A 72,089-nucleotide genomic window follows, 5' to 3' on the forward strand; every position below is an offset into this window, starting at 1 on the left:
CATCCTAGAATGAACATTGAATTGTTCATATGAGCAATCTAATTAGTGTGACCTGTTGCCTTCTAACTAGAAGGATTTTGCCTTTTCTCTTAGACCGAGAAGTGGGCAACTACACCTTTGAGTATGAAGGATTTATGCAACTAAATGATAATACAATTAATCTGGATGGGAGGTGCAATTAATCTAATAATAGGTAAAGAAAATTAAACTATATGATTGCATTTTAATCTATATGATATTTAATACTAAGCAATGATAGCTATGAGAATATTAAATAGAATGAGTATGCAATTTGATAGTAATTTGATGAAATTCAAATTCCAACCTTGTAATGAGGAATTAGAAGCCTCTTAAATAGAATTCTTTAAATCAATCAACGGTTGAGATCAACCCTAATCAATGGCTAGGATTGAAGATGAGATCTAGTTGAAATGGAACTTTCCTTGTGCAGATGAAGTTAACTATTTCAAATCTAAATGTGATGAAGAGTTAATTGAGTTTCACATGAGTGTGAGAATGAGTTGAAAAAGTTAATTCCAATTTGAGAGATAGTACACTTAGAGTTTCCATCTTAGAACTGAGAAAAAGATTTGAAGAGATTATTTAATTTAATAAAGTGAGATATGACCTCATAAATGCATATTTTAATTAATTGAGTAATTAAACCCAACAATTAAGATAAGGACATAATTAAATTAAATAAATTTAATTCCTTATTATATTAGCTTTAGGAGATGGTTTAATTTAACCAAAGTATAAACATTTTAAATTAAATTAAATCTAATCAATAGGTTTAATGTAGCTAATTCGAGTTGATACTTAGGAATTAAATAGATAGTGTGATTAATGCAGATTAGGGTTTTCCTACATGTAACAATTAAGTCAAGTAGCAAGAATCAGAATGAGAATTTCCTAGTGAAATAGGACTTTAGGGTTGATCAAAATATACTAGAATTGGTTAACATGGAAATGTGCCAATTTTGGGGTATTATATTTTCCCCTCTTTAAATGAATGTGCTAGCAGGATGTTTAATTCAAAAAAAATCAAAAAGCATGATACATATATCAAGAAATGAGTTTGGTTTTAGAATTGATGACATAGAGACCAATTGATAAGCTTTCAAAGATTATCTCTGTAATGAAGATTAACTTAGGGGATCTAGATAGAACACCTAGATACCAAAGTTGATAAGCTTTTAAATATTATCTCTAGAATGGAGCTTAACCTTAAAGGATCTAGATAGAACACCTAGATACCAAAGGTTGATAAGATATTAAAGATGATCTCTAGAATGGAGCTTAATCTTAAGGGATCCAGATAGAACACCTAGATACCTAGATTGATAAGCTTTTTAAAGATCGTCTCCAGAATGGAGCTTAATCTTAAGGAATCTAGAAAGAACACCTAGATACCTAGATTGATAAGCTTTCAAATATTATCTCCATAATAGAGCTTAACCTTAAGGGATCCAAATAGAACACCTAGATACCTAGCCATAAAAGATAGCAAGATCCCATCATGAGTCATAGAATCATCCCCAGAATAAGGCTTGACCCTTAGGAATTGGGGTTTAGACCATCCTGATACCTATCCATCAAACTCGGATAAAGGTTCCTATAAGATGTGATCAGTTGATCAAAAGATGAGATAGATGGTGTAGATGTTAAATAGGAAGGGGATAACATGCCCCAAGTGATGAGATGCCTGAAATGATGAGGACATAAGATTCAGATTGAGTTGAGGTTCAAATTCAATGATGTAATCATCCTGCTCCCTTGGGAGCAAAATCAAAAGATGACACACCAAAAATATGATATAGAGCAGTATAAAGAGAAATACAGAGGAAATCAAAGATTGAAAAGAATATAGAAGAGATCAGAATGATTAGGAGAAAACTTAAGGGCAATCCAAAGTCATTTCAAGGTCTAGAAGACCATGTTTGACCAAAGGTTGACTAGAGTTGACCATAGTTGACTTTATCCGAAATTTTTAGAAAATTGGAAGAAATTATGATTTGAAAAGATTCCAAGATTTAAAAAGTATCAAAAAAATTGGACTGCACAAGCATTTAATCGTGTTAGTCCCAAAATTTTAAAATGTGATTTTGAGTTGTTTAAGTGTGTCATATTTCAAATTCGATCCCAAAAATGGATTCAAAATGGTCAAATTAGCCAATAGGTGATTTTCATGCCAATTAGAGCACTTTGAAAAATTAAGTCAAAACCTATATAAGGGCTTACAAGGTCATTTTCAAATCATTTTCCCTTTCTTCTTTAGTGAAGAAGAGAGCTCTGAGGTGAAGATGGTGATCCCATTGTCTACACATCGATTCGAGCACTCCCGATGACACAATTGGCCAACAGACTATGGGCATTTGGTAAGTGGTTGATAACCTTGTCCCACATTAAGTTTTTCATGCTTTACGAGACATTTTAGCACCTTTTTAAGAGTTATAAAAATTGTCATGTTGGTTCTCGTGCCAGGATGTCTCTTCTTGTACAAAGAAGTACCAAGCTTGTACTTCTTTGCCCAATTTTATGAGTTTTCTCGCATGGGAGATGACCACGTGTCATGTGAGGAACCCTAGATATTGGGTGTTCTTCACTAAATTCTTGATTGCTTTTTGTGTGGAGAGTTGTGTCCTTGCACAAGATGTGAAATCTCATATGAGGACCTAAGATTTTGCATGAAATCTTGGTGTTCTTTGCAAGTTTTAAAGTTGAAATTATTATTTTTTGTTGTAATTTTTACACTTATTTTCATCATGTTCATTTTTTGAGTGGAGACTAATCATTTTCATGTTGTATTTGTTCATGTGTGTGGGTTACCTTTGATGATATCAGATTTTGATCCTATTACTTGCCATACAGAGCTTTGTTGAGGCAACTTAATGATGCAGTTACGGTGCATATGGACAGATTGGGTTTATCATATCTATGCTGAATTTCACTAGTGTTGGTAAATCATAGCCTACTAACTACATTGGTGGAGCATTTGCATTCAGAGATGAACACCTTTCATCTTCCATAGGGGGAGATGACTATCACACAAGAGGATATCTACCAAATACTGAGGATCCCTTTCCACAGGCCGAGAGTGGTCTATGACATAGTTCCCTAGGTAGGTACAAAGGCACTATAGGCCATCTTTTTGTAGGACTTGATTATAGGAAAAGCGATGACATGGGATGAGTTGGTGCATACCTATGGTCCCACTCATAGATTAGCATCAATTTTGGGGATTTTCATTAGTTGTTTCTCGATGCCTAACAGAGGCCAGCACAAATTAGAGTACAGGTGGGGAAAGATGTTCTAGATAATATTAGAGACCGCAGAGAGATATGGGTGAGGACAGTGTATGCTTGTGCATATGTATCATGAGATACACAAGATAGTGTATCATGTGAGGAAGATCATGGTCGTTGGGGTCTATGTTCTCCAGATCAGGACATGGGAGAATTTGCCAATCATGAGGCCCATTTTTGAGGATGAGAGGCAGCCTAGGGAGCCCTATATTTGTAGATACAAAGGCCAGCTTACCAAGACAACTCTAGGGAAGATTGAGTAGTAAAGGGCCCATCTCGATGACTTTGTGTTCATAGTATGGCAGCCCTAGAGAGAGACTAATGATTGGGATGATGCACCCCAGAAACTAAGTTATATGTTCACATCATGACCACTAATAGGTCAGTCTATGCAAAAAGTGGAGATATTTACACTTACTCATGTGTGGCAGTAGTATGGGAGGCCACAAGATATTTTACAAGAGTACTACTCCTATGCACGTGTAGCTAGATATTTGGAGGGTAGATGGTCTCAGAGATTAGATCTTGGTAGGTCTATGATAGACATGCCAAACTTAGTTGTGACATAGTGTGACTACTTACTAATGGTAGTGGATAGAGGGATGATACCAGCTTACCAAGAATATTTTGTGAGTCATCCCTTCCCATGCTTTATAGATCTAGTGGGGATGGCAGCTCCTAGATAGCTAGTGCAGGCTCCCTAAGCACCACCACAGTAGCTAGAGTAGCCACTGTAGGTGAAACATTAGACTAGACAGGTTTAGATTCTATCAAGATGGATGGGATTAGACCTAGATGTTGGTGGGAATGGTACTTCTGAGAGGTGATGAAAGAAACCTCATATCAAAGAGCAGTAGCCAACTAAGTAGGGTGATGAGGAGATGCAGGATCAACCTACTAGACCACAGGGTAGAAATATCTTGGCACAAACTTAGGAGGCCCTAAGGAGATCGAGAGAGAGAATATGGGTCGCATAATGAAAACTTGGAGAGATATAGATCTAGGTAGTTGTTAGAGACTCCCAGATCGTGGATTAGAAGCATGAGATCTGACATCTATGAGAGCAGCTAGAGCAAGCAACACAAAGATTAGAGTAGTAGCAGGATGAGATCTAGCTGAGACTAGCTCGAACAACCTACTATTTTCTAGCTTATTCAATCATTGTATTAGACAAGGTAGAGTAGGTACCTAGGTTTTCATGATATGCTCAAGAGTCTGGAGGTGCATGCCTTGTAGCAAGACCTGATATGCCTCTATCGTCTCCTCCTCCTCCTCCTTTACCAACAAGAGATGAAGAGGAAGGAGAGAGTTAGATTCTTTTTTACTCTAATTTTTATTTAGCTTTGTATCCATTGGTGTGCTAGCACCATTTTACACCATTTTTTACCAGCAGTGCTCAAGTAGCACCCAATTTTGTGCTAAGGTACTCTTTTATATATATATATATACAAGATTTTGAGCCAAGTACTATTTGCATGTGTCACTTTCTGTCATTTAGTTTGATGTACATGAGATGTTTTATGTTATGATTATGAGATGTAAATATGATGTGATGTATGAATGCAAATTTGATTTGATGTATGAATGTAGTGTAGATGAGACGGATTATGAAATTATGTATGAAATGAAAAATGTGAATGTACTAACATCTCATGTAGTGTTCTATGTTTTTGTTGATAGTGATAGGTAGCTGTTAAAGAGAAAGAGGACATACTAAAGAACCAAATGCTTGTGTAGTTGTGAAGAAACATGATACTTTGAAGAAGCCAACAAATCCTCATCATAAAGGATTTAAGTAAATTGATCATCAAACCATGTACTTATGTAATGGAAGCTGATAAAATGCAATTCCTAGGCTAGATGCTACCCTAGGTCTAGTTACCAAGCTTCGACAATTATCATCACTAAAAATTTTGATAAATTCCATGGGTTATACAATTCTCACTGACATTGTAATCATTGAAATATGAATATGACACATGTTTTAGTTTTTTTGGGATTAAATGTGAGGATTCAAGGCACAAGAAGCCAAAATGATCAAAACATGTGTCCCTTTTAATGTAGAAAGTTAACAAAAGCATCAAAGCATAAATGCTATGAGAGATCCTTTTTAGGCTAAGTAGTCAGTAATTTTTCTATCTACAATGACCCTTACATTCATATCTTGAGACAAAAGTGTGCTATGTATACTCGCAGTGACCCATATGTTCACTTAGCAGGATGAGTATCAATATTTACTATAACATAGAGAATTTACTCCAACAAGCAAGGAAAATAACCAACCTCAAAGAAGAGTCCATAGAGAAGGAGTCGAGGTACACACGGTCATCCAATATGAGATGGAGGCTCTTATAGTGGATACCCCTCTTATATGGATGCTCTAGATCATTAGAACTAAACCAAAAAAAAGAAAACATTGAAAATAGCATGCCCCTATTCCTTGCTTCTCTAGTCAAAATAGACATCATTGAGTCGCTCAAAGAGACATGATAAAGAGAAAGAGAAACAAACAAAGAAAATCTTAGCATATCCCAAGAAAATTTATCATTTTCAATTCATTTTATGTGTTATAGGATTGATGTCAAGTGTCAATGTTTAGAACATGGATGAAAGAAATCTCTTCAGTAGGGTGACGACAGTAGATAGACACAGTTAGAAAACTAGTGACTGAAGTAAAAGAGGAACCTTTAGTAAGAAGAACCTTAGTAGAAAACTGAGTGACAATAGACAAACATAGTTAGGACAATTAGTGCCTAATGCGAGAGAGATCTTCATGAGAGAAATCTCAAAAAGTGATATTGGCGACAGTAGACAGACACAAATAGAAAATTGGTGACTATTGCATAAGAGATTGTCCATGAGAGGAATCTCAAAAAGTGACACTAGCAATAGTAGGAAAACATAATTAGAACAAGTGGTGATTATTGTGAAAGAGATCTTCTGTGAGAAAAATTTCAAAAACTAGCACTAGCAATAGTAGGTAGACATAGTTAGAACAAATAGTGACTATCGCGAAAGAGACTCCTATGACATCTATAGGGTGTTTCCCCCAAGTTATGACAAGATTCAATCCATGGATACATGAGTGAAACCAGTAAACTAAAGCAGGAAAGCAATTGTATAGGAGCCAAAAGATGCACTGTGAGATATAGCATTGGAAACAAGAGGCACCAGATTACTAGGTTTTCACCTTCTTGGTAGAGATTTTTTTTTTGCTACCATGATGCCTATTTGCCAAGTTTTCATCAATGGCACATTTTTCCTTTTTCAATTTTTTTTTTTTTTTTTTTTGCTTTTTGATTTTTTTTGTATTTTTGAGTTTTTCATGTTTTTTTTGTATTACCAAGGTGCCTATTGCTAGGTTTTCACAAAGATAATGATTTTTTCAAGACTTTTTGTAATTTTTAGATTTTTTAAAGATATTTAAGTATGTATAGATAGAGCTCTTAAAACTAGATCAGTTGTAGAACTGCTTCAGGTGGAGAGTGTTGATGGGCAGAAAGTTGGTAAGCACTAGATCTGAATAGTATAGTAATTATGTAGGGACCAAGCCAATTGGGTTCAAACTTCCCTTTTTGTACCTATTGTTGCTGATTCTTTTAATTTTCTCTTAGAATGAGATCACCTAGTTAGAAGTCACGTGGCTTAACTTTCTTATTATAACTTTTAGACATACATTGTTGATAAGCTTGAAGATGATCACATGCCACTTTTTGACATTCATCTAATAATACTAGCTCTTGAAGCTAAAATATTCTATAGTCATCATCAATAATGAGGCCCTTCATAAAGATTCTTAGAGTAGGGATCTCAACCTTAATTGGTAGCACAACATCTGCTCCATAGACCAAACCAAAGGGTGTTGTACCCATTGGAGTTTTGATGCTTGTTTTGTAAGCCCATAAAGCTGGATTAACCTAAAGGTGCATGTTGCTTCTAGATTTATTGACTATACAATGAAAGATCTTAAGGATCATCTTGTTGGAGGCCTCCACTTAACCATTACCTTAGGGGTAATAGATAGAAGACCAGTGTTGCATGATTCTGAACTTTTTGCATAACTCCTTAAGATCTTTTTTTTTAAATAGTCCTCCATTGTCAGTAATAATTGAAGAAGGTACACCATACCTACATATGATGTAATTCATGATAAACAAAGCTAAATTTTTGCCATTTTCTATAGAGAGAGAAACTATCTCCACCCACTTAGTGAAGTAGTATGTAGTTGTAATAAAGAACTTATGTCCATTTGAAGAACATGGGTGAATCTAACCCACAAGATTGAAGGCCCATTGTTGGAATGGCCACAATGTGATAAATGGAATTAGATCCCTAGTTGGAGCATGAATGATATTCCCATGGAGTTGGCATTGTTTGTAGGACTTGGCATATTTGATTGCATCATGCTCCAATTTTGGCCAATAGTAACCAGTTATATTTTGCACCTTTATGTAGAGTCTTGGTAAAAGGTTGTGACCTATCTGCTAGCTGTGAGATGCATCTATGAATGGATTGGAGTCTTCCTCATAAGCCCTTCATCTAACTGATATTATGGGGTGGAGGCATATCCATGATTGCTTGAACTTTCTCTGGATCAACCTTGATTCCTTTTGCAAACACAATGTAGCCCACTGATTTCCCTAATATTCCACAAAATGTGGATTTCTTGGGATTATGTCTCAAACTAAATTTATCCATGCAATCCAGGATAGGTCTTAAATCTTAAAGGTGAGTGTGGCATTTTATGCTCTTAACCAAGGTATCATCCACATTGTCCTCCATGGTCTTATGCATCATGTTGTGAAAAATTGCAGTGACTACCCACTAATATGTAGCACTAGCATTTTTTAGACCAAATGGTATCACATTCCAATAGAAAGTTCCCCATGCATATGTGAAAGTAGTCTTTTCCTGATCTTTTGGTGCAATTTTGATCTAATTATAACCATAAAAACTATCCATGAGTGAGTACATTTTATATCATGTTGTCATGTCCACTATCATATCAATATTAGGAAGTAGAAAATCATCGTTTAGACATGCTAAGTTCAGATTTTGAAAATTTATATAGACTTTTGATAGATTTTTCATGTTGGATACTGGAACTATGTTTGATATCCATTTAGCTTAATTAATAGTGTGGATGAAACTAGCTTTTAGAAGCTTTTCCAGTGTAGCTTTGATGAGCAATACAACATGAGGATGCATTTTCCTAAGTTTTTGATTGACTGGTTTAACTCTTGGTGCAATAGATAGGTGATGCATAATGAGATCAGGATCTAATCCGTGCATGTCTGAGTATGTCCACATAAATTTTATCTTTTTCTCTTGGAAGAAAGCAATGAATTCCTCCTTTTCTTCTCGAGATAGTGACTGTGCAAGATGTATCATGTGAGGTTGTTCCTCTATTCCCAAGTTGATCGAATGTGTTAGTTCTATCAATACTGATGATCTTTCTTGAAAATGACTAGGAAGTGCATCAAATATCTCATTTTCATGCACCTTAGAGAGGTTTTTACCCTTTGATACGACTTTTATTTTTACCTTTTTAGGTTCTTACACTGCCATAATGTGGTTTTCACGATCAAACCTTTAATTTCTTTTCTTTTTGATTGTGTGACTGAGATATTTGATGTTATCGTATTCACTAGTGGAAGATGCTACTAGTTTGATAGAATTTAAGTAGCAGGCAAGAGCATAGTTATTCTAGAATGTGAGGACTTCACTAGATTCATTAGAACTCTAGTCTATGAGCTTGAGACAGGTGAGTGAAAGAGATGTGGTAGGTTCAAGTGCATTCATAGTATGATCATTAAATGCTTGGAAAATCAATTTGAGACCTAGAGTGGATTCAATATCCACAAGTGTTTTCAAATGCCTCTAAGCAATAACATCATCAATAGAAGACTTAAGGATGCCAGTTGGATAGGACTCATCAGACCAAACCCTAGAAAATTCACCTACTTCAAGGAGGTTATCATAGACATGAATTTGATTTATGTCTTTGTCTATAGTTACTTCTGAGAGAGAGTCAAATTTATACTCTTGAGAATTTGTACTGCATGGAGACAAACTGTAGAATTCCCCAACAGTGATAGTAACAAATTCTTCTTTATCATCTAGATTTTTACAAAGGTACTCAATATGTAAAGCATGACTAGACTCTCCTTGTTCTTGTTGGTTATGATGTGAACTAGTAGTATCCTCAAAAGAATAACTATCACCATCCATGGTGCTGAAATGTGGTACAAAGTCATCTAGTTCTACAAGGAATCTAGCTAGATCATCAAGAATTGGATAAGGATAAGGATCCTCATCATCAACACTGTCTTTATCTTCATCAGGGTCAAGTTGTGACTCATGTTCAAATGAACCTTAGATTCTGGTATGAATTTTTTACTTCCTAGATGGAAGGGAATCTTCTTGAAGCTTAGACCAGATGTGTCTAGATTCCTTCTAGCTATTGCTTTGACAGGATCAATCAAACCATTTTTGTTTCATCCAATAGGACTAGTTCCCTTGTAGCCAAAATGTTCCATGAGCATAAGTCCAAGACCATACCTCTTAGGAGTAATTTCATGAGACTATGTGGTGAGGTCAACTGGAGTTTCATCTTTGTAGATCCATGCAGCAATAGCTCTATTTTCAACTTCCTCCTCAACAGTTCATCAAGCGCAAATGCCAAACTATGAAGACGCTGATCTATGAACATGCTAATCTACGAAGATGACAGAGAAAGAGGCAGAGGTGACATATTAGCTTGGCAATGGCGGAGAGGATAGTTTAGGTTACGGAGATGGTATTTTGACTGCTGGCGGCAGCGGAGATGACAGTTTGACTGATGGCAGAAGTGGAGATGATAGAATAGCTGGTAGAGACACTGATCTGTGGAGATGATAGTTCAGGTTGGCGGCAACAGAGATGATAGTTCAGGTTGCAGAGACGACAGAGTAGCCGACGGAGGCACTAATCTACGGAGATGATAATTTGGTTGTAGAGACGACAAAGTAGCTGGCGAAGATGACAGTTTGCAGTCGTAGACACCAAACTGCGGAGATGACACTTTGCAAAAAAAACTTGAAAAATGCAAATTTTTTTCAAAATTTTTTTAATTTTTTTGGTTTTTTCAAATTTTTGAAAGTATTTCTTCTTCCTAAGTGTGTTCTTTAACCTGCAAAAACAAGCAAAACACCCTACAACACACTCAAACAACAACAAACATTAGATAGTTAGAAAAAATAACATATAGATAGAAATTGATGATTAAATGACCCATAGTGGGGTCCCACCGAGTGTGTCAAAATGTATATGAGCAATGTTAGTATGCTAATAGAAACCAAATTTAAATAAAGCTTCTACAAACTAAAAAAAATTCATAAACTTCAAGATAGACTAAGATGAGCTCTCAATTGAAAATATGAGCCATTAATGGGCCCTCTCAATAAGAAGCTCTCTTGTTGAGTGGCTTTGTCTAAATAGATAGGATGTATGCTCAAGCTTATGCTTCAAAAAGGGCTTCAAATGGAGTTGTAATTTGGGTGTGAGTGTATGGTTTTGATGTAAAATGGCTTCTTAAAATGGCATTATGACTTTACTTCATGGATTGTGTTGAAATGGCTTGGGAGGGGATTCAATTTATAGGCTAAGGGCTTGAGGGATGGAGGGCTAAGATGGAAGGAAAGATGAAAGCTTAAGGAGGGCTAGGATGCACTCAAAGGAGAGCACATGGATTGTGCTTGTTTAGCACCAATCAAGGAGTGACACATGTCACAAGGTGAGTGGATGGAGGAAAGGAGAAGGATGAGTCAACAAAGGAGGCTCAAAGGATAATATCTTCACAAAGACCCTTCATTATGGCTTGTAAGAGCTTGTAAGAGTCTTTATGGCTTTTGTAAGAGCATTCATTGCTAAGTGGTTGGGATATTTTGAGGGGAGTTGAGATTGTTGACTTTCCTTGGCTTAGGAAAGTCTTAAGCTTGCTTAGGGAATGTGACAACATTAGGGGGTGGATTAGGCTTGGGTTTAGGATTAGATTAGGGATGTTAGAGATTTGCAAGTGGATGGCATTCATGAGGGTGGGTGAGTTAGTGGCTAAGCTTGGTTAGTATGGGTGGATGGGGTGGATTAGGCTAAATGAAGGGTTTAGGAATAGGTTAGGGGTTATTAGATTTGAGGGTTTTATTTATCAAATAGATTTATTTGATAAATGGGGATTTTGGAATTAGATAAAAGAATATGATTAATTGATAAATAATAGGTTTTTTGATTTATCAATTAGGACTATAGATGATTAAATTAATCATCTAGGGGATGGCAAAGGATTAATTTAAATAAGAATTTAATTAATGATGCCTTTAGAGATAACTAAATAGGATTACCAAAGCGGTGTAATCAAATTTAGGTGTCTACATTTTGCCCCTCTTTGACATAGTGTTGAGACAACACTATTTCAAAGAAGTTCGAATGAAGATGACACGAGGAAGATGTTTTAGCAACAAGGTTGCCCCAGTCTCAGATAAGAAGAGGAGAGACTAGACTTAGATGATGCCCCCTCAAGAAGGTGGTGAAGAGAGAAATGAGGCTCAATGGCTTCTTGAATAATATAAGAATCTGAGGTCAGCAAGGAGACTTAGATTGGCTTAAGAGAAGAGGCTAAATTAGCTCAAACGCACACTACGGGAGAATGATAAAAGGACAATCAGAGGCACAAGAGGAAGCAAGCTTAAGACTTTCGGGATTGGGGGAGGATGAAGGAGCAAAGTGCTATAACAAGGAATCTAGGATAGGGAGATGGATGATGGGATTAAAAAGCTGATGCAACAGGATTTCAAAGAGTCAGATTGGTGGAAGATGGGTTTCAAAGATCCCTAGGACTAGGATTGTGGATCTCGAAAGATGAGGCTTGGTGGATTGACTGGATTGGTGGATCCCTAAGACTAGGATTGTGGATCCCTAAAGCTAAGAGTGATTATTGATTCAAAGAGATACAGTTGCACGAGCTAGGGTAGGAGAGATAGATGCTGGAGATGGATGGGGGATAACGGAGATGAAGGGATTCCATTGAAGCTTTTTGAGCGGGGGGTTACTTCAAAGAGAAGTACCACCATGTAGTTGAGCACTAGATTTGCTATAGGACTGTTGGTTAATTGCCAAGGTTACCAAGAACATCAAGGCCTTTTCACCAACCATCCAGAGGACTAACGGACTGACTCTAAACAAACACGCAAGGATTGCCCCAGCATCACACATGAATCTCGAAAGAATCAGAGTGAAACCGACACTGGGTAACCCACAAGCAAAAAAAGAAAACAAGCAAAAGACATGATCAAGACCTTATGCTATAATTGCCCCATTCGCAGCATACCATGATATGGAAGATCGTGGCAACCTTGAGGAGGGAAAAAGGAGATTGCTTGGAAAAGATATTTCAAGACCCAACAAGGAAGAGTCCAAATCAAAAGAAAGCAAAAATCCAAAAGAGAATAATTTGCCAATGAGATGGGTAGGACGAGGTACTAACGGACCAAGATCAGACGTGAGGAAAGCTATATCCTGCAAGGACCTATCAGAGAGCACCTAAGCTGGTCAATTTGGATGAGTGATGCATCTGGCAAGCTGAACTAAGAAGGATAACACTTTGGTGACAGGAAATCTAGCTAAAGGATGCATTGGAATAGCTAACCAAGATGTGTGATGTGTGCAAGATGTTGATCAAGGATGAACTAACACGAACGCTGGATAGATACAATGGTACTAAGCTAAAGAGGATGTACAAGCTGATGGACCAAGATATGTTACAAATGTACAAGGTTGTTCATGTTTTGGGTTTTGTGAGATGGAAATTTTCATGAAGGGTGGGATATCTATAATAGTTGATGGTGGATAGTTAGATGGTTTGCGAAAAGCTTAAGTGAAAATGGGGTTTTGTGTGTGCACGTGATAGTATACAAGCTAAGATTAAAATTTATTTACAAGTTGGAATATGGTACAAGCTTTGGACAAGATTTTAGATATACAAGCTATGATACAATATTTACAAGGTATAATAGAAGCTTTGGTACAAGATTTTACAAGCTGAGGTACAAGATTTACAAGCTATTCAGGAGGTATTTTACAAGCTTCATCAGATTTTGGATATTTGGTTGGAACACCAAGGGAACAAGCAGGTGTGTCTTATGGGATGGTGGATGAATGGATGAGGGATAGGATAGTGATAGATAATGGATTAGTCTTAGTACACAAGGCGCCTAAATTACCAAGTTTTCACCAAGGTACCTATCCAAGGCGCTTGAATTGCCAAGTTTTCACCATTGGATGCTTATTTCTCTTTACTATTTTATTTTTTTATTTTTTCAAAAGCTGGGTATACCAAGGATTTTCAAGCATAGAATTTCTTGAGATGAATGATGTTAGTAGGATCATTCAAGATTTCTCCTTCTATTGTAGATAACTGATAGGCTCCAGAGCCATAGGATGCAGTGACAACATAAGGACCAAGCCATGTAGGTTCAAACTTGCCTTTCTTTTCTCAATCTGCTTGGACTTTCATGTTTTCTTTGAGGACCATGTCACCTAGCTAAAAGTTTCATGGGAGCACCTTCTTGTTGAAATTTCATTTGAGATGATTTTGATAGACTATGATATGATCATAGGCTTGTTGTCACTTCTCGTCTAAGAGATCTAGCTGGGTGAGCCGAGCTACTCTATATTCTTTATATGATATTTGCCCTTGCAAAGATATGTGCAAGGAGGGAAGTTCAACCTCTATGGGTAGTACCACTTTGGCACCATAGACTAGGGAGTATGGATTTGTGCCTGTGGATGTACAGAAGGAAGTTTGATAGGCCCATAGGGCTAGATTTATTTGCAGATGCCAATCGTGACCGAAATCATTGACAACTTTCTTTAGGATTTTGAGAAGGGTTTTTTTAGTTGCCTCTGCCTGATCGTTACCTTGTGGGAAATATGGGCTAGAAAAGTGGTGATGGATGCAGAGGGAAGTGCATAATTCTTCCATGTTGAGATTTTCAAAGTTACCTCTGTGGTTGATGAAGATGGTGGATCGGATGCCGAAGTAGCAAACAATATGGTACAAGATGAACTTGGAGACCTGAACCCCTGTAGCTGAGACTAGGGGGACTACTTCTACCATTTAGTGAAATAGTCTATAGCTGTTATTATCCATTTATGTCCATTAGATGAGAGGGGTGTGATAGTTCCAACTAGATCAAGGCCCCAACAAGCGAAAGGCCAAGGTGGTGCAATAGGCAGTAAATCCTGTGCTGGAGTGTGCACAAGATTTGCATGTTTTTGACATGGGAGACACTTTCTAACAAAGTCACAGGAGTCTTCTTCAATGGTAGGCCAATAGTAGCCTGCTCTAAGGATTTGTCACGCTAGGACAATACCACTCGTGTGGGCATCGCAAAGTCCAGAGTGTACTTTTAACACCATCACGGCCTCATTTTGGTCTAAACATCAAGAGAGAGTATCGTGATAACCCCGACGATATAAGGTATTGGCTATGATAACATAGTGGGAGGATTTTCTGATGAGGTTCTGGAATTGGGTACGTGTGAGATGAGGGGATATGATACCATCGTTAAGGTAAGCATGAATCTCATGGTACCAAGGGGATTGGGGACCAACCAAAATACAAACATGGTTTGAGTCATCATTCACATAGACAGGTGTGAGGAGCTACTCAACTAAAAACTCATATTGTGTAGCTACTTAGGGAATTTCTAGGAGCAAGCCTATAGTAGCCATAGCATATGCTGCTTTGTTCTGTATTCGAGGCACTTGTGTAAACTGAAGTCTTGTAAAGTGCTGGGTTAGCTAATCAACTAGCTCTTTGTAGGGTAATAGCTTTTCATCTTTGGTTTGATATTCATTTAGGGCTTGCTTGATGATGAGCTGAGAATTGCCAAAGATTTGTAGCTCAACAATGTTCCATTCTGCAGCTATCTTTAATCCTGCTATGAGGGCCTCATATTCAGCTATATTGTTGGTGCTAGGGAATTGTAGCTTGAAGGATTTTGAAATGTAATCTCCTTGAGGTGTGACCAACAATATTCTTTCCCCTGAGCCATGAGATGTGTATGAGCCATCAAAATAAAGTTTCCATGGGGGTTGTTCTTCAATTAGATAGATATGCTCATTTGGAAATTCTGTGATCAACGGATAAGCATCTATTAGAGGTGCATCAGCTAGGTGATCTGCTATAGCTTTCCCTTTGATTGCCTTTCTATCCACATACTGGATGTCAAATTTGCTAAGGAGCATAACCCATTTGGCCAAACGTCCTGTAAGCGCTATTCTGGAGAGCATATACTTGAGAGGGTCAATCTTGGAGACTAGTTGGATGGTATGACTTAGCATGTAGTGGTGAAGCTTTTGAGTTGAGAAAAAAACTGCCAAACTACCTTTTTCCATAGGAGTATAATTGAGTTCATAACCAACTAGGGTTCTACTGATGTAGTAGATGGTTCTTTCTCTGCTGTAGTCATCGAGTTGTTCTAGAAGTGCCCCTAGAGCAGTAGGTGTTGTTGATATGTACAAAATCAGGGGATGACCAGGAACTGGTAGAACCAAGATAGGGGGATTGATGAGATAATACTTGAGATGGTCGAAGCTGTGCTGAAATAAAGGATCCCACTTGAAGTTCTCATCCTTCTTCAGTAAATGTGAAAATGGTGTACACTTATCTGCAAGCTGGGAGATGAAGCGCTGAACAGATTGAAGCTTTCCCAGAAGAGAACAAAGCTGTCACAGTGTCTGGGGAGGAGGCATTTCTAAGATAGCATTCACCTTCTTGGGGTCAATCTCTATACCTCATTTAGAAACTATAAATCCTAGAAGCTTGCCAGATGTGACCCCAAACACACATTTTTTGGGATTCAGCATGAGATTATATTTGGCTAACCTATCAAAGACTTTCTCCAAGTCAGAAAGATGATCCATGAAGGTATGAGACTTGACCAAGATATCATCCACATAATTCTCCAAAATGCTATGGATGAGATCATGAAAAATGGCTGTCATAGCTCTTTGATAGGTATCCTTAGCATTCTTTAGGCCAAAAGGCATCATGTTGTAGCAAAAGGTTCCCCAAGGAGTAGTGAATGTTGTCTTATTCTGATCCTGTTCTGCAATCTTGATTTGATTATACCCAAGAAATCCATCCATGAGGGACAAAATTTCATGTCCAACTGTAAGATCTACAATCATATCTATGTTGGGCAAGGGAAAATCATCTTTTGGACAAGCTTTGTTAAGATCTCTGAAATCAGTGTAGATTCTGATGTCACCGGAAGGTTTAGTTATGGGGACCATGTTAGAGATCCACTCTAAGTAGTCAATAGGTCAGATAACCTTAGCAGCTAACATTCTTTCTAACTCAGCTTTGACCAGTAATGCCACCTTGGGGTGCATTTTTCTAAGCTTTTGTCTGATGGGCTTAATCTGTGGATTGACTGCAAGATGATGAACTACAAGCTTTGGATCAAGCCCTGGCATGTCCTGATATGACCATGAAAATCAGCCAATGTTCTCTCTTAAGACCTCAAAGAGGAGATCAGCTTAGTCTTGTGATAGGGATGCAGCAATGTGAACAAGCCTAGGGATCTCTAAAGAACCGATGTTGACTTCCCTAGTATCCTCAATTAGAATAGAAGATATCTCTGGTCGATTATCTTGAGGAGGTAATGCTAAATCCTCATGTTCTGCGTGTGGCTCTAGATGTTCTTGCTGAGGGGTTCTCTTCGTTGGCTTAGCTAGTCTCAGATTCACCTTAGTTCTAGTTTTGGGTGTATCAGAACTAGGTTGGGGATTTTCTCCAAAATAACCCTTGGGATCTAGCTTGTAGATATAGGTAGAATCTGGCTTTGTTTTCTTGTGAGGTGTTTCAGATCCCATGAATCTCAAAAGCACTTCCTCTGATGTGAACTCATCAATGTGTAAGATGCTTGGTTGGTCCCAATCTATAAGTTGTGGATGAGTGAGTGGTAGGTCAATGAGATGGATGGATAATTCTCGGAGAATAGAGTCTCCTAGGAAGATTTGGTCTGGGATATCGTCGTAGGCTCTCTTTTCAACTTCCTCAGGAATGTCTTCATTTTCAACAAGGTTGTGGTGGATGTTCAAAAAAGCGTGACCGTTCTCGTTGGTGCCCCAAGTTGAGGGTATGCCAAATCCAAGACCTGACTTTGATTCCCACTTGTGTGTGTCGATGGGGCATTGCATGCCTCTTTCTTCTAGTCCTAGACCACCACCTTGATAGTTCCATTTGTCAGTGATAAGCTTATGTTCTTGGGGATACTTCTAGCTAAAGTGATCAAGGCGTGCCTAATTTCTTTGAGGTGCATCCTTATGTAACCAATTGTTGATATCCAAAGTGAGCTCCTCATGAAGAGGGATTTTTGAAGATACAAAGGTTGTTGGGCATAACTATTTGTATCGAGGAGGTGGAATCTCCTTAGCTTTGTTATATGTCAGTCATCCATGGGCATTTGGATCAAGTGGGAGTGCCCCGACAGCAAATGCCTCCGACAAACTATACTCTCCACAACCTTTGTTATTGATCTTCACGGTCGACAAGGTGGACGTGAGGATGGTTTTTGGGTCATTACAAGTGTGGGATGAGCTAGCGATGGATGTGCCAATATCAATTCTAGGGCAATGGTTTGTATTTGAAGCTTCAACCACATTTCAATAAACAAAGGGTTTTTGATCAACATGGATGGTTACCTCAGTGCCTTGATGTGGAAATTTGACACACTGATGGTAAGTGGATGGAACAACTTTCATGGCATGAATCCATGGGTGACCAAGGAGGATGTTGAATGGTAGGTTTAGATCAATAATATGGCAGAGTGTTTCTTGGATGACTAGCCCAACCTTGATTGGCAACAAAATAGTTCCTTCTATGGTTCTTTCCAAGTTGTCATAAGCTTTGATAGTGATAATCTCACTGATGATATCTGCCTCAGTATACCCAGCTTGTTTTATGAATTTTAGGGTGCAAATATTCAAGGCTGATCCATTATCTATCATTACTCTTTTCACGGAAAAATTAGATACCATGATGGCTATGCAAAGCGGAAGGGTGTGATCTGGCTCGACCACGGGTATGTCGGTGGGTTTGAAAGATAGGGCACATGAGGAGGATAGGTGTCCAACAAGATTACAAAAATTAGTAGCATTGATATCAAAAGGGACATGGTATTCTATGAGAGCACTGTCAAGGATGTTCTTATACACAGGACTAGTGCGAAGAAGGTCTAAAATGGAGATTTGGGATGGCATGTTCCCAAGGTGTTCCAAGATATTATACTGGCTTTTTGATTGAGCTGATGGTGTTGGTGGAATGGGTGGGCCTGCGATGTTAAATTGCACTCTTTGAGTGGTGACTGCACACTCATTGTTTGTTCCTTGGATATTGGTAACATTGACAGAAGGCTCTTTCTCGGATATACAACCTATAAGGCTACCATAGTCTATATAGGATGAAGTGTGGTCATTGTTCTTCCCATGCTGTTGGTTTAGCTGGCAGTTGTTGGTGTTGTTGTTGTTGGCTTGGATAGGTGCTTTTCCAAGATTTTGGTTGTTGTGAGGAGGAAAAGCATTTTGATAGATCTGTAAGCCTACATTGGGAGACGTTTGGGCACCAACAGTGATTTCCTTTCGATCAATGAGGTCCTACACATAGTCTTTCAGTTTCATGCATCTGAGGGTGGTGTGACCTTTTACCCTATGAAATTTGTAGTACTCATTGTCTTTGTACCATGTAGCTTTGGATTGGCTTGGGTCAATTTTCTGGGTAGGAGGAAATTTGATGAGGTTTTCCTTGACTAATTTCTAAAAAATGACATCCAAAGGTTCACCAAGGGGTGTATAATTTCTAGGTGCAGATCTGGACTTTTGTCCTGCAGCTACATTGATGGCATTAGCTTGATTGCTAGATCCTTGGAAGTTGGGTCTTGGATTGTGGTTTTGATAGCTTTGGTTATTTTGTTGTTGGTAGTTGATAGCTTGTTGATTGTTTGGTTGATATGGTGGGTTGGACTGGTTGTGAGAAGGACCAACAATATTCACATGTCTGGTGTCAGTGACGCCATCTGTTGCACCATGCTTCTTTTTGTTCAAATATCTAGCCTTGTCATTGGAATGTGATGGATTTTGGTTGGCCTATTTGTAAATCTTGACCACACCATCTTTAATGAGTCCTTGCTCAAGGATCATTCCTTTCTCTTTGATATCTTTGTAGGTCTGCAAAAAGTTCATGGTCATGTGGTGAGTAAAGCTAGGATGGGCATTATCAATAAACATTTTCACCAAATGGCACTCTGGCAAGGTGTAGGATATGCGGGTGGTAAGGGTTTTCCATCTTTGCAGGTATTCAGCAAGGCTTTCTCCACCTTTTTTCTTAGTGTGGACAAGGTCAACTATTGATAGCTCTATTTCAAAAAAATGGGCATATTGGGTTACAAATGCCTTAGATAATTCATCAAAGTTTTTAATTATGCCATAAGGGATTCTATAAAACCATTCAAGAGCTGGTCCAGCCAAGCTTTTGGGAAAAAGGCACAAGAGGAGGACATCATTGTATGCCATGTCTTGATAGTGCATGTAAAATTCTTTGATATGTGTGACAAGGTCTCCTTTTCCTCTGAATTTGTCAAATTTGGGTACCTCAAAGTGTTTGGGAAATGGTGTCATGGTAATGGCTCTGTCAAATGGGTAAGGACATACATTCTTAAACTTGAATGTCTTCGGATCATTCCCTTCTTGTATGGCTTTCAGAGTTGTCTTCATTTGCTCCCATTCTAAATTGATAGGTGATGGCTGGGGTGCCCCCAATGTAGGAGTGCCTTGAGGTAGGTATGCACTAGATGGGGCCACTGAATATGGATGGCTATGAGGGATTTTCTGATAGGGATTGTACATTGTTTGGGCATTGTGTTGCATGTGTTGCGAGGCTTGCTGTTGATATGGGTTTTGAGGTTGGGATTGAGAAATATAAGCTTGCTATGGGATAAATGAATTTCTTTGTGGAGGTAAGGTATAAGATGGTTGTGAAGCTTGGGGAAAGGATCGGGGGGCTTGTGGGGTTTGACCAAGGTATGTGGGTTGCGCCCCCATTTGGGATGGTACTTGCAAATAATTGGCGGTTGGATGGATTGGTGGGTTACCTCCTAGAATTGGCATTGAAAAGTAGTTGGTAATAAGAGGTAATGGATTAGTTGGTGGTGGAGGTGGTGGGAATTGAAAGCTAGGAAATGGAATTGATGGGGTTTGATAGCTTGGTGGCTAGATTTGGAAGCTTGGTAGAGTGGTGGCGGGAGCTGGGGTCACTTGAGAGCTTGGCAGAAAATTGGTAGTAGCTTGTGGGATTTGATAGTTTTGTTGAGTGAAGGTAGTAGCTTGTGGATTTGTGGTGGATGGTATTGAGCTCCCAAGACCTAATGGAAATGATGGGATTGTGCTTTGGGCTATGGTGAACAAGCTGGGGGTGATGAAAGGTTGATTTCTTGGCCCCATGGGTGGAATCCCTATTGTATATTGTTGAGGTTGGCCAAAGATGCTAGCACTAATTTGGGAGATGAGTGGATTTGGAAGGCTGGGTTGGGGAGTAGTAGTAGCAATAGTGAAGGGGGTGAACGGTGAGGTGTTTTGGGTAAAGGGGGTTTGGAGTGGAGAGGTATGAACCAAGGATGGAGTGTTGGTGTTTGGATTGGCTTGTGGAAGGGAGATTTCAACTTGAGTGGAGGCTGGTATGTTTGGGTCGGTTGGATCATATGGATTGGCTGGAGGCTCCTCTTTTGGCATATATTGAGGATAATTTGGATCATAAGAGCCTATGGGTGGTGGCAGCTCCCCAAAAAATGGGTGAGATGGATCTGATAATGGAGGGGGTCTTCCAAAGTCAAAGGTTCCTACATTGTCCCTTTGAAAATTAGCCATGATTGTCTCTTTGTTCTTTTCTATAATGGCATTTACCAATACTGCATTTCTTGGTTGGTTCAGGAAAGCTTCAATGTCAATAGATGATGGCATAGCTTTCTCTGGGCTGAAGGATGGCTAAGTGCTCAAGGGGGGTGAGGCTATTCGATCCAAATGATAGGGCTCCATTGTTTGTTTCTTCTTGGCTAAGCGAGTGACGGGTGGCATAAAAAATGCTCCTAGGGATGAGATGCAACAAATGCTGGTGGATGCAAAAGGGGGAAGGCTTTTCTATGCAAATGATTTCCTAGGTTGAGACAAAGCTATATGACAAAACCTAAGGAGGATTGGGTTGGGGATTCTAACTTCAAAGATATGCTGCCAAAGCATGAAAGGTCTGCTTTCCTATGTGTAAGCTTGGTGGTGATTGTGTCAACTTAAGGATAGACTGATGATCCTTTTGGAAGAACACGAGATTGACCACTTGTGGATCCCAACCTTTAGCTCAAGGTGATGAGGGATGACAAGTTACAAAGCTAGATTAGCCTAGACAAAGCGCTGTCAAAGGGATAACCTTGGTGAGATTGGTTGATTTGGAAGATTTTAGAAATGGCAAAATTTTGGCAAAGTAAAAACAATTTTGAAGGCTTGGATGTGAAGATTTTGATTGTTGGCTAGATGGTTTGATTCTAAATGAGATGAATGAGCTAAAATGCTTAACGGGATGACTAAGGATGGCTAGCTTTCCTACAAAGATGACTCTAATGCAAAAGTGAAGCTTATGCAAGAAGATGTGGAGAAACAAGGGGGTCTAATCATAGAAATCATGCCTAGTTGGTAAGGCATAAGCAGGATTAACTCCTAGATGTTGGCTAAATTTGATGGTGCGCTCTAACCAGGCCTCTTGAAGTGCTTCGTCGACAGCTTTGTCCTCTACTTTGTGGAGTTTGGCAATTCAAGGACTTGGTGTTAGTTCCTTTCTCTTGGCTGAAAGTTCTTGGTATGCCTGAGATGGTTTGAGTTTAACTTTGTGGAACTTCTGTTTGGGTTTGGGTTGCTCTGACATCAATTCTTGAATCTGCTTGGCGTTGAGAGACCTCAGTTATTTTGCTTTAACTTGTTCAACTTCTGGAATAGGCAATGACTATGCTAAGTGTACCCTGAGCTAGGATTGACCAAGTTTGGAAAACATTCATTCAACAAATAAAAAAGCAAGCAATAGATAGGAACAACCAGATAGAATTTTTTGATTCTCATAATGTTATACTTGCGCTGAGGAGTGTGTATATTTTACAAATGTTTCGATCAGTCACTTCAAACACATTAACATCCTAGATGGTTTTCTGCAAGGCTGAAGTTGGTTTAGCTAGGGAGTCCTCAATATACCCAAGGTACGTGAGGCCCAAATCCGTAGATGAAACCAAAAAGATGTCACACAGCCGAGAGGAGCAGTAACGCACTTCTCCTCTTTCACTTCTCAAGGGTATAAAGTTCCTTGAGGCTTAGCTTGAGTGACAAAATCTTGATTCCAAGAGAGGTGTCTTTTGATTCCCCTCCCGGTTCTTATACTCTGCCGGAACACTGGAGTTGAGGTCATCCAAGGGGTGATGAAATCCCCAAGCAGGCCTCCTAAAAAGAAACAAGGTTTTGGATCCTAATCTTATGCACCTGAGATGGCCTTGAAAGATGACAAGGGGAGAGAAGACTTGGATGACCTTGGGCTAAAAAACACGCTTGTTCTTTTACCGACTCTTATGTGTGCTAATCTAGAATTTGCAAGCACTCATGTTTAAGAGACAATGTTCAATTCCAACTTGGAAAGGTGCCAACAAAGAAAAATCGAGCGAAGAATGAATACAAGAAGAAGAGTTAGGGTCAACAAAAAAGTAAACCCATGCACCCGAAGGTCCTCCACGTCAAGTATCGATTAATTTCTTTTAAAGCATTCAAGAGTTGGTGTGATTTTGTTTTAAGCCCAAAACAAAGATGTGTGAGACTCGATTTCAAGTGCGTGCCCAGAGGCCCTCCACATCAATAGTTGTTCAATTTTAGTGCCCAAACTTGAAGTGTGATAGATTTAGTCTAGAGTTTTTGTCATTTAAGAATTTTGATAAAGTTAAGGCAAATGTTCAAAGACCAAGTGAGTGAGTTAGATTGTGGAACATTTAACACCTTTTTCAAGTAGACCCATCCCCATAAATGGCGCTGAGATTGCAACCAATGGTTGAATTGATGGGTGATTAGAAAAGAGGTGAGTCCAAGGAACTACTCAAATTGATTTTTGACAATTTGCATTTAACTTAACGAAGTTTCTTAAATTTCTAAAAGTCAAACTTTGCCTAAATTGCATGTGGAAAAGAGATTTGTTTTGTTCAATTTTAAAAACTCCAAATGAAGTGTTTGATATTGCAATGGTTAATTGATCCTTGCAATTCAAGATTGAGTTATTTGTTTTAAGCATGCATTCCAAGAAAAATGTGTTTAACCATTCAAGTTCATTCCATGAAAAACTTAAAAAACATGATTAAATCCCATTGCTCCAACCTGTAATAAGACAAAAAAAAAAAAAAAAAAATTGATTAGTCACCCAAAATCTTAAAAAATGAAAGCTTAACTATGGGAAAAAAAATTTAACTTTTTTTATTGTTTTTTCTATGCGTAAAAATGCATAAAAATGGTCTAAATCCTACGGAACCACTAAAACAAAAGTGCAGAAATAAAGATTTTAAAATAGAAGTGTAACATAGACAGGCGAAGACGACAGTTCATCAGGCACAGACGCCAAAGTTCAGAGATGTTGATCTGCAAAGATGCTAATCTATGGAGATGACAGAGAAAGAGGTAGAGACAACAGATTAGCTTGGCGACGAAGGAGATGACAATTTAGGTTGCAGAGACGGTAGTTAGACTGCTGGTGGCAGCGGAGATGATAGTTTGACTGATGTCGGCAGTGGAGACGACAGAGTAGCTGGCGGAGACGCTGAGCTGTGGAGACGATAGTTCAGGTTGGCGGCAAAAAAGATGATAGTTCAAGTTGCAAAGATGACAGAGTAGCCAATGGAGGTGCTGATCTGCGGAGACGACAGTGTAGCTGGCAGAGATGACAGTTTGCAGGCGCAAACGCCAAACTGCGAAGATGACACTACGTGAAAAAAAGCTGAAAAACGCAAAATTTTATTAGAATTTTTTAAATTTTTTTGGTTTTTTCAAATTTTTGAAGGTATTTTTTCTTCCTAAGTACGTTCTTTAACCTGCAAAAATAAGCAAAACACCCTACAACCCACTCAAACAACAACAAACATTAGATAGTTAGAAAAAATAACATATAGGTAGAATGGATGATTAAATGACCCATAGTGGGGTCCCACCGGGCATTCCAAAATGTATATGAGCAATGTTAGTATGCTAATAGAAACCAAATTTAAATAAAGCTTCTACAAACTAAACAAAATTCATAAACTTCAAGATAGACTAAGATGAGCTCTCAATTGAGAATATAAACCATTAATGGGCTCTCTCAATAAGAAGCTCTCTTGTTGAGTGGCTTTGTCTAAATAGATAAGATGTATGCTCAAGCTTATGCTTCAAAAAGGGCTTCAAATGGAGTTTTAATTTGGGTGTGAGTGTATGGTTTTGATGTAAAATGGCTTCTTAAAATGGCATTATGACTTTACTTCATGGATTGTGTTGAAATGGCTTGGGAGGGGATTCAATTTATAGGCTAAGGGCTTGAGGGATGGAGGGCTAAGATGGAAGGAAAGATGAAAGCTTAAGGAGGGCTAGGATGCACTCAAAGGGGAGCACATGGATTGTACTTGTTTAGCACCAATCAGGTAGTGACACATGTCATAAGGTGAGTGGATGGAGGAAAGGGGAAGGATGAGTCAACAAAGGAGGCTCAAAGGATAATATCTTCATAAAGACCCTTCATTATGGCTTGTAAGAGCTTGTAAGAGTCTTTATGGATTTTGTAAGAGCATTCATTGCTAAGTGGTTGGGATATTTTGAGGGGAGTTGATATTGTTGACTTTCCTTGGCTTAGGAAAGTCTTAAGCTTGCTTAGGGAATGTGACAACATTAGGGGGTGGATTAGGCTTGGGTTTAAGATTAGATTAGGGATGTTAGAGATTTGCAAGTGGATGGAATTCATGAGGGTGGGTGAATTAGTGGCTAAGCTTGGTTAGTATGGGTGGATGGGGTGGATTAGGCTAAATGAAGGGTTTAGGAATAGGTTAGGGGTTATTAGATTTTAGGGTTTTATTTATCAAATAGATTTATTTGATAAATGGGGATTTTGGAATTAGATAGAAGAATAGGATTAATTGATAAATAATAGGTTATTTGATTTATCAATTAGGACTATAGATGATTAAATTAATCAGCTAAGGGATGGCAAAGGATTAATTTAAATAAGAATTTAATTAATGATGCCTTTAGAGATAACTAAATAGGATTACCAAAGCGGTGTAATCAAATTTAGGTGTCTACAGCTAGTTTTGTGACCCTTTTTTTGGTGATATTTGAAAAATGTAGTTTCATTCCACCATGGTGGTTGCAATTGCGGATCATAAGGTCAACATTTATCCAATGGAGAAATCAACTTGTTTTGTAGTAAGGTCTTATAAACCACATCCAAAGTTTCACCAAGAGATGTATATTCTCATTTTTGGTTTTTTTCCAGATGTCTTATTGTCAAAAGTAGGTTTCTCAACATTCTTGGATGCTTTGAGATTGTCTTTATGATTAAAGGAGACCTTAGCAAGTTTAGGAGTGATGTTGTCAACAACCCCATCATGTAAAACCTATCAAAAAAATTTCATGTACTTGGGTTTGTCCTTGTTAGAGGTGGATCCTTGTTTTGTGTCCTTTCAGACGGTAAGTTCACCCTTTTTTACCATGAATTCTATACAAATAACTTGTGTGACCATTTCTTTGAAAGTGCGTGGACCTTGAAGTTGAACTCTATACCCAAAATTAGGTAGGAGATTATGAGTGAAGATGTCAAGATTTTCCATTTCAAGAGTCTTTCATGAATATTTGGTGTAATGTTGTTTCCATCTCTGAAGGAATATAAGGAAAGGTTCCCCAACTTTTTGTTTAACATTTCACAAGTCTCAAATGTTAAGTAGGTGTCATATGTTGTAAGAGTACTATTGGACAAATAGGTTAGTGATCTCATCAAATTTTTTGATACTAGGAGACAAGTGGGAAAACCACTCCATAACCTGACCATCTAAGCTTCTTGGGAATAGATGCATGACATATATCTAATTATGCATAAATTCCATAAACAATTTCCCAAATTCTTGCAAATGATCTTAGGGATTGGTAGTTCCAAAGTATTTGTCATATTTAGGTAACTCAACTCCTCTTGGAAAAGGAGGCATGTCTATACTCCTATTAAATGGGAATGAACAAAGAGCATCTAAGGTGTATGTTTTTTCAAGTTTTTCTTTATCACACATCATTTGGGCTAGTTGGTCTTGCATGATCTTCAACTATTTTTGCAATTTTGGAAGTTTTAGTTTCCTCTATAGGTGTAATGATAATTTTCATGTTATAGTGATGAGGTAGCTTAGCTCCCTCTTGGGTAAATTTGAGAAAGTATTTCTCTTTCTCTTTGTTTAGTAGAATTTCCATGACCTTTTGGAAGTTTTTTTCCTTATGACACTTTTCAAAGTGTTCAAGAGGCATTTCTACCTCTTCTTCATTCTCATCAATAAAGAGAGGTTCCTTATGTCATTCAGTTCTATTTTGGTCTTTTTTCACCATGTCCAAGTTCGTGATTAGCCATTATAGGAATGTGAATGGTTTCAATATGTTTTGATTGGAAATGTCCTCTGAGTAAGAATTCAGCCATGTTGTTTGGAGATGTAAGACCTTTGCTAGTTTTGGGACCCTCTTGATACAAGGGGTTTCTATTTTGTTGTAAGTTGGTAGAAAACCTTCTTTGAACATGAGGTGATTTGATAGGTGAAGGAGATCGTGAAGACTCCTCACTAGATGAACTAGACATAGATCGTGTATGAATGGGAAAGTGACCTTTGCCACAATTATCACCCCTAGCTCTACCTCATCTAAGTCTAAGGGGATAAAACATGTTTCTACTTATTATTTCCATAGTCATAGACAAGGACAAAAATAAAAACCTAGATAAGGACCACACTAGAATGTAGTCTCAAAAAGAAAGATAAGAGTGTTGTATACTAAGGTACTCATAGTTTGAGGAAGGGCTGGAACAACCAAAGATTATGACACAGAGTATAACAAGCACTAAAGGACAAGAACAAGATAATTTATAGATGAGACAAGTTTAAGTGTAGATCACAATTCATTAGCTAAGCAAGATGCCACTATTTGAGATTGTTTGCAAATAGAAAAGAGGTAACAAGTTGTAGGTACAGACTAGACTTAGGGCGTAGATACCTCTGATAGAAAAGGTTGACAATTTTAAGGCAAGATTCTATGTGAAGATCCTTATGGAGGCACACAAGAAAGTATAGAGAATAAGGTGAAGACTTAGAACAACAAATTTGGCTTATGCACGGACTTGCTTAAAGCCAATCAAACATGTGCTAAACTAATAAGAGAACAAGATTCTGACAAAAAGGGCAAGGTTGCAAGATCTCATGTGGAGATTTACATAGAACCACATGAAGATATGGATAGGGCTGCATAAATATGTGTTGAGCAAAAAGTTCTCACGCAAAATTTTGAAAAATTGGGTGCAAAAATAGGGAATAGACTGGCAACTGGGACTAAATTTTGAAGAGATTTTGAAGGTTTCAGACTATTCTAGATAGATTTTTTATTGTTTTGATAGATTTCTAATAGATAGAAAGGTTGGTTTCTAAGCTGTTAGACAACATTTGGTTTTGAAAAAAAAAGTTTGTTTTCAAAAAGAAATGGGAAGCAAGCAGTAGTTGCATACAATCCAACAAAGGACAAGGCAACTCAGAGGGATGGGGGAGTCTTAACTTTCAATTTGTTTTGATAGGTCTAGAAAATTTTAAGACTTAATAAAAAAAACACTTTATCCCTACAACTAAAAATGGTAAATGAAGCAAAACCTTTGTCCCACAACTTATGTGCATGCACTCACCTCATACAGCTGTGTCACCCCACTAGAGGGCACCCATGTTTTTAGTGTATTCCAAGGGCTCAATAACATATACATTGAATGAAATTCCTTGTGATAGGGGTCAAGCACATATATCATCTTCCAATGCCCAGGTACCTACTTATAGTGAGTTCTATAGGAGATATTCTTCCCCCTCCTTGCATAAAGATTATGCCTGCTTTCAGAGGTGAATTGGGTAGCAACTAACTTAGAAGTTTTTTACTTGGATTCCATTCATATTAATCCCTAGTAGCTCCACAAGTACCAGCATCTAAAAGTGCACACACTTGACTAGCAAGACTATGGTCGGCACTAGCTAGTGCAATAGTCAAAGCCTCCTATTGATATGAAATATTAGGAATGAAGAGGAATAAATTAATATGGATTTGGAGTCATTCTCTCTACAAAGCTTCTTTATTATAGTGATTTTGGATCTCTAGAGAAAGGAGTGTGCTCACTTGGGTCATTCTTAGAGGTCGGATCATTCCAATAGGCCCTCTAAGGGTTGACAGAAATTGGTGGTTCAAATCTAAGGGTCCAAGTTTCTAATTTCCCTCAAGGGGAAAGAGCATACTCCTCTACCTCATCACCTTGCCCAAACACACAAGACATGTTAATCACTGAGTTAGTTTCATCGTTCCAGACTTGTCTTTTCTCAAAATTTTGATTCTATAAAAAGGAAACCATCATCCCTTCATAGAAGAGGACTCGTACTAGAGAACCACTAACTTGCTTGCCTCCTTAGATGCCATCTTTCAAATGCTTCTAGGTTTTTGATTTACCCTTGGTCATGACCTCCAAGTGGTAAAGAACATACTCCCCTATTCCCCTATCTTGCACCCTATGAAGTTCACAAGCCCTAATTATACTATGTGTGGAAAGCAAGAAGAAGACATGAGATTTAATGTGGGTTTGAAATTGATCTTCAACATGTGTTTCTTTGGCAATCGTCCTGCAATCACACAATTAGCACATGTTTGAATTTTGGAAAAATTTGCATTTTGCATGTGTCGTTACCAAATTTTGCATGAAATCCTACATAGGCCCATGCGATAAAATGTTGTGCACCACATGAGAAACTGCACAATGATGCACTTTTTTGCATGAGGAAGTGCAAAGAAAGTTGCAAAATTTTCAAATCTTCGCATGAAAATAAGATTTCTCATGCAAAAATCTAGAAATCTATATGGACATGTGCGACAAAAACATTAAAATAATAGAAAAAAAAGTAGATGAGACTAGAAAAATTGATTTCTTGGCCCCACAGTGGATGTGAGAAATGTATGCATGAATAGTGGGGCTCAGATTCTCACATACACTTCAACATGGTCTTTACCTGAGAGATCATCCCAGAATGAGCATTGAATTATTCATCTAAGCAATCTAATTAGCACAAATTATTGCCTTCTAACTAGAAGGATTTTGCCTTTGCTCTTAGATCGAGAAGTGGGCAACTAGACATTTGAGTATGAAGGATTTATGCAGCTAAATGATAATATAATTTATCTAGATGAGAGATGCAATTAATCTAATAATAGGTAAAGCAAATTAAACTATATGATTGCATTTTAATCTATATAATATTTAATACTAAGCAATGAAAACTATGAGAATATTAATCAAAATGAGTATGCAATTTGAAAATAATTTGATACAATTCAAATTTGAACCTTGTAATGAGGAATTAGAAGCCTCTTAAATATAATTCTTGAAATCAATCAACGATTGAGATCAACCCAAATCAATGGCTAGGATTGAAGATGAGATCCAGTTGAAATGGGAATTTCCTTGTGTAGATGAAGTAAATTATTTCAGATCTGAATGTGATGAAGACTTAACTGAGTTTTACATGAGTGTGAGAATGAGTTAACTAAGTTAATTCCAATTCAAGAGATAATCCACTCAAAGTTTCCATTTTAGAGCTAAAAAGAAGATTTGAAGAGATTATTTAATTTAATAAAATGAGGTATGACCTCATAAATGTGTATTTTAATTAATTGAGTAATTAAACCCAAAAATTAAGATAAGGACATTAATAAATTAAATAAATTTAATTCCTTAGTATATTAGCTTTAAGAGATAAATTAATTTAACCAAAGTATAAACATTTTAAATTTAATTTAATTTAATCAACGGGTTTAATTTAGCTAATTTGAGTCGATACTTGGGAATTAAATAAATAGTGTGATTAATGTAGATTAGGGTTTTTTCTACATATGACAATTAAGTCAAGTACTAAGAATCAGAATGAGAATTTCCTAATGAAATAGGACTTTAGGGTTGATCAAAATAGACCAGAATTGGTTAACATGGCAATGTGCCAATCTCAGGGTATTACACACTGGAACTGTAGTTTAAAAGATTTAGGAATTTAATCACCTTGAGGTGTGACCAAGAGTATGCTAGCTCTAGAGCCATGGGATGTGTAGGATCCATCAAAGTATAACTTCCAAGATGGTTGTTCATCTACTAAGCAGAGGTGTTCATCTAGAAATTCCATAACGAGAGGGTGATCCACAACAAAAGGTGCATCTACCAAGTGTTATGCTATATCTTAGCCTTTGACAGCCTTTCTTTCAACATATTGGATGTCAAATTCACTCAGAAGCATGACCCATTTAGCCAAACGCCCTGTGAGCACTGTGCATGACAACATATACTTTAATGGATTAGTTTTGGATATTAGTTGCATAGTGTGGCTTAACATATAATGACGCAACTTCTAACTGGCAAAGACCACGAACAAGAAATCATTTTCCATTAGTGTGTAAGTGATCTCATATCTAACTAGAGTGTGGATGATGTAGTAAATAGAATTTTCATTGCCTACATCATCAAGTTGTGATAGAAGAGCACCTAGTACTATCGGGGTAGTTGTGATGTATAATACTAGTAGGCAACCTACAACTGGAGGAATCAATATAGGTGGATTAGCCAACTATTTCTTGATCAGTTAAAAGTTTCATTGGCATGTGAGATCCCACCTAAAATTTTGATCCTTTTTAAGTAAATGTATAAACGATTGGCACTATCAGTAAGCTAGGAGATGAATTGTCAGACTTCTTGTAGTTTCCTCTGAAGAGAGAAAAGTTGCTTGAGTGTCTTAAGAGGAGCCATATCCATGATGGCCTTGACCTTTTTAGGGTCAATCTCAATACCACATCATGAAACAATGAATCCAAGGAGCTTTCCCAAGATAACACCAAAGACACACTTCTTAGGGTTAAGCATGAGGAAAAATTTAGGTAATCAATCAAATACCCCCTTGAGATGAGATAAGTGATCAAGGCTATTAAGAAATTTGACTAGAATATCATCCACATAATCCTCAAGAGTCTTATGGATTAGGTCATGGAAGATGATTGTCATGGCATATTGATATGTTGCCTCACTATTCTTTAACCCAAATAACATCATGTTATAACAAAATTTCCCCCAAGGGGTGGTAAATATTGTCTTATGTTGGTTTTCCTCTGCTATTTAAAATTTATTATATCCAAAGAAACCATCCATGAGTAATAAGAGCTCATGGCCTATAGTGAGATTGATAATCATGTCTATGTTTGGTAATGGGAAATCATCCTTTGGGCAGGCTTTGTTAAGATCTTTGAAGTCTATGCAAATCCTAATATCACTAGAAGGCTTTGTGACATGTACCATGTTGGAGATCCATTTTTAATAGTCAATCAGGCAAATGATATTTGTCTCTAGCAATTTTTCTAATTCTGCTTTAACTAATAAAGACACTTTGGGGTGCATTTTTCATAGTTTTTTCTTGATAGGTTTAGCTTTTGGATCCAGGGCCAAATGGTATACTACTAAATTGGGGTCAAACCCTAGAATATCTTGATAGGACCATGCAAGGTGACCAATATTTTCATAGAGTTCTTCGATGATAATTTTTTCCTACTCAAGTGCTAGATATACCACAAAATTTGTGATCTTTGGTACCTTGATCAAACTAATATTGACTGGTCTAGTTTCCTCTGTCAAGACTAATCATATGGAAAGCATGTGATCCTCTGGGGGAAGGATGAAATCTCCATCCTTGAGTGACTCCAACAGGTTTTCACTATCAGATGCATCCTTTATTTTCTTTTCATTCTTTGAATCATTTAATGGTGCTTTAGAGGAGTTTTCACTAGAGGATGATTTTGCCTTACATTTTTTCTTTTTTCTTTCAATTTTTAGTTCAATTTTGTAACTAGATATTTCCTCCTCTCCAAAGTAACATGTTGGATCTAGTTTGTAAACATTTTTTGATGGTGGTGGCAGCCATTTATGTGGTGTTTCTACCCCCATGAATCTAAGGAGTGTGTGCTCTATAGAGAATTCATCAACATGGATGACACTTGGTTGGTCTTAATCAATGAGTTTGGGGTGATAAAGTAGTAAGTTTATGAGATTTAGGGATAATTGGCAGAGCATAGAAGCTCCTACAATAATTTCATCAAGGAAGATATCATTGTAGGATTTCTTTTCTACTTTCTCAGGAATGTCTTCAACCTTAACAAGACTTTTTTAGATGTTTTTGAAGGCATGGCCTTCTTTGATGGTGCCCCCAGTTACGAGGAGTCCATGGCCTAAGCCTTTCTTTTTGTTTTTGTTGTATGCTTCCACAAGCTTCTTAATGCCTAACTCTAGATGGCCTAAATCACCTCCTTGACATTCACATTGCTCAATAGGAAGGCAATGTGACCATGGGTATTTTTGTTTAAGATGGTCCAGAAGTTCTTCACTTTTTAGAGGTGGCTCTTTGTATAGCCATGTGCTAATGTTAGGAGTATTTTCCTCATCATTGAGGATATCTTTGGTAATAAATGTGGTTGGGCCTAATTTTTTGAGTTAGCCTTGCCCCCTGATGTGTTGGATGCCCTTGAGTATGTGGATCAAGTGGTAAAGCACTGATAGAAAAAGCATCTATGAGACTATATTCTCCACAACCTTGGTAGTTAATCTTAATCATGGAAAGGGTGGAGGCTAAAATGGCATTTAGATCATGGAAGGTGCCAAATGAGCTAGCCATGGTGTGACCAATTTTGATTCCAAGATAATGGTTGATGTATGAAGCTTTGACTGCATTGTAATCAGCAAAAGGTTTAGGATCTACGTAGATGGTTACCTCAATGCCATTATGCAAAAACTTGATGCACTGATGATATGTGGATGGAATGGTGTTCATGGTATGAATCAATGGTTGGCCAAGGAGGATGTTGTATGGAAGGTTAAGATCAACTATGTGACCAACTATTTCTTAAGTGGCTAGGCCAACTCTAAGAGGTAGCAAGATGGTTCCTTCAATGGTACACTCCAAGTTGTCATATGCTTTGATGGTCATGATATAATTGTGTATCCTACTTGTTTGATGAACTTTAAAGTACATAAATTTAGAGCTGATCCATTATCTATCATGACCCATTTGACTACCAAGTTAGAAACCATGATAGCTATGCGAAGTAGAAGTATATAATCAGGTTCAACTACTAGGATGTCAAAGGTTTTAAAGGATAGAGCACATGATGCAGAAAGGTGTCTGACCAAGTTGTGGAACTTGGTGGCATTTATGTTAGTGGAGACACGTGACTCATGGAGAGTACTGTCGAGGATCTCTTGATAAATTGGGCTTGTTCATAAGAAATCTATAATGGAAATCTAAGCTGGCATATTTCCAAGGTGTTCCAAGATATTATATTGTGGTCCTAATGGGGGTGGTCCTGATGAAGGTGGTCTTAATGGTGTAGATACAGATGGGCCAACTATATTAAGTCGAGCTTGTTGAGTAGTAACCACACATTGGGTGTCTGGGCCTTTGATGTTTATAACATTGATATAAGGCTCAACTTGTGATATGCTTCTAATAAGGTTTCCATAGTCTAAGTATGTTGAGGTATAGTTTTGAGACATATCTCAATTATTGCTTCTTCTTTTTTAACATTGTTGGATTTTTTATTGATAGGATTATTTATAGGTTGTTTACCTATGCTTGTGTTATGGCGAGGAAAACCATTTTGGTATATCAATAATCCTACATTTGGTTAGGTTTGTGCCCCCATTGTGATCTCTTTTTGATCAATAAGATCTTGGACATAGTCCTTGAGTTGCACACACTAGAGGGTGGTATGTCCTTTGACATGATGGAATTTGAAAAACTCATTATCCTTATACCAAGATGCCCTAGATTGATTAGGTTCTAAGGGTTGTGTTTGTGGATGTCGAATAAGATTATCCTTGGCTAGTTTCTCAAAGATTGCATCAAGGGGGTCACCCAATGGGGTGTATACACAAGGTTATCTCTGAACATGTGGTTTAGGTTTGGTAGAAAGTGTGATAGCATTAGTCTAATTTTAATGGTTAGGTATTTAGACATTATGTTGATTATTTTGCATAGGTAGCTATTGATAGATTGGTGGTTGTTACTAGTAAGGTTTTTGTTGACAAAATGTGGTGGGAATGTTGGGTGTTACCTAGATGACATTAACATGTCAGGTGTCGATGATGCCATCAATAACTATGTTCTTATTCTTATTCCAATATGGTGGTTTGTCATTACTTGGACCTCGATCTTGGGTATTTTATTTGTAAATTTTAATGATACCATAGTTGATGAGCCCTTGCTTGAGTCTCATTCCTTTTTCCTTAATGTCTTTATATGTTTGTAAATAGTACATGACCATGTGATGGGCAAGATTAGGATGTGTGTTGTTAATGAACATCTTTCCAAGGTGACATTCAAGGATGGTATATGAGATCCTAGTTGTGAGGGTTTGCCAATGTTATAAGTATTCTGCAAGGCTTTCTCCTCCCTTTTGTTTGGTATGAACTATGTCTACTATAGATAACTCAATCTTGACTAGATGAGCATATTGACCCACAAAGGCTTCAAAAAGATTAGTAAATGTCTTAATGGTACCCTAGGGTATACGATAGAACCATTTAAGGTTAGGGCCCCCTAAGATTTTTGAAAAAAAAAGTTTCATGAGGAACACATCATTATAGGATGCTTCTTGGTAATGCATATAGAATTCCTTGATGTGTGTGACTAGGTCACTTTTCCCTCTAAATTTATCAAACTTGGGAATCTCAAAATGTTTAGGAAAAGGTGTCATTGTGATGGTTTTGTCAAATGGATATGGACAGTCATTTTTAAATTTGAAAATTTTTGAGTTTGTCCCATCCTTAAGGGCTTTGAGAGAATTTTTCATCTCTTTCCATTCAGAGTTTACAAGCAGGGTAACGGGTTACCCCAGTCTAGATGCCCCTAGCATAGGGTATGTAGTAGATATTGAAGGCTGATATGGGAAACCTTGACTACCATATGGTGATGGCTGAAGAATAGGTTGGACTAATATTGGGATGGATGTTATTGGTTGGTGAAATGTAGTTTTGGCATATTGTTGCATCTACTAGGTAGATTGTTGATGGGGAATGTAGGTATGTGGTTATTTCCCTACTAGATCATTCTGCAAGGATGCTTGAGCATAGTATTGGTGTGAAGATTGCAACTGAAAAGATGGTATCATAGACAATACCTAGGACATGCTTTGGGAATGTATACCTTGCCTAATATATGTTGGACTGAGTATTAACAGGTGCTAGGTAATTGATGTGAGGAAGATTGTTCACAACTGGGTATTGCGATGGAGGGATGATTTGGCTATTACCTAAGGGTGGCATAGAAAAGTAGTTGGTAATGGGTGGTAATGAATAGACTTCAGGAGGAAGGGATGAATGTGACTAAGGTATGGACATGGATGTATGAAGGGGATACTACTATTAGGCTCTCGTGTCTTACCAAAACTCCAAGGTCCTAAAGGAAATGAGGCCAAAGTACTTTGGCTAGTAACAAATGAATTGATAGTGATGTTGGGTGGGATCAAAGATGAAGTATTCAACCCTAATGGAGGCATTCTTGTAGTGTACTGGGATGTAGGTTGGATGTTTATGCTACTAGTGAATGGATTGGATGTGTTTTGAGATGGAAGGGAAAATGCAATGTTGCTAAGTGAAAAAGGAGTATATTGCAAAGCAGGGATAGGGATGGCAAAAGTAGATACAGATGGTACACTTGTTGGTTGGGGTGTGGTATGAACTAAGGGCTGAGTGAGGATGGGTTGGGTGTTTTGTGAAATGGGAGTATTAACTTGGATTGAGGGGATATTTGGGTCTATTAGTTCTATTTTTGTTGGTTGGTACCTATTGTTTGGTGAAAAGAAAGGATCATGAGGGATAGATGATCTTGTAGATGGTGGTTGCCATCCAAATAGAGGATGTGTAGGATCTATAATGTTGGTAGGTGGTGGTAATCCAAAATCAAAGGTGCCAACATTGTCTCTTAAGAAGTTTTCCATGATGGTCTCCCTATTTCAATCTATGATGGCATTAAAATGGTTGCATGTCTAGGTTAATTCATGAAAGCATCTATATCAATTGAAGGGCCTATTTCTTTGGGAGCTTGTGGTGGTGGATCTAGTGGTGTCATGGAAACTACAAGGTATAGTTGTGCTTGAGCCATGATACTACTAAGACCAGGATCCATGTCCTGCTCTTTTTGTTTATTCTTACTGAAATGTGTCCTGGGTGGTATGAAAGGATGACTTTCCTAAGGATGAAATGCAAAAGGATGATGAAAAGAGTATGTGAAAAGATGATTTGTCTAGGTGTGACTAGGGTGGAGGGATTTCCTAAGATGCAAAGGAGGGTGTGTGAAAGTGTTCTTAATGATATCTAGGAAGCCTAAGTGATGTAGTACTAAGTGAAAGAGATTGTGTTTCTCTTAAGTGTGAATTTGAAAATGTGTTGGTGATATCAAACCCTAAGGTAGCCTTATGATCTTTTGGAAGAAAAATGGGGATCAAGTGTGTAGCCCAACCTTTTTCTCAAGATGATATGAGACATAAGTGACAATTTATTCTAAGTAATGAGTAAATGATGGAGAATACTAGGGTTTAATGATGCTTAATTTGGAGGATTTCTAAAAACCTAAGATTGATGACAAAAAAAGAGGAGATGAGTCTACTAAATGTTTAAATGTGATGAAGAGCTATGTGAAAGACTAAGCCTATGTGGGTGATAAGTGCATGAGTGTGTGTGGAAAAAGGACCTAATCAAAGTAACACTAGAGTTATTTATAAGGCTATGGTTGACACCATGTCTAAGAGTTAGGTTCTAAATTTTGTAATCTCACTCAATTTGTAGTGTAATGTCTACACCATTTTTCTCAACTTGGTCTAGTTTAGTGATCCTAGGGTTAGGGATATACTTCTTGTGTTTTGCTTCTATTTCCTTGTAAATTGGTATTTGTGGAAGTTTATCCTTTTTGAACTTGGTCTTGGTTTAGCCTGACATGAGATAACTCTATGAGATTTGATCACAACTTTGGGTTTTTAGAGGTAGCGACTATGATAAGTATACCTTATAACCTTGGGTTGAAGACATAAATTAGTTGAGGAGTAGCTAAGTTTCAAGAAATGATGTGTTTATGAAAAAGGGGCAAAGTGGTTTTTGGGGTATTTTGGGATGTAAGTAGTAAAGTGGGGCAAACTAGGCTTAGGATTGTTGCAAATAAACTTGCTAACAATTGTTCTAAACAAAGGTAAGGATGACATGTTTTGAAGATGAATATTTTTTTTGAAGGCTTACAAAGAAACTTTTTAGTCAAGTAAGATAGGTAACAATGATATTTTGAAAAAGATAAATTCAAACCAAGGAGAAAAAAGTTTGTTTGCAACTGGACTTTGTTAATAACCTTTTTTGAGATAACAAGAATAGTTTTGAAAAAGGTGGAGTTGAACCAATGAGACTAAAGTTGTTTCGAATGGACTTGCTAACAACTATTTTTGAGATACCAAGGATAGGACTTTTTCTAATGTGATGGATTATGAGAAAATAGTTTCTTAAAGGACAAAGCAACTTTGAGAAAGACAAACAAGTGATTTCTTTAGAAAAAGTTTTTGATAGTAACCTTAGAAATTGTGTATGTTTTTACAAATGATTTTCATAGATATTTTGCACAAATAAGATAATTCAAACACACTCTTTATCCCTAATATCAAATTTTGGTTGCAATATGATGTTCAAGGGCCCATAATTTGATGTCTCCTAATTCTAGTGCAATATGTTCGTCTAATAAAAGAGATGAGTTGATACAAGAGTCAATCAAAAAATGATACACATCAAAGAATCTTCAAGGCATGACAAAAAGAAGTCCCCCTTCTGTGGGGACAATGACCCTTGGAGATGAAATCCAAGTAGCCTTATGCCTTTACCAGGAGAGCACAATGGTGAGTGATCTTGGAGGATGTCATTTCCCTTGCACTATGAATTAATATACCATGGATAAAATCATGATGACTAAAATGGGGTTGTAAATAGGTCTATGGAGTTATCCAAATGGTCGTTACATATGTGATCCACTTAAGAATCTATTCCAAAAATGCTGAAATTGTGGAAAAGTTTTCCCACCTCAAGCTACCCCCAGAAATACACCACTTGAACTTGTCTGATACAAGGAGAAATTCTACCCTTCCCCTTATTTATATACTAGCAATATTTTTACCAATTTGAGCTTCTCACCTAAGGGGACGTACTTCCCAAAGCTGGATGAACTCACTAGAAGCACTCCTAGGTTGTTATCAATGATCTTGCTAACAATGTTAGGTACATGTGTCATGTACTTTAAGGTCTTAATTTGTAGAAAATAGAGAAGACAAAGATGTGCTAGAGGGCACAATCTCAAAACATGCAAGGCACTTGGTTCATTTCTATTTTGGATGCTTTAGTGTATCCTAACAAACTAGTTCCTTTTTTGAAGACACACATGATTTTAGCATTCAATTATCCCATTTCCAACTTCACAACGGTTCCCAACAAAGTAAATCATGTCATTAAAATGAAATCAATCAAGAAAGCTTTAAAAAGGAGGGAATAAGAACAAGTTTATCTTTATATCATTCAAGATTTGATGAATTCATTTTAAGCCCTAAAAATTGATGTGTTTTCACACAATGTTCATTTGTGCCTTTAAATAAAGTGTTCATCGCATTGGTTTATTTTTAAAACTCACATTCAAGATTAGATTTTGTAATTAATCTATTCAAACATTCCAATGAAAACTTTCAAAGAGTTAGACATTCATTCCAAAAAAAAAATTTTAAGTGAAAATTTGTTCATTTAAGCCCTAAAAGATGAATTTTCTAGCAAGCATTGTAACAAAACTTGCAAACACATGTTAGCATTCTGCTCCAATAGATACCTACAATAAATAAATAAAAAATTTGTCACTATTTGGTTAAACTTGCAAACCCACAGATTATAATCCGTGATCTCACAATGTGGGAATATAGTTTAACAGTCACGGGATTGAGGTATAGGAGACCAATGAAAAATGTAGAAAAGTAGGCCATAGGAAAAAAGTAATAGGGTGATCTTGCAAAAATTCAATCCCGTGAGTTTAAGGGAAAGTATTCCCATGGACAAATGTATATGTGGCTTCAATTGAAGGAGAGAAAAAGTGGGGTTTAAAGTTGACTAATTTCATTGGCCATTCCTACAAGTCTTTTATAGCGATCCCACTAGTAAAAACTAATGTTAACACATGAATAAAGTTAGCGAGAATGATGGGGGTGTTTTTAGTGGCATGTGGTGGTGGGGTTTAAGACAAAGTGTAATCCCACCCTTGCGGGTTCACATTCCCACCAGTTTAGGATCTTGATTTTGTAGTTGCAAGTTGACAATTTTATGGTTGCAAGATCACGAATAAAGGTTGTTGCAATGTTGTTTAATTTGGAATTTATTTGTATGGTCAAGAGTGCGCCTCCTGATAAGAGACCTTGGTGCCTACAAAAATGTTAGAAGACCACCTCTGTACACAAATTAGCATGAAACATTAGTTTGGTTAGTCTAACATAAACAAGCAAAAATGTGATTATAGTGACCTGAATGTGAGCTCCCACCAGGTGTGCCAAAATGTATCACCTAATTTAGTAGTGAAAATTGAATACTAATTATTTAATGAAATTATTCACAATAAAAAAATAAGTAAAGACTTATGATAGGACAAGGTTAACACCAAGAAGGAAGGCAAACCAAGAATGGTAAGCTCTTTAGGTATAACCTATGATGATGTAGTATGTCCCTAATGGATAAGGGATGTATGCTCATGGTGTGATCAAGATTCCAATAGATGGGTGTTTTTATCAAGCATGTAGATGGGTAAGGGTTTTAATAATGGAGTTATGGATGGATTTTGGCATGGTGATGGTGTAAAATGGTTATGATGTAGTGGTTAGTGGGGTATTATAAGTTTGCATGAAAGTTTATATGGATTGTGAGAGAGAAGGGCATTATTTATAGGCCAAGGGTTAATGAGATGGAGGTTCAGGATGCAAGGATGGAAAAATGGTGAGGGTGTTATAGGATGCTTTGAAAGGGGGGCACATAGATTGTGCTTGTTTGTAGCTAATCAGTGAGTGACACTTGTCACAAGGAGGACGAGTGTGAGGGAATGGACAAAATGGCTGGCCAAAGGGAGTAATGAGGGGGGAATAGTTTGTAAGAGGTATGTAAGAGACATTAATTGCATGTAAGAGCCATTAATACTCTTGGATAGGGATGGAAAAGGACAAGGGAGACATGACCACTTTGGCTTGGGTTAGCAAGTCCCAACCCTTGCTTAAAGTTGTGCACATGTTAAAGAGTGGGATTAGGCTTGGCTTAGAAAGGGGGTTAGGGGGAAAGTAGCTTCGCTTTGATGGGATGGGTTAGTTAGGAGGCTAACTAAGGTTAGTATGGGTAAATGGGTTCGATTAGGGTTAAAGATATGGTTTAGAGATGTTTTAGGGATTTGCATAATTTATTTAATAAAATGAGGGATGTGGGATTAAATTAAATAGATTTGAGGATTTATTTAATTTAATAGAGGAATGAGGTTTTTAATTGATAAATTGATTTTGGGTTATCATTCAATTATAACAATTGGACTATAGTTAATTTAATTAATTAATTAACAAGGGGATGACGATTAGTTAATTAAATAATAAATATTTAATCAATAATGTCCTAGGAGGTGACTAAATATGATTACCTAGCAGTGTAATCAATTTAGGTGTCTACACCTTATACCATGTTTTCATACTTTTTTTGGTCGATGGGAGTATATAGCCGAGCAGTATTAGCCAAATAAGGTGCTACAATATTTTGGATGCTACACGATGTGCCAGGGGATCTATTTTGGTAACAAAGCATAACTAAAGAGTTAGTTACACTTTTTGGACCTCCTCTACAATGAGGGAATCTATTTTAGGCATGGCATGATCTGGCATCCCAAGAATGGGACTCATTTGGTAGAGTTGTAGATGTTGGGTCAACTTAGGGTTACAAAGATTAGTATCAATGCTTCAGGCTACTATGGAAGGTACACATTACTAGGGAAGCAATGGTAGCATGGGTGATCACTTGAGAGGTGAGGAGGGTAGGTATGAGGCAAGAGGATTGAGACAATGGGTAGAGGCTATAATATAGGGGGAGGTTCCATAGAGGGAGAGATGGAGGGAGGGAGATGAGGAGGGGAAATAGGAGGAGGCAAGAAAAAAGAAGGGAAGACCACATGAGGAGGTGAAGGAAGAGCTAGATAGGCCACAGGAGGGGGGAGGAGAGGAGTCGCAGGAGCTAGTTAGGAGAGGGGGAGGAGGATCATCTGCAAGGGGACGAGATGGGGATTGGTAGGGAGAGATGTCTCCCTATAGTAGGCACACAATGCTATGTGCCATGTGTTGTGCGATACTCAATAGGAGAGGGGCCATCTCAAGGTCAAGTGAGATCAATTCTGACATAAGCATGATGTGGCTCAAGTATAGCTAGATCAAGGAGAGATTGGGTTGGGGGAATTTTGATTGGATTTGGGGTAGCTAGAGGGAAGATTTGAGGTGATGGAGGTAGAGGGGGAGACTCTAGGGGAGGTTTGACATTGTGTACGAGGACAAAGATAGGATGGTGGTGGAGGTGGTGACCTTGTGGGCATAAATAGCAATGGGGGGAGTATTAGAGTTGAGATGGCTAAGGCAAGTGGAGGATATATAGGGGAGAGTAGGTTTCTACAAGGGGAGATACCATGCAACTATGCCAGTACATGAGATTGGGCATTATAGGAAGTTGACACATTCAGGTATAGTCTATACACATACAAGCATGCAGGGTAGAGGGAGAGTGGTTGGAGCACTAGGGGATCACAAAGGACTAGTGGGTCTTAGCAAATAGGACAAATCCAAAGATTAGAGAGGGGGATAGCTAGGAGGATGGATAAGAAAGAGAGTTTGGGTACTATAGGGGGGAGGATGAGGCCACCACCTCTAGCAATAATGACACAGGATGTAGAGAGAGAGCTATTAGAAACAATAGTCCACCAAGATAACTAGGGGGGGTGAATCAGTTGTCCAATTAAAAAATTTATCAACCTTAATCAATCTTAATCATTCAATTAAAGTAAACAACAAACATAACAAGATTCACATATGTAATTACACCAAATTTGTTAACTAGGGAAACCATTTATTAGAGGGAAAACCTTGGTGGGAATGATGTCCACCAAGATATATTGATATATATATATATATATATAATTATTTATATATATATATATATATATATATATATATATATATATATATATATATATATATATATATATATATATATATATATATATTCATATTCCTTGTTAGAGGATGGACCCTATTAGGAGTCTATAAACACATTTAGTCCATGAGAGTCCCTATTAGAATCCTTTTTATGTGATTCCAACCCTGTTAGGAGTTGTGCCAACCCTATTAGGAGTTGTAGAAGATAGAAGGACCCACTATCCAAATAGCTTATGGATAAAGATCACTGAACTTACTATCCAACTGATCTCTCAACTATTCCTTTCATAATAATTGTTTGTACTATGCTTTAACCTATTTCCTCTATCCTCTCAATTAGACCAATCACTATCAGACATTGTAGACTAGGTCTTGAACCTTGGATCTCACAATAAAACCTCAGCAACAAAGTTCTCTCCAACTTTTCTTTGTTCTTCTTATCCTCACATATCAACTTGTTTCTCTTCAATTTTTCTCTTTGTGCTTCTTCTAATCATTCATACATTCATACATAACAAAGGAAAATGTCCTTCTTTTATATCAAATGCATAAAATAATTTCTTGAGTCAGCTATTACACAGTCTCAATTAATTATTATAGGACCTCTTTAAGAACACATTATACATAGTGATAACATTTATCTGTCACCTTGTAACTCAAATAACATTTCATACATATAATAACATGATGAGTGAGCTTAGCCACATCATCTTCAAATATCTTCTACATGTCTTTAACCTTGCTTCTCATAATAACAACTCTGCTAATAGATATAACAAGTTTACTAGAATATGCTTCTATAAACTCTATCTATGAACAATCTTGACCAAAACTTGCATAACTTCTTCCAGAGTTAATATCTTATGCTTCTAAGGTTAGCAACATATACTAGATACTTATTAGTATCTCCCTTTATCCCCCCTTATCTAAAATTATCAACGATCTATCCATACCAACTTGATCTTTCTGTTGTTATTCTATCAAATACCATAGAAAAATGCTATGTTGGCATCAATGACAAACACAGTGATGAAGGTAACATATAATCATGATAATGATCTAATCATGTTTCTACAATACTCCCCCATAGAATTATCATCAACATTCATGCTTCTAACAATTTCCCCCTTTGGAATTGATGGAAACATAGATGAAAACATCTAGTTCCAAGAATACCAACATTAAAGATTGTTATCCTTTCTTTTCAAATCCTCTTCATCAATCATTCTTCCCCATTGATATACCTCAATGTTCTCTATATCAAGCTATTTTTCATGTTGCAATTTCTCCCCCATTGGCATCAATGTCAAATGATTCAAGAACCAGCTATCTCTACAAAAATTGTCTCTAACTTGCTCAAGTGTCCAAAGACATTGTTCAAAAAAATATCTATCAAGAGTCCTAGATGACTCTTTCCATCACAGATACTCCCCCTACAAGAAGAATCAGCATTCAATCCAAACAAACAATAGTGCTTTGTAACACTAGATTAATGCATTCTTGCATCTTCTACTCTAATGTAGGTAGGGGCATAACCCCTAGCATACCTTGCAAATACTCAAAAGTTTCTTTGGGAAGAGGTTTGGTGAAAATATCTGTAATCTTCTCTTTGGTGCTTACATATTCCAACCTGATTTCCTTCTTTGAAACTTTCTCTATTAACATGTGATATTTGATAGAAATGTGTTTAGTCTTAGAATGCAACACTATATTCTTAGACATATTCACTATGCGTATGTTATCACAATGTATGACAATAGGTTCACTGAATTTTTTCCTTATATCCTTTAGCATCTACTTCATCCAAACAACTTGATTATCATTGCTTGTTGTTGCAACATATTCTACCTCTGTTGTACTTTGTGAGGTATAGTCCTTCTTCTTTCTTAACCAAGAAACCAATCTTCCTTTCTTCCTTACAACTTCACCTTTTTTATTCATTTTATTCCTGAATACCCATTTTGTTCCTATCACATTCTTGTCTATTGGTCTGGGGACCAATTCCCATGTCTCATTCTTCACTATCTGATCCAATATTTCTTCTTTCGTAGATTGCTTTCAATAGTCATCTTTACATGCCTCATCTATATTCTTTGGTTCTACTTGAGATATCAAACATAATTCTTCATTGATTCTACTTCTTATTATCACGCCTTTATCTCTGCTACCGATGATCTGCTCTAGTGGATGATTCTTTGCCATATTCTTACCAAAAGTAGGAGTTGTTATCTCAACTCTTAGTTCTATTGTAGCTTCTAAACTTTGTTCCTACCTTATCTCTCCTTCATTCTAAAAATCCTTATTAGTCTTAGAGAATACTTCATCATTCCTTGGTTTAGCAACAACATTCTCATCATCAGAATTATAGTCAACTATTCTTTCTTATATCCTAAATTTCTCATCAACTCTTACATTTGCACTTTCAACAATAGTCTTAGTTCTTAGATTATAACGTATATAAGCTCTAACTTTTAATGAATAACCAATAAATATACCTTCATCACTTCTAGCATCAAATTTACCAACATCATCATCTCTTTTGATATAACATTTGCTGCCAAAAAATTTGAAATACTTAATTGTAGATGAGTTACCAAACCATAGTTCATAAGGGGTCTTGTTTGTGTCTTTCTTGACTTGCACTATGTTCATAGTTAAGACTGTTGTGGCTAAAACTTCTCTCCAAAACATCTTGGATATATCATTCTCAACTAACATAGCTCTTGCTACTTCTGTTACTAATATGATTCTTCTTTTTGCAATGCCATTTTCTTTAGGGGTTCTCGAAGCTAATAGCTATCTTTTAATTTTATTAGCTTCATAAAAGATGTTAAACTCATTTGAAGTAAATTCTCCTCCTCCATCTCATCTTAAGCATTTAATCTTTATACCTAATTCATTGTCAACTCTATTTTTGAATATTTTAAACTTATTAAACTGCCTCAGATTTTTCTTTAAGAAATGCAACCCACATCATTCAAGAAAATTGATTAACAATAAACATTAAATACTTTTCACCATAGAATACTTTTGTCTTTGTAGCACCACTAATATAAATGTGTCCAATCTCCAAATTTTTTTAGTAGTAAAATTCTTGTTGGGAAAAGAAGTTCTGGTATGTTTTGCCAAAACACACTCCTTGAAAATAGTGTTAGTAGGTTTCACAATCTTAGGAAAATCTCTAACTGCAAACACACTACTAGTTTTCACAATGTTGTCAAAGTTTATATGAAAAAGCCTCTTATGCCATAACCAATTGTCATCTACCTTTGCAACAAAAAATGTCATTTTAGTGGGATTCAACTAAAATACATTACCTATAGATCTGGTTCTTGTTTCAATAACCTTCCCATCTTTATCTCTGATCATGCATGTTTTCTTTGTGAACTGTAACTGATAAACTTTATCCACTAGTTGGCCAACACTCAAAAGATTATGTTTCAATCCATCAAAAAAATATACATCTTTAGTGTTGGTCTTATTAAAAAGAGTTATAGATCCAATACCTTTCACATGGCAAGTTGCATTGTTTCCAACTCTAAAAATACCTCCATCATAACTTTTGAAGTCAATAAAATTGTTCATATCACTAGTCATACTATGTGAACAACCATCATCAATTATCCAATTAGATTTCTTTTCAACCTGCGATACCAAAGCCATTTTCTCTGGACTTTCTTCTTTCATAGCTACAAATCCTATTTCATCATCACTAGCACTTCCTCCTTGTTCATCAAAATCTTCTTCTTCATTTGCATACAAAAAATCTCTATCTCTTCTAGGTTTAAACTTTCCTTTATACTTTTTCTCTCTTTTAGGACACTCAGATGCATAATTACCAAACTCATTACAAGTCCAACATTTAAATACTTTCTTATCATCTTTTTCTCTTCTTACTAGAAGGGCTACTCCTATCTTTCTATCCTCATTAGATCTACTATTGCTGGGAAAATCTCCTCTAGCACTTGTGCTTCTTGATAAACTAGGTCGAATGTTTAGGGCACTAAAAGTTGTCTCTATTCTAGATAATTCTCTAGATCGTCTAAGCTCATTCTCAACTGCTTATGATCTCCCAAGTAATGTTTCCTTGTGAAGTCTTTGGTACAAGAGATCAACAACTATATCATTTCAACTACTTTCTTGAATGGTGGCATAAATCTCTTCAATATCTTCTAGACCACTTATCATCTTCCTTGGTTCATCCTTGACATCTAATTCTTGCAGTAATTTTTGATAATATTACTACATATGTTCTTATAGATTCATCTTCCATTAATTTAGAATTTAGAAATGCACAATAAATCTTTGTATCCTTAATATTTTAGAATGTTCATCACCTTCAAAACTATTTTCCAAAGCTTTCCAAATCTTATAAGAAGTATCAAGTGTTTTTACCGAGTTGTACTCAATTTCAGGAAGTGCAGACAACAATGCTTCTCTAGCTCTCATGTTGTACATGAAAAGTTCTCTCTCATCCTTGGTACAAGTTTTCAAAGAACTTTTAACAATAATTGTCTTTTCTAATTTTGTCAAGATCCAATACCCCAGACCCATACACAGTAGATATGTCTTCATCTTTTCCTTCCAACTATCAAAATTTGTTCCATCAAACTTTGAACTATCCTTTCTAAATATATTCACCATGGATCTCCCAAAGCTATTAAACTTTATCTTCAAGGACCTCATACTCTAATACAATTATTAGAAACAATAGTCCACCAAGATAATTGAGAGGGGGAGTGAATCAGTTATCTAATTAAAACATTTATCAACCTTAATTAATCTTAACCATTCAATCAAAGTAAATATCAACCATAACAAGATGCATGTAGACAATTACACCAGATTTTTTAACTAGGGAAACCCTTGATCAAAGCAAAAACCTCAATGGGAATGATGCTCACAAAGATATACTAATATGTATTTATGTATTTATGTATGTATGTTTCTTGTTAGAGGATGGACCCTGTTAGGATTCTATAAACAAATTAAGTATATGAGAGACCTTGTTAGGAGACTTTGAATCCCTATTAGGAGATTCCAACCCTGTTAGGAGTTGTAGAAGATAGAAGGAAACATTGTCCAAATAGCTTATGGGGCAAGACCACTGAACTCACTATCCAACTGATCTCTCAACTGTTCATTGCAAAAGAATTATTAATATTGTGCCTTAACCTATTTCCTTTGACCTATCAACTATATCAAACATTGTCAAACCTTGTAGACCAAGTCACGAACCTTAGATCTCAAAATAAAACCTCAGCAACGAAGTTCTCTCCAACTTCACTATATTCTACTTATCCTTGCATATCAACTTGTTTCTCTTTTGTTTTGCTCTTGGAACTTCTTACAATCATTCATACATGACAAATGAAAATGTCCTTCCTTTATACAAAATGAATAAGACAATTCCTTAAGTCAACTATTACACATTCTTAATTAATTATTATAGGACCTCATTAAGAACACCTTATACTTAGCGATAACATTAAGTCACATTGTAACTTGAATAAATTTCTATACATGTAATATCATGTTGAACACTCTTAGCCACATAATCTCCAATATGTCTTCTATACACCTTTAACCTTGCTTCTTAGAATAACAACTATGCTAAGAGAGATAACAAGTTTACCAGAACATGCTTCTGTAAACTCTATCTCAGAATAGTCTTCACCAAAACTTGCATAACTTCTTCCAGACTTAATATCCGATGCTTCTAAAGTTATCTACATATAGTATAAACTTATTATTATCTCCCTTTAACCTTACTTAGTGAAAATGCTCAATGATCTATCTATATCAACTTGATCCTTTTTATTGTTCTTCTGTCAAATACCATAAAAAACTACTATGTTGACATCAATGAAAAACACAATCATGAATGTAACATATCATCATGATAATGATCTAATCATGTTTCTACATACTTCCCTATATAAGTATCATCAAAATTAATTCTTCCAACAAGACCCTTTTGAGGCTCATGGCAAGTGGTCGATGGACGAGGATATAGATGAGTAGTGATATGCTAGATTTTTGTGATGTATAGATATGTATTGTTGCAGGCATAGACCTAGATTTATTTATATGTACTTCTGTACTATATGCACATTGGATGTGGACTATAATGGACATTTTCTATTCTTTCAGGGATGGGTGATGCATTATTTATTCATTGAGGATATGATATATATGTATATGAGCATTCTTTGGGGTGGGATATGTGTGTAATGAGTATTGTACCTATGTGATGTTTAATGTATGTTTTTATAAGATATTTTTGATATGTAGAGGTGGTGGACTGACATGTGTTATGTAGGATGTGATGGTGGATTATTAGGTGGATGACATGTATGATTATACTGATGATGTATGATGTAGGAGGTGATATAGTTTTTGAGATGAATGATATGCATGATGTTAATGATGCTTTTATGATGCAAGATGTGGTGTTATATATGATATGGATGGTATGCATGAGGTTATTGATGCATTTATAATGCAAGATGTGATGTGTGTTTGATGTATTTGAAAAAGATTATGATGATGTAAAATAAACCAAAAAAATTGTGGTGATGCAAGGGATAGCTAAAAATGGACCTAAAAATATGATGATAGAAATTATAACTAAAATCAACCTAAAAATATGATAATTCAAGTGATAGTTGAAATGAACCTAAAGCTATGATGAGGACAAAAGGATAAAATGAACTTAAAACTATGATAATGAAAAAGGATAACTAAAATGAACCTAAAACTATGAGGATGAAAAAGAATAACTAAAATGAACCTAAAACTGTGATGATGAAAATGGATAGCTAAAATGAACCTAAAACTATGATGATGGAAAAGGATTAAAAATGAACTAAAAACACTATGATGGTGGAAATAGATAAAAATTAACCTAAAATTATGGTGATGAAAAAGGGTAAAAATGAACCTAAAACACTATGATAATGAAAAAGGATAACTAAAATGAACCTAAAACACCATGATGATGAAAAGGATAACTAAAATGAACCTAAAACTATGATGATACAAAGTATAATTAAGATGAATCTAAAAATATGATGATACAAGTGATAATAAAAAATGAACCTAAAACTATGACGATGAAAAAGATCATGATAATGAGGTGAGAGATGAGTGGACATGATATGAAAAGAAAGTATAATGATAGAAACACACATGTGAGTGTAGGAGGACGGGTAAGATGGATCTATAGCATATCACTTATTGACCGTAGCCTTGATTTGAGGATGAAAAATAATGTGCACAACTTTTGAACATAGTTTTTTTAAGAAGAGCTAGGGAGAGAGGAGAGGCACAGGGATGGGAGAGAGAGAAAATAGGAATAGGTGTTGAATTGAACCCAAGTGTTAGGGTAGAATGAGGAAAGAAGAATAGGTGAGCTAAGGATACTTTAGTAATAGGAACTATAAAAGTGGTATGATGGAGTGATATGGTAAGATAGGCATGTGTAGCATTGGTAGTACAGATGATGGTAAAAGTGAGATGAGGGAGATTTTCTTTTTAGGAAAGAGGTGATTGGGGTGGAATAATCAATGCTTAAAGGATGAGGCTTGGGTACTTTGAAAAGAATTACCACCATGTAGTTTGAGCACATAGTTTGATATAGGAATATTGGGTATATGTCAAGGTTACCAAGAACATCAAGGCTTGTACCCCCAATATTACATATGATTGACTTGAACAAGCATGCAAGGATTTCCCAGTATCACTCATGTGTCCCAAAGGAATGAAAGTGGAATCAATACTAGGTAATCCATAAGAAAATAATATTTCCAATTGCACCATATGATCAAAAATGGTGATATGTTTCGAACATGTAAGACTCACATCTGACTAACTCATAAGTAGAAAAGACTGGATCAGAACCTTGGTCTTTAGTTTCCCCATTTGCAATGCATCATGATATAATAAATCATGTTTACCTTGAGGAGAAAAAAACCAAATTTCTTAGAAAAGATACTTCAAGAACCAAAAAGTGAAATATAATATCAAAAGAAAGAATAAACCCATAAAAATAACCTTTTTCCAAAGAGATTAGTAGGACTAGATACTAAAGGACCAAGATTATACATGAGGAAGGATGCATCCTGTAAGGACCTATTATTAGTATTTTGGGATATGATAAATTTGGAAAATATAACTTTCTTAGAACAACTCCTTGATGAAAATGAATCTCGCTATAGGCCTCAAAGAATGACCTAGGCTGGGAAGAACTAGAAAAGAGGATAGACAAAAAAACTAAATAGGATATTTTTAAGTATCTCTATACAAAAGGCTTAGAGTAAGAGATTAGCAGTTAGTATTTACAATGGGAAAAAAGCTTAGGATGAAGAGGTAGCATGAATGATATGATATAGTATGCTATTTCTATAGGTAAAAATTGTATGATACATAGATATGATACGAGAGAGAAGTTGTCTATCATATGATACATGTGATAGGATACATGGATATAATATATGTGGGAGGTTGTTGGATACAATTGTTCAATTGTGTGTTATTTTTAATGTTACACAAATGTCATATCAGTTATCAAACAAAGTCTACTAAGCTCAATTGGTTAGCAAAGAAAATTACAGAATCTACCGAGCGTTCTTGAAAATACTTTGTGAAAACAATTTCTACTGAGCTCAATTGGGTGTAAAAGGTTTGTGTGGCAGAAGTCAATTTCTATTAAGCTCAAAAGGTCATTGAAGGAAATTCAATGTTTTCTTAGTTCACTCGATCTCCAAAGGATTTTGTACAGTTCACATTGTTTACCAAGCTTCAGTTGGTTAACACTAAAAATCATTTCTGGAGTAGTGTTTACCGAGCAGGGTCGGCCAATCAAGCATTTCATTGTTTTGGGAAATAAAGTTTAATTGTTTCATGTAATGAATGTAGCCGACTGATGTAATCATTGTTGGTAATTGTAACTTGTAAATGAGCCAACTGGATAATTTGTAAGGTATAAATAAAAGGTCAAGTTGTGAATTCTAAAGTATGGATGAGTGTAATGAGCGAGCATGCAAGTCTGAAGAGGAAAGTGTGAGCAAATTTTGAAGAAGGATCAAATATCCTTGAGGAGAAGAAAAGATTTGTTTGATCAGAGAGTATCTAGTGAACTATAGAAGATATTTGTATCATTAATTCAGTTGCATCTGATTCAAGTCAACTCATTGTTACTTTCTCACAATTGTAGCAATGATTTCCAAATCTCTAAATAGAGTTGGTTTAATGGCCATTTTGTAAATCCTCTAACAAGGTGGATAGTTCTACTAAATTCTTCTAAAGTCCTCTAGCAAGGCCACTCCTAGCAAGGTGATTAAATCCTTAAACAAGGTCACACCTAACAGTGTATTTTTGTAACCTTTATAGGGTTGGCTCCTAACAGGGCTCACTTCAAAAGAGTGAAAATTGGTAGCTAGTTACTTGGGGGTTTTTTCCATATTGGGTTTTTACGTTAAATCTAGTTTATCTTGAGTTCATGTTATTTATTTTATGCATGCATATTATATCTTTATGAATGATTAAAGATCCGTAATAAGTTACAGTACATCTATCGAGTTATAGCATTTTTTTGTGTGGCTATTGAGTGATAGTGGTAACTAGTTTATAAGACATCTAAGGGATTTGTGGATTTATTTTTTTAGTAACTGATTTAGCCCCCCTCTTAGTTACTTCATCTATATTTCCAAAAATTGGTATCAAAGAACTTGGTGCTTGTAGGAAGGATTTCAAGGATCTAAGCTAAATATCAAGATGTCTTACAAGAGGGAAATTCCAAGGCTTAACAGGGATAACTTTTCAGCATGGGAAGGTCTCATGAGACTCCATCTGGCTTCCATTAGAGATATAAGATTGAAATATCTTGATGAAGAATGTGTAACTCCTTCTGGTACACTATCTACCAATGACATTACTGAGAAGAATACTTATAACACCATGATGATAGACATTGCATCTTTCCTACTACAAAATTTCCTTTTCTATGTGGAACAAGCTAAAAGATATCTATGGAGGTGATGATAATGTGAGAAGAGCCAAAGAAAAAAGTTTAAGAGGAAAATTTGATCAAATGAGAATGAGAGAGGATAAGAACATTGCTAAATATGTTGAAAGAGTTAAAGCAAGCGTCAGTGCAATCAAAGCTTCTAGAGGAGATATCAAAGAGGAAACAATTGTAAGTAAAGTTCTTAAAACATTGCTTCTCATTTATGCAATTAGAATTTCTACAATTCAGGAAAGAAGGTGTGAAGAAAATCATAAGATAAACTTAGAGGCCATAGTAGAAAGATTGACTACATTTGATCTAGATAACTATGAAAACTATGTTCCAGCTTCCAAGAACATTGGATCATCATTTGAAGCCAAGATTTCACTCAAAGAAAAGGGCAAGAAGATAAAGGATTCTCAGTTAGAAAGTGAAGAAGAATCAGAATAGAATTTTGATAGTGATCTTGAGGTGGCTAAAGCTTTACTAGTAAGGAAATATTCTAGAGGCAAAGGAAAATACAAAGGTAAGGTTCCTTTGATCTATTTTTCATATGAGGAAATTGGTCATATTGCTGCTAAGTGCCCAAACAAGAAAAATAAGGATGAGAAGAAAGGTCACAAGTGCAATGGCAAGAAAGACTTCAAATCATTCAAGGACAAAGGTAAGAAAACATGTTTCATCGATAAGGATTCTAAGGGTTCTAATAATAGTTAAGATGAAATTGTCTACATTGTTGTGAAAGATGAATCTAATAATGACGAGGAAGATAAGATGGCACTTATATCTTATGTAAGAAAAAATGACACATGGATTATAGATAGTGGTTTCTCCAATCATATGACTAGTGATAAAAATAAAATTTGAACATTTTGAAGACTATGATGGTGGTAGTGTGAGGTTTGGAAATAATCAACCTTGTTACATAAAAGGAAGAGGAAAAATCTCACTAACCAAAGAGCTTGTATGTGATAATGCCTATTGGGTTGAAGGTCTAAAACACAATCTGTTGAGTGTGGCACAGCTAATCAATATTGGATTCAAAGTGGAATTCATGCATGGAAAAGCAAGATTGTTCAATGACAAAGGAAAGTTGATTGGATTAGGCATACAAACAAAAGGTAACTTGTTCTATCTTGAAGTGAATGTTCATGTTTTATTGCTCAAATTGAAGAAAGTTGGTTATGGCACAAAAGGTTATGTCATGTGAATTTTGATAAGTTGGTGAAAATAAGCAAATTCAGGAAAGTAAGAGGCATTCCTAGTATAAAAAAACCTAAGGTTAGTCTATGCAAGAATTATCAGATTGGTAAGATGGGAAAGACTAGCTTTAAAAGTAAGAACTATCAGTCTAAAGAAATTTTGGAAATTGTGCATACTTATTTGTGTGGACCTGTTAGAATTTAGAGATATACTAGAGAAAAATTCTTCATTCTTTTTGTTAATGATTACTCTAGAATGATGACTGTCATGTATCTAAGAGAAAAATCAGAAACATTTAAGAAGTTCAAATGGTATTTGGCCAGAGTAGAGAAGGAAATAGGGAAAAGACTGAAATGCTTGAGGTCAGACAGAGGTGGTGAATTCATCTCCCATGAAGTCAATAGCTTTTACATTGAAAGAGGAATTAAAAGATAGGTATCAACTCCTAAAACTCCTAAGCAGAATGGAATAGCTGAAAGGAGGAATAGATCTATCATGGATTGTGTAAGAACTTTAATGATTGAAAAGAACATTGCTATCAAATACTAGAAGGAAGCTATCGACACTATAGTTCACACCTTGAATTGAGTACAGTTAAAGAAGGACTCATTCAAAACTCCCTATGAGTTATGGTATGGCTATAAACCCAATGTAATTTACCTAAAAGTATTTGGAAGTAAATATTACATTTTGAAAGAATCTACAAAAGGAAAATTTGATGTGGATGGTGATGAAGGCATATTTTTGGCATATTCTTGCAAGAGTAAGGCATATAGATGTTTGAATTTATCTACTCAAAAAGTCATAGAAAGTGCACATATAAAAGTTGATGAGTTTACAGAAAGGACTGATGAAGAAAGAAAAAAGGAACCAGAATATTACAAGAGATTTGTTTTCATTGAACCTAATATAGTGCCAGATACATCTATCAATCAAGAAACTTCTACTCCTGAGTCTTTAGTCACAGAGTTGTAAGAAGTTCAAACCGAGTTGAAGGAACCCAAGTCACATTTAGATGCTATTGTGCCAATCCCTACCAAGTCTGAAGGACCCAAGAAATAGTTAGAATAGCCAAAACCTAAAATTGAAATTGAAAATGAAGATAGTGGAACTCAATCAAAAGGTAAGGAACTTGTATTAGCAAATTATGTAAGGAGACATCATGCACCAAATTAGATTATTGGAGACAAATCTGAAGGTACTATGACAAGAAGTAAGCTAAGAGGTACTTGTTTACTTGCTGATTTTGAACCTAGAAATGTTAAAGATGCATTAGAAAATCAAAGTTTGATTGATTCTATGAATGAAGGTATAGAGAAAATAGAGAAGAACAAAACATGACTCTTGTACCTAGGCATAAAGATAAAAATGTGATTGAAACTAAGTGGGTATTCAGAAATAAGTTGCATGAAGATGGTAAAGTATCAAGAAAAAAGCTAGATTGGTACGTAAAGGCTACTCTCAAGAAGAAGGAATTGATTATGGAGAGACTTTTTCTCCTGTTGCAAGACTGGAAGGCATTAGGACCTTACTTGCATATGCTACATACAAAGGATTTAAGGTATATCAAATAGATGTGAAATCTACATTTCTCAATGGTATTCTTGATGAAGAAGTCTGAATTGAGTAGCCTAAAGGTTTTGTTGATCCAGACAAGAAGGACATGGTTTACAAGTTACACAAAGCATTGTATGGTCTAAAACAAGCCTCTAGAGCATGGTATGAAAGATTGCATAACTATCTTATTCAGATTTGTTTTTAGAGAACTAGTGATAACAATAGCTTGTATATCAAGGAAGGACCAAATAATAAGATTGTTTTGGTAGAAATATTTGTGGATGATACTTTGTTGATAGGAAATGATGATTTATGCAAAGAATTTTCAGTGAAAATGAAAAAAGTATTTGAGATGTCAATGTTTGGTGAGCTTAAATTCTTTGTTGGTCTTCAAATTCAGTAGAGCAAGAATGGTATCTTAATTACTCAGTCAAAATAAATCAAGTAGATACTCAAAAAGTTTGGTATGGAAGATTTTAAACCAATTGGGACTCCCATGTGTATTGGACTAAAGCTTACCAAGGATGATGAATCAAAAAAGGTAGATCAGACCTTATATAGATCAATGACTGGAAAGTTGTAGTATGTAGTTCATACAAGACCAGATATTGCTCTTGCAGTTGGTATTATACCAAGATTTTCAGCAAAACCAAGAGAAAATCACATGATGAAAATCAAGAGGATGTTGACATACTTGAAAGGCACTAAAGATTATGGACTGTGGTATAAATTTGGAGGTAATCTGCACTTGAAAGTGTTTACTAATGTTGATTGGGCAGGAAACATTGACGATAAAAAAAGTACAAGTGGAGGAGCATTCTTTCTTGGAAAGAGGTTGGTTTCTTGGACAAGTAAAAAGAAAAATTGTACATCCCAATCTACAGCAGAAGCAGAGTACGTTGTAGCACCAGTGAACTGTTCTAACATTGTTTGGTTTAAACAGTTATTGGAAGGCATGAAGGTTGATATCAAAGAACCAGTTGTTATGTTTTGTGATAATACAAGTGCTATCAACATATCTAAAAATCCAGTGATGCATTAAAAAACCAAGAACATTGCAATAAAGTATCACTTTGTCAGAGAATTGGTGTAGGATAAGGAGATCAGATTGGAATATGTCCATAAAAAAGAACAAATTACTAACATATTCACCAAGTCATTACCTAAGGATGCATTCTTGTATCTAAGAGGTAAGCTATGGGTCATTCCCCTATTTGAAGCTCCCTAAAAATAAAGTTTTAGTGATGCATCAATAGGAACCAAGTTGAAGATATTTCATTTGATGCAACATATTCATAGAAACATTCCATATGAATCAATACTCAAGGTACATTGCTACCCATTTCATTTGTGTTATCTTTGGCATGTGTTGTCAAAGAGGGAGAGTATACTATCATATCTATCTTAAATTTGAATTTTTTTTCTAGAGAGTTTGTTGTTTAGAAAATAATCTATGTAATCCCTTCACAAAGGGAGATTATAGCATTAGAGAAGTTTGTGGCATAAAATTCAAGAGCAGAAATGTTCTGTCAGAAAAAGACTTGTTTCAAATTTCATCTGCTATGACATGTTGTGTTGCCATCTATGCAATAGAGGGAGATTGTTGGATACAATTGTTTAATTGTGTGTTGTCTTTGATGTTATACAAATGTCATATCAGTTATTAGACAAATTCTATCAAGCTCAAATTGTCAGCAAAGAGAATTACAAAGTCTATTGAGCATTTCTGAAAATACTCTATAAAAATAATTTCTACAGAGCTCACTCGAGCATCAAAGGTTTCTGTGGTAGAAGTTAGTTTCTACTGAGATCACAAGGTCAGTGAAGGAAAGTTAGTGCTTGTCAAGTTCACTCAATCTCCAAAGGTTTTTGTAGAGTTTGTAGTGTTTATGGAGCTTCAGTTGGTTAACACTAAAAATCATTTTTGGAGCAATGTTTACCGAGCAAAGTCGGCCAATGAAGGATTTCATTATTTTGGGAAATAAAGTTTAATTGTTTCATGTAATGAATGTAGCCAACTGATGTAATGATTATTGGTAATTGTAACTTGTAAATGACCTGACTAGATAATTTGTAAGGTATAAATAAAAGGTCAAGTTGTGAATTCTAAAGTATGGATGAGTGTAATAAGTGAGCATGCAAGTGTGAAGAGGAAAGTGTGAGTGAATTTTGAACAAGGATAAGATATCCTTGAGGAGCAATGAAGATTTATTCAATCAGAGAGGATCTAGTGAAGTAGAATAGAGATTTGTATCAGAAATTTAGTTGCATCTCATTTAGGTCAACTCATTGTTATTTTCTCACAATTATAGCAGTGATTTCCAAATCTCTTAACAAAGTTGGTTTAACAACCATTTTGTAAATCCTCTAACAAGGTGGACAGTTCTACTAAATTATTCTAAAGTCCTCTAGCAAGGCCACTCCTAGTAGGGTGATTAAATCCTTTAACAAGGTCACATCTAATAGTGTGTTTTTGTAGCCTTTAATAGGGTTAGCTCCTAATAGGGCTCACTTCAGAAGAGTGAAAATTGGTAGCTAGTTACTTGGTGGTTTTTCCCATATTGGGTTTCCACATTAAATTTGGTGTCTCTTGTGTTCATCTTATTTGTTTTATGCATGCATATTAAATCTCTTTGAATTCTTAAAGAACAATAATTACAGTACATCTACCGAGCTACAACATTTTTCTATGTGGCTACCGAGTGACATCAATAACTAGTTTATAAGACATCTAAGGGATCTGTGGATTTATTTTTGTGGTAACTAATACACCCCCCCCCCCCCCCCCCAAGTTACTCCATCTATATTTCCAATAAAGGCATCATGTATAACACAATGGTCTAAATTGATGTCAAGCTTGGGGATGGGGATAGTGATAGTAATATTGTGGCAATATGAGTTTTGGAACACATTGGGGAAATGGAAAGATGGGCAATGAGACATAGGGGAAAATGGTGTGGGAGATCTAGATCATTGATAGATACTAAAAAGTTCAAGTACACATGGTGCTTATTTTCAAGGTTTTCACCAAGGTACCTATCCAAGGCACTTGCATTGCCAAGTTTTGACCATTGAACACTTATTTTTATTTACTATTTCTTGTTTTCTTTTTTGGATTTTCTTTTTTCCAAAGGATTAGCAAGATAGAATGATGGTTTAGGCATAGAATTTCTCGAAGTGAATGATTTTGATGGGATCATCCAATGTTTCACCCTCAAGTTTTCATAGCTGGTATGCTCCAAAGCCAAAAGATGTTGTGACAACATGTGGACCAAGCCATGTAGGCTCAAACTTGCCCTTCTTTTCTTGATCTACTTGGACTTTCATATTTTCCTTGAGAACCATGTAACCTACTTGAAATTAGAACCTTCCTATTAAAGTAGATCTAGCTATGTCAGTCTCGCTACTATATAATCCTCATCTTATATTTTCCCTAGCGAAGAAATGTGCAAGAATGAGATTTTAACTTTAATAGGTAGCACTGCTTTGGCACTATAGACTAGGGAGTATGAGGTTGTGTTTTTGGATGTATGGAATGAATTATAGTAAGCCCATAGGTCAGGTTGATTTGTAAATGCTAATCAGAGCTGGAATCATTGACAACTTTCTTGAGGATTTTGAGAAGAGCTTTCTTAGTTTCCTCAGACTGATCATTACCTTGTGGGAAGTAGGCATTGGAAAAATGGTGGTGAGTGTAGAGGGAGGTGTACAACTCTTCCATATTGAGGTTTTCAAAGTTACCTCCATGGCCTGTGAAAATGGTAGTAGGGATACTGAAGCAACATATAATATGATAGAGGATGTACTTAGAAACTTGAACTCCTAAAGTAGTGACAAGTGGGACTGCTTCTACCACCTTGGTCAAATAATCTGCTATAGTGATTATATATTTATGGCCTTCTAAAGATAAAGGTGCAATGACACATGTCACAAGGTCAAATCCCCAGCATGCAAATAGCATGGTGGTGCAATGGTTTGAAGACCTTGAGCTGAAGCTCGTATCAAGTTCACATGTTGCTACAAGGTAGACACATTTTGACAAAATCACAAGAATCATGTTCAATAGTAAACTAATAATATCTAGTTCTGAGTATTTTCTTAGCTAGGACTATACAACTTGTGTGAGCACTGCAAAGTCTAGCATGTACCTCTTTGAGAGTCAATGCAGCTTCATTTTGGTATAAATATTCAGAGAGAGTATCATGATAACCTCGACAATATAGGGTGTTAGTTACAATAGTGTATTGGGATGCTCTACAAATGAGGTTTTGGCATTGGGTTTTTGTGAGATGGTGAGATATGATATCATTTAGTAGATAAGCATGAATCATGTGGTACTATAGGGATTGCGGACCAACCAAGATGCATACCTATGTTGAATCATCATTCTCATATGTAGGCTCATGTAGTTGCTCGACTAAGAATTCAAATTTTGTAGCTTCTTGAGGGATTTCCAAGAGTGAACCTATAGTATCTATGGCATTTGAAGCCTTGCTTTTCAACCCTAACACTTGTGTGAATTAGATCTAAGTAAAATGTTTCTTTATTTAATCAACCAAGTCTTTAAGGCTAGATTTTATCATCCTTCTTTTAATACTCATTAAGAACTTTCTTTATAATTAGCTATAAATCAATGAAAACACATAGCTCTATGATGTTCTACTTAATTGGTAATTTGAGCCTGGCAATGAGAGCTTCATACTCTGAGATGTTGTTGGTGTACTAGAATTGAAGTTTAAAAGACTTAGGAATGTAATCACCTTGTAGAGTGAACAATAGTATATCAGCTCTGGAACCATGGGATGTATAGGATCCTTTAAAGTATAGTTTATGTGAGGGTAGTTTCTCTATGAGGCATAGATCTTCATCTAGAAATTCCAAGGTGAGAGGTTGATTAGCAACCAAGGGTGCATCAGCCAAGTGATCTTTTATAGCTTGTCCTTCAATGGACTTTCTATCAACATATTGGATGCCAAATTTGCTAAGAAGCATGACCCATTTGTCTAGGTGGCTTGTGAACACTGTGTATGACAACATGTATTTCAAAGGATAGGTGGGATAGCAAGTATTACTTGATCTTTTAAAAGCTACACTGGTAAATAGGATCCCATCTAAAATTTTGATCCTTTTTAAGTAGATGTGTAAATGGTTGACACTTATCTACTAGTTGTGAGATGAATCTTCTAACTAATTGCAACTCTGGAGAGAGAAAAGTTTTTGAAATGTCTCGGGAGGAGACATATACATGATGACTTTGATCTTTTGAGGGTTAATCTCAATACCCTGCCTTGATACATGATGTAGGAGCATCTTGAGTTGATGTTTTATCCTACTTATTTATGTTTGTTCTAGTTGTCATTGAGTTTCAGTAATTGTTGAGTTGCAGCAATTATCGCGTGCTAGTAATTTTGCAATTTAAGCTGAGTTGACGTTATCCTACATCATGTTAACACTTGGGTTTGCATGTTATCCCATCTTTCTCTACAATGTGTGTCAAGTTCCACAGTGTCTACTGAGCTATTGTTAATGTGACGAGTTACCTAGTGTATGTCGAGTGACCCTTCATATGCTGATTTTTGCAATTTATGTTGAGTGTCAACATTTTGGACATGTTTTCTACATTTTTTGTGTGAGCTGACTTGTGGGATTTGTTTTGACCATGACATTTATGTTAAGATCTTTTCTTGGGGTGTGTCTAGACCATTTTTGGGTCAGCCTCTCTATTATGTAATGTTCTAGAATATTTTGTAAGCCATTTTGACAAGTATAAATAGAGTTTTTAGGCTTAGAGTTGTGGCAAGTTTGGAGTGTTTAGAGCAGAACACAAAAGTTTGTAAAGTTTATTGCATGTGTGTCTGGAGCTACAAATTTGATGTTGTATCTTTGATCTTGAATGTATTTTCTATTTGGCCATAATCCAAAAGGCCTTATAGTTGGGCATGTATGTTGATAATTTGATGAATCAATAAAGAATATTTTTCTCTCTCTTTATGGTGTTGTTCTCTTTGTGTGTTTGTGTAATATCCCAATAATTAAGATTTAATTTATTAAATAATTAATTATTAAAATAAATTATACAACTGAAGAGATTATTAGTATATAACAATATAGTTTTAATATAAAGATATATTGTTAGAATAATAATAATATTATTCTATTATTATTATTATTATATTCTATTAATATTATTATTCTAATAATATTATTCTATTGTTACAATATTAATTGAATCTTAAATAAATTTGATTATTACATTATAAGTTATATAATAATAAATATATCAAAATTTATAATAACGTAATGAAGGAATTTAAGAAGACAAGATTCTTAATAATGAAACTAATACCATTTGAAGAGATTGTATACGGCAAGACTGCAAAACATAAACTAAATAATGAATAATGATAATATAATTATCTATGGTAATACTATGGTTCATTTCTAATCAATTGTCTTTGTTTCTCATTAATTCTTGCGGACACTTATAAATCAAATAATTATAATCATATGTAGACCCTCCTAACATTTTATAATGGAAAGACCCAATTGGGGTTGTGTCACTTCACACCTATATTAATAGGCAAGTGGTCAGAGACAAATGGAGATATATACAGACAATTATATAAAGGAAGGAAGAATAAGATACAGTCAGTGATTTGGAATGGAGTCACCTGAATAAGACCAGTCGGCAATTGAGAACTAAGGAGGAGAATTTGACAACAATATTTCAGTTGAATAATACATGCCCCATCTAGATTCAACATCATCAACCATTATATGCAAGAGCACATACACATTACAGACAAAGTAATACTCGTATTCAAAGACATGTGTGATTACAGTTGAAACATTAAAGCAAATCCATATTCAAGGAATCGACTATATTCACAATGAAGAGATGATTTTGGAGGAGAGGAAGGGACAAAGGCACCAGAATTGGGATTGACTAAATTTTCTCATTGGGAAGAAGAACTGGTGACTTAAAAATTTAAATATTGCAAATATATGCAACTAACGATTACGTATTTGTGAATGAACGCATATCATATATCTTAATTCCATCTACACTGCACATGACATGAGTCGTGGCCCTCTAACTTGCAAAAACTCCAACAACAATTCGAAACAATAGTAATTTCCACATCTTGGAAATTGGGATACCCAAATTACCATATCTGATAAGTGCAAGTCATTTAGAAAGCAGATAGCTTAAACGTATTAACTATATTCAATATATCACCAACACATTCTCACTGTATCATTAGTAATATACCATCTTGCTATCAAGTTCTATATCCTCTAGCATAAACTATATCAAACTAGAAATCAACGATTGGTGTGACATCCATTATTTCATTTTTGTTGCTATAACAAGAAAGAGACATTAATAGTTATCCCTATTACTTGACTTAGTCTAGTAGGGAACATTACAGTTTGCTTCCGTTATGTTAACTCTACAAGGTTTGTTTTGATTTTTGGGTGTGCCTTTGGCCCTAGTTCTTTCTATGCCCTCCTTATGGTTGGTGGAATCAGAGTGCAGTTGTTTCTGAGTGTGCAAGTAGATTCCCAAAGAGTGAGGTAGTTTGTACTAGGACTTTGGATCACGTAGAACCCTAATTCACATTTGGTTGTAGGGTTGTAGATCTATGGATTTGATTTATAACTTGTAGAGGGTTATGATCTTGTAGAAACCTAATTTATAAAGATGGTTCATGGAAAACGAAATGTCACTAATGTTGTGTTAGATGCATTGAGACAAATTATAGCCAAATTAGATGTTATGGAGACAACCCAGAGGAGAAGAGTGTATCTTGAGGATTCGAGTGATGATAAAGTAGTAGCACCAAACCCTAATCTAGAACTAAAAGAAGATCAAGATGAGGAAAGATTGTTGAGAGCACTAACTAGGGCACATTTGAAGCATATTGTTGAAGTTGTTCCTTATGATGGAAAGTTGGATACAAATGTTGTGTTGGATTGGATCTCTGATATGGAGAAGTTCTTTGAGTATGAAAACACTCCTGTTAATAGGAAGGTGAAGATTGTAGTTACCATGCTGAAAGGTCACGCTTCATTATGGTGGGAGCATTTGCAAATTGATCGACAAAGGAGAGAAAAGGAGAAGACTAGAACTTGGCCAAAGATGGTGAATAAGGTAAAGAATAAATTCCTTCCTATTGACTACCAAGTTATCTTGTTGAGAAAGATACAAAATTTGAGACAAAATACATGACTGTGCAAGAGTATACTGAGGAATTCTATAGATTGGACATCAAATCTAGACATTAAGGTACATAAATGGGTTAAGATCTAGAATTAAGGATGAGATAATTTTGTGAAATTGGAAAGTGTAGAAGAAGCATATCAATATGCATTGAAAGATGAGGAGATCTTGGGAAAGAAGGATCAATAAAGACAAAGAGGTAGAGGTGCTAGATTCTAGAGAGGTAGAGGTAGATCTTATGGTGAAGTTGGTAGATATGATAGTTATGTGCAAGATAAAGGCAAGTTTTAATGGAGGAATGATGAAAAAGATAAGACCATGTGGAAAGGTGGTAGTTCATCCCAAGGAGGTACTATTTCTTACCAAGGAAAAGGTAATTCTTATCCTAAAGGTGGTTTCTATGGTAAATGTTGGTACGCCTCATAATAGGTGTATCATAGTCATGCTCTAGGCCATGATTAGGAATAATATATTCAAACTAAGGACTATTTTTCTTACTATGAGGTTCATTTAATCTTGTCAACCTAGGGACGTATACTTGATATAGTCAGCACAGTATGTGCACTAGGTATCTAAATGAGTCACTAAGCTTAGGCTACAGGAAAGTAAAATGCAAGGAAAAGAATCTACACTATTGCTCCAAGAAATGAATGCACTTGACTAAAACAAATGTTGGAAATGAAATGAAAAGTTAACATCTATCCCAACTCAGTTCATCTACTATAATTTTTCTTATAGATGTTGCAGGAACATTCACGAAGTATGATGCTACAAGAAGGAATTTACCAATTCTACTCTCAAAACTAGAAATGCTTGAAAATAAAGCTATACTAACCTAATCCAATCAACCTCCCAAGTGGGCCCCATTGGTTGGCTTATTCTAATCTACTAACATAGGATAGAATCCAAAAATTATTTCATTATGTTTCAAAAATTCATTACATGGGAACAACACATAGAAACTGTAGAAAACACAACTATAATAGTTCCTTCCTCTTCTTACTTCTTACTAACTTCCAAACTTACACACAACTAGTCTGGTCCCTATATATAGGAAATTGACACTTATTCCAAAAATAGAAAAACTAGCTAACTAACTACAAATCTACAGGCAAGAAAGAAGGAAGAGTAATAGCTCAAGATAGGAAGAATAAATTCTAAACAACAACTACTTCACATAAATGAAGAGAATATAGTAAGTCTTCAGAGTTCCTCCATTCTCATAGTTGTGTCTTTTGGTACCGGTATGATTCTTCTCTAGTATGACATAAACTTCAATGTTCTTTCTCCTCTTGAATGCTATTAACTATATTCAACATTCATCTTTGAATTTTCCCAATCATCTTTCAATTTCATCACTAATAGGTTAGTTATTATGTAGAGACATGTTTTCAAATAAGCATTTATCAAATTAAATTCAAATATAAGAACACACATTCTGCTAATTATATGAAATATTAAATAATATATAATACTAGCAAAATATGGCATAGTATCTACCAATAGGTTTCGGTAAATAGAGGTCCACAAATGTTTTGATGAAAATAAAATAGAGTATCAACAAAGTGTTTAAAACTATCATGAAATAAAGTTAATATTTGGCCTCATCATCTACCCCCTACTAAACTAATGCTTATCCTTAAGCATTGCACTTTCTTGTTAAGAACCTAAACTCTCTAACCTTGTTCCTTCCTTTCCTGCTACTCTTGAAGGTATAGTAAAATTCTCTTGTTCTTTCCCACACTTCCCTTATGTAATCTTCCTGCAACTTATCACATCTATCGACATTAATGTCATATAAAGGCCACAAGAGCATTGGAGGCTACATCGTTAGTGGACACCATAATTCTAATCTGGCCTACGTCCCTAACTCTAGACACTTCGGAGACCTGTGAAGTGTTGCCTCCAAGTTGATGGGACTGTGTGGTTGTGACCTTTTAAGTGACTCAAGCAATTTGGCCCATCTACTTCTAACACCAATCATAGCTCTCTAGAAGGAAAAATAGGATAAGTTCTCATAATCAGGATATGCTTTGGTTCTTGCAACAAATATTCTATCCCTTACTTCCAAATTCTTCTTTCCATAGGTTAATGTGAACCAATCACTGAGAACTTCATCTAGCTTGCTACTTTCAGCTCTTTAAGGAAAGGGTTCTATCCTTTCCTTATCCCTATAATTATTTAGCTGCTTGTCATAGTCTACTTCATTAGACATCCAGACATGAGGACTTTTAAATGTATGTCTCCTATATAGAGTAAAGGATTCCATTGGATCTGTGAAGGGATAAAAAAATTATAAACATATAATTCACAAAGAAAATTCTACTACTAGGATGGCAAAGTTTGATATAGTCCATAAAATTTTTGTGCTGATTTAAACTCTACATTAATATCCTTAAGAGTTAACATTAATTGAAATAAAAGAAATTGTTCTTTAAAATAGAGAGCATAGACTCTTGGTGGTGGTCTACAACCAAGTGCCTGATTAGCCAACTTGAGGGCATGATCCATCTGTTTCTTTTGACTTGCTAATTGTTCCTTTCAATCTACAATTTCTTCACCTTGAGATTCTATAACTTTATTCATCATTTTCCTCTCTTCTTCCCATAAAGCCTCAACAAATATATGTTGTCCAAACAACTGAACAAGGAGTTTTTGCAGTGTAATAGAACCATATCTTCTTCATGATCTCTTTTCTTCTTCCTCTGTTCCTTCCATAAATGTTCTACAAAACTAGTAATCCATGTTGATTTATGGGGAACTAGGGTAGTGTTTGGATCAATTTCTTCATAAACTATTTCATCTCTACAGCTTAAAGTACCTAACTAGTCTACTGTGGTATCATTTGGATTTTCCTTGATTTCATCGCTACATTTCTCATTAAAACTTTTAGGAACATTTGTAATTTCAAGATGGCGAGGAGAGTGATTAGAGAAAATTTGCATAGGGGATTTTTTAGTAGATGTTTTGGATAGAGTAGAATTTTTAGAAATTGGCCCTCTCATCCTAGGGCTTCTCCTTATAGGGGTTTCTTCTCATATCATAGTCTTTTCCCTACCTTTCCCTTTGAGTGTCTTTGGTGTAGGAGTAGTTTCTATAGGACTTTTCTTAGTTCTCTTTTGTCTCACAACTGTAGGGTTTGGCTCTTCCTTTTCCTAAATAGAGATTTCTTCTTGTAGTTTTTGTTTCCTCTTTGCTATACTAAAAGTAGGTTTCTAGGATTCTTGAACAAGTAAAGGTATAGTCTCTTAAACAAGGATAGTTTTTTGCACATTGTCTTGGGTAGCTTTTGCTTCAGCCTCTTGGGTATTTTGTTCAGCAGGCTCATTAGAAAGAGCTACATTTTCCTCACTAGGTTGTTCACTAGGGACAGCTTGGGGTTGCAAAGTTTTGGCTTGTACATTTTCATCCCATGTCATGGGAGACACATCCCTAAGAAACCTTTCTATTGGTAATTTAAAAAGGGCATGATGGGTAATGAAATTATCTTTTCCTTTTTGAGTTTCTTCCACACTAATACAGAGCATATTGTACAAGAAATTTTGAATGTTTACTGAAAGATTATGCCTTATACAACTAAGTAATTTGAAATGATATGCATGTAAATATGAGAATCACCCTTCACATGTAAGGTACCTGATAATGTGCATGGCTAATTCATGGTATGGTGGCGGCAGTGACATTCTCTTGCAACCTTTCTTTGTAATGTCCATTTGAGGATTAGTCGGTCTAGTAAATTGAGCTCTTGCTGACCTCACATCATGTGTACTGGGATAATGTTCTCCAATTGTAGGCAACCCAGTCACTTCAACAATGTGTTCCTCTATTACAATCACTATTAAACCCCAAATGGAAGCTTCACCTTCATTCAATGTCCTTGTGAATTTTATGATTGCCTCCTCATCAAATGCAATCAAACTCAAAAAATATCGTAACCATCCACATGTATTAAACCTTCTTACAGCCTCTACATCTAAGAGCGACATGATATGTTCCACTAGTTCTCTCCTCTACAACTCTCCACCCATTTTCTTAACACTTTCTTTATCTACTCTATTTCCCCCTTTTGAATTCAAGTTGCTTCGTTGTTTTACAGACTCAACTCACATTTCTTTGTTTTAACTGGTAATTAATGTCATAACAAATTTTTATGCATAATAATATGGCTTTCATGAAGGAAAATCATAAATATGTGTGAGAATCATCCAAAAATGGGGTTTAGATCACATAAAATTTAAACACAAGTCAAATCACAGCTTGACAATAAAATCATTCAAAAATAAGGGGTACAACAACTCACTTGTGTACTTATGGCAATTAAATTCTATCAATAAAGGAAATAGGAAAATTTGGAAAAATCTTTATGGATAATTAGAAATGTCATTAGATATTAATGACCTTCCCTACCCCCTACTAAATTTGGACAAGTGTCCACACTTGTCAAACCTAGTATGGGTAAGGGACTGGCATAATGTCACCATCATATAAACTATGCAGTATTAAATATAATTAACAAAATCTATGTACTATAAGTGAATAATAATTTGAAAATGTTATACTTGTCAGCTAATCATCAGACATACCCAAAAAGGTGGAAAAAGTTGCATCAGCAGTGATAGCATCCATCAACAAGTTGCGGTGTTTATTGAAAACATAAGAAAATTGATGACGTGGAAAGTGGGTGGATGGAAGGTAAAGAAATGAGATGAGGTGGATGGATGGAAGGTAAAGAGATGAGATGGAATAAGAAAGTGAATGAGAAAGTGAACTTTATGTGGACATAAATTTTTTATTACGAACATGCACAAAGGAATTAATGTTGAAGAGTGGTAGTCAGAAGGTTGATACCTTTGGCTACAAGAAGAGTTACTTGATTTTTATTTGAATCCAGTAGCTAAAACTATTATAGGAAGTCCTCTTTTGTTTGGGGCCATTTATACAATTCCAATCTATGACCATTGACTAATAGTTTGAAAGGCAATGGATCAATGGTAGTTAATTGGACAGCTCCATTGTCAAAGACATGAGTAACTTTGTATGGTCCCAATGATCTTGTTTGCAGCTTTCCTAACATATCTTTAAATCTAGAATCATATAGTAGTGCCCAGTCACCAATTTTCCATTGTTTTCTTTGTCTCTATATAATTTTAGTGTGCTCCAAAGTAGTTTTGCACATCTCATCCAAAGAGTTAAGATGCATAAGATGTTCTCTTTGTGCTATAGGAAGTTCAATATCCAATGTTAATGATGTCCTTAAAGTTTTATGTTCAAATTCCATCCAAAGAATTGCTACTTTACCATATAAGAGCTCAAATAGTGTGAGTCCTATAATAGTATTCTAGGTTTTTCTATAAGCCCAAACAGCTTCTTGTAATCTACTTGTCCAATCCCTATAGTGCAAATGGACTGTTTTGGTTAAGATGTTCTCTAGCTCACAATTTGTAACCACTGCTTGTCCATTAGCTTGAGGGTGATAAGGATTGGATTTCCAGTGCTTGATGTTATACTTTTTTATCAACTCTGAGATTAGATTAGAGGTGAATTGCACACCTTGATCAGTGACTAGCTCTTTGGGTACACCATAGTGTATAAAAATTTCTTCATATAGAAATTCATCAACTTTTTCATCATGACCATGCTTCATAGCCTTAACTTCAACCCATTTTGTTAGGTAATCCATGCACACAAGAATATAAGATTTCCCATTGGATGGAGGATCAATTGGACCAATGAAGTCCATGCCCCATTTGTTAAATGGTGTTAATGCCATTTGTGGGTTAAGAGGCATTTCATCTATTCTTATTGTTCAGCCCATCCTTTGACACTTATCACACTTTTGTGTATAGTTGATTGCATCCTTGTGAAGTGTAGGCCAATAGTAACCAGTTGTCAAGATTTTGAAAGCTATTCTTTTTGCTACAAAGTGTCCTCCACATGGTTCATTATGAAATGCATGTAGAATGTCAGATATTTCATCTTCTCTCACACATATTCTCATGATTTGATCATGTCAAGTGTAAAACAAGAGATTATCTATCCAAGAGAAATTGAAACTTTTTTGTACAAGCAACTTCCTTTCCTTGTTGGAAAAATGTGTTTGTATTTTATTGGCTGCAATGTAGTTAACAATGTCTACATACAATGGAGTTTGAACAAAAATATGAAATAAATGCTCATCTAGAAATGCATCATCTACCAAAGTAGTGTCAATATTATCATGATGGATTCTTGATAAATAGTTAGCTACAACATTGGTTTTTCTAGGCTTATCAACAATAGTTATATCAAATTCTTGCAACAACAATAACCATATGTCTAACCTACCTATTATAGCAGGTTTTTTCATGAGATATTTGATTGTTGCATGATTAGTGTGAAAAAATATGGGGTATCCAGTTATGTAATGCCAAAATTTGTTGAGGGCATAAACCACTGCTAGCAATTCTTTTTCAGTCATAGTGTAGTTTCACTCTGGTCCATAAAGGCTCTTGCTAATATAATATATTGCATTTTCAAGATATTGGGATTGTTGTGCTAGAACTACACCTATAGCATAGTCAAAGGCATCTATATACATATGAAAAGTTAAATTCCAATCAGGGCCTTGTAAGACTAGGGTTGTAGTCAGAAGTTTCTTAAGCTATAGGAAGGCTTCATCACATTCGGATGTCCAACTAAATTCAGCTTCTTTTGTGAGTAACTTATACAAGGGACTAGCTATTTTTTTGAAATCTTTTATAAAAGACCTGTAATATCCAACATGACCTAGAAAAGATCTTACATCTTTTGATTTTGAAGATATGGGCAATGTTTGAATTACCTCTATCTTAGTTGGATCCACTTGTATTCTTGCAGCTGATACGAAATGACCTAGTACCATGCCTTCCTACATGAGCATGAAACACTTTTCACTGTTAAGTGTCAAATTATGTTCTTGACATCTTACCAAAATCTTTTCAAGATTCACCATTGCTTCCTCAAAAGTGACTCCAAATTTTGTGAAATCATCCATATATATTTCCATACAATCATGTGATATATCAACAAACATGTTGATAACAGCTTGTTGGAATGTTGCAGGAGCATTACATAGACCAAATTGTAAAACAGAGTATGCAAAAATACCCCATAGGCATGTAAATGTGGTTTTGTCTTGATCTTCAGGAGCAATATTGATTTGATTATAACCACTATACCCATCTAGAAAAGAGAAATACTTCTTTCCAGCTAGAATGTCCAGAACTTGGTCTATAAATGGTAAACGAAAATGATCCTTCTTGGTAGCTTTGTTCAACTCTCTGTAATCTACAAAAATTCTCCATTTTCCTCCCTTTTTAGGCACTATGACTAGGGGTGATACCCATCTACTATCAGATATAGGATAAATAAAACCAACATCAAGCAATTTTTGCAGTTCAATTTTAACTATCTCTCTAAGGCTTGGATTTACCCTTCTCTAGGGTTGACGGAGTGGTAGATAGCCTTCATTCATGTATATCCTATGAGTGTATAGTGTACGAATCAACCCTTTGATATCACTATAGTCCCATGCAAATGCCTTTTCATGCCTTTCAAGCAACTCTTTTAATTGTTCCATCTGTGTGGGTGTTAATTTGGGATTAACATGGAGATTATGAGCTTTAGTCAAATCAATAGTAGTGGTGGACTCTATCATAGCATCTTTAGAGATTGGACTTGCTTCTAATTCACATGGTAAGAGTGGATAAAGAATATCAGGTTCTTTAAGAAAAGTACAATTCTTATCACATTCTTCATATGTGATTAATTCCAACACAGAACTTTCAGATACATCTTTTTCTACCATACAATTGTTACTGAAGATACTTTGGAGTATTGAATCTTCCTCTTGTAGTTTTAGAAAAGACTGTCTATGCAACATCATGAGCTATACTAGAGAATTTAACTCTTTTTCTTCATCCCCTAAATCTACCCAAACAGATGTGCTCAAATCTGGTAATGGTTGTGTTGGAGGATATAAATCAAATTGCTTTGTTGCTTGGCCATTTGATATGGTCATATTCCTTGATCTGCAACTTATATTTGCATCATTCTTGACTAACCATGGTCGACCTAG

Source organism: Cupressus sempervirens, chromosome 4 (genome assembly GCF_028749045.1).
Source record: "Cupressus sempervirens isolate cs-2001-9-10 chromosome 4, ASM2874904v1, whole genome shotgun sequence".
Taxonomy (NCBI): Eukaryota; Viridiplantae; Streptophyta; class Pinopsida; order Cupressales; family Cupressaceae; genus Cupressus; species Cupressus sempervirens.